Raw genomic sequence first — 72,089 nt, 5'->3', positions numbered from 1 at the left:
TGGAGGCTGCATGGACGCTGGAGGGTTCACGGGCGCTGGAGGGTTCACGGGCGCTGGAGGGTTCACGGACGCCGGAGGGTTCACGGACGCCGGAGGGTTCACGGACGCCGGAGGGTTCACGGACGCCGGAGGGTTCACGGACGCCGGAGGGTTCACGGACGCCGGAGGGTTAACAGATGCTGGAGGCTGCACGGACACTGGAGGGTTCACGGACGCCGGAGGGTTCTCGGACGCCGGAGGGTTCACAGATGCTGGAGGCTGCACGGACACTGGAGGGTTCACGGACGCCGGAGGGTTCACAGATGCCGGAGGCTGCACGGACACCGGAGGGTTCACGGACGCCGGAGGGTTCACGGACGCCGGAGGGTTCACGGACGCCGGAGGGTTCACGGACGCCGGAGGGTTCACGGACGCCGGAGGGTGCACGGACGCCGGAGGGTTCACGGACGCCGGAGGGTTCACGGACGCTGGAGGGTTCACGGACGCCGGAGGGTTCACGGACGCCGGAGGGTTCACGGACGCCGGAGGGTTCACGGACGCCGGAGGGTTCACGGACGCCGGAGGGTTGACGGACGCCGGAGGGTTCACGGACGCCGGAGGGTTCACGGACGCCGGAGGGTGCACGGACGCCGGAGGGTTCACAGACGCTGGAGGGTTCACAGACGCTGGAGGGTTCACAGACGCTGGAGGGTTCACAGACGCTGGAGGGTTCACAGACGCTGGAGGGTTCACAGACGCTGGAGGGTGCAGAGACGCTGGAGGGTGCAGAGACACAGGGAGCTATTGACGTATCAACTAAGCCACATTTCTGCACATGGATCAAAAACAAATTTTGCCGAGTAATAATCCTCTGGCAGAGCACAATCTTGCATTTCGCGGCCACTCAGACAAATTGTTTGAGTCTGGTAATGGAAATTTCCTTGGACAAGTACAATTAATGGCTCAGTTTGACCCAGTGATGCGAGAGCATCTGAGGAGAATTCAGGTGAAACAGCAAAGTGATACCTATTTAAGCAAGCATATCCAAAATGAACTTATTTCCCTTGTGGCAAAATGTACAACTGATGCAATTGTAGAGAGAGTGAAAACAGCCAAATACTATGCAGTAATTATGGACTGCACTCCAGACCTCAGTCACAATGAGCAGCTCTCAGTGGTGCTAAGAATTGTTAATTGTGAGTTATCAAAGGGTGTCTCCATCCATGAGCACTTTGTTGGATTTCTTCAGGCACTTGACACAACAGGAAAAGGCTTATGTGAGACATTTTTAAGCCAACTAGAAACACTATGATTGGATCTTTGCAACTGTCGAGGCCAGTCTTACAACAACGAGAGCAACATGCAGGGTAAAAAGCAGGGAGTCCAAAAGAGAGTGCTGGAATTAAACAACAAAGCGTTATATGTTCCTTGTGGAAGTCACACACTGAATCTCGTTGTTGGTGATGCAGCCAAGTCCTCTGTGACGTCCATCAGCTTCTTTGGGCTGTTACAGCGACTTTACACTCTTTTCAGCTCCTCAGTTCAACCTTGGACCATTCTCAAAGAACACGTCAAGAATTTTACACTTAAAGCATTGTCAACAACCAGGTGGGAGTGCAGAGTTGAAGCTGTGAAAGCTGTTCTCTACCAGCTGCCTGACATCGTGAAGGCATTAATCGCTCTAAAGGAGTACGCCGCAGAGAAACGAGATGCAGATGTTGTCTCAACAGCCGAACGCATCTGCAAGGAGCTGCAGAGATGGCCTTTTGTGGTAAGTACCATAGTGTGGTACAATGTGTTGTTCCAGATAAACAAAGTGAGTAAGATCCTTCAGAGCCCCAAAGTTTCAGTCGAGACAGTGAGGGAAGAAATCAGGGCAGTGAAAGAATTCCTTCAGGAACTTCGCAGTCATGGATTTCATTCTGCGAAAACAGATGCCAGGGAGATAGCAGAGAAGCTTGAGCTGGAGATGAGCTGGCCTGAGGTGCGTCACAGAAGAAAAACCAAACAGTTTGAGTATGAGGGAACAGAGCACATTCAGGCAACTGCAGAAGAGCTCTTCAAAAGAGATTTTTTTCTACCTCTAAAAGATACAGCTCGTCACAGTAGAGAACCGATTTTCCAACATGGAAATCTTCTATGAGCTTTATGGATGTCTCTACTCAGTCGACATAATGAGAAGCACTGAGAAGGAAGGGAAGCTGGATGAATGCTGCCCCAGATTAGAGCAGAGGATGGATGACATTGATGTAGAAGATCTGAAGCTTGAGGTAAAGGGTGCAGTTAGGTCATTCCCGCCACATGTCTCATCACCATTTGAGATGCTGGACTATATATATAAAGAGAATTTACTTGACATATATCCAAATTTGAGTATAGCTTTCAGACTCCTCCTCACTCTCCCTGTTACAGTAGCTTCAGGTGAGAGAAGTTTCTCATCACTGCAACTAATCAAAACGTACCTCAGATCAACTATGTCACAGGACAGGCTGTCTGCTCTAGCTGTTCTCTCCATCGAGCAGGAGGTCAGGAGGTCACTGGATATGGAATCAGTGATAGCAAGATTTGCTGAGGCCAAAGCTCGCAAGGTCAGATTCTAGCGCTTTAGACATGACAATACAGACACTCACTCACACACACACACACACACACACACAGACAGACACACACACACACACAGACACACTCACACACACACACTCACACACACAGACACTCACTTTCACACACACACACACACACACAGAGAGAGAGAGAGAGATCAGCCCAAGATTTCCTTCATTTGTTACTCACCCATTAAAGCTGAGTTAATTAGTAAGAGAAAGCCAAAGAAACTCAATGTACATAAATACATTCAAGAGAGAGGAAGAGAATACAAAAGACATAGAAGAAATGTGAGATGAAGAAGAGCAAGACGGACAAATACAAATAGAAAAGGGAGAAGAAGAAAGAGAAAGACCAAAGGGAGAAGAAGAAAAAGACAGATGCAAAAACAGAGACTATGGAAATGAAGAAATGGTCAGAAAAAAATGGAGCAGGAGAAAATCAGTGAAAGAACAAAGGTAAACATTTTAAACGGTAAGTTATTTTTATTAAAATTATGTGTCCATAATTGATCACTTATTGTCTTGTGTGTTTCTTCTCACTTTAGTAACACAAGACAGAAGTCCACAAACAACATGTAGCAGCAAGCAGATCCATATAGGAGAGCCTATCAGAGAGCCAGCCAAGGTAAATGACAACCAATGGCAGCTCTTCCCTGCGAATAGACAATACATATTATTATGTAAATACAATTTTACAATGGATGCATCTGTTAAACAGAGTGTTGTTCGGTGTTTTTTTCTTCTTTTTCTTTTCTTACAGAGGCAACTCCAGATGTCTAGACGTCATTGCTGTGTGAAGACTGCTGAAGAGAAGTCACAAGTAGGGCTTTCTTAGAAAAATAAGGATTGACAAAAGGGGGAAACCAGAGATGTAGAGTTTACAGCCCCATGTCTGAGTCTCATGACTAAATCCGCCCCTGATAAAATGTTATGTTTAAATATGCAAATGGCATTTTTGTATCTAATCAAATACGCGCTAATTTGCATATATTTCAAGAATTAAAATCTGAACACTGGACTAAGCCAGGTTGAAAGTTATTACTTTAGTTTGTTGACATATTAGACTAGGATGTTTTTACACAGGGAATTTTGGTTATCTCTTTTTATTACTTCATAAATCATAAAATACTGTCTACAAGCACACAAAAAGTAATTAAATATTTAATGTTTGTCATCACTGGGCAGCAGATAGGGCTATAGGCTAACATTCATCCTGGTGTTGTCATTTCTCTCTCTCTCTCTCTCTCTCTCTCTCTCTCTCTCTCTCTCTCTCTCTCTCTCTCTCTCTCTAGGTTATGACAGACTTCACATGTTGGACTTCTGTCCAAGTTTGCCAATGGTTGAGAGATATTGACTTGGGGGATTCTGTGAAACTTGTGTGGGTGAGCTTCAAGTATTCTGTGATCGATGCACCAGTGCCCAAACTGCCATGTAAGAACAGTCTCTTACAACAAATACCTCAAACACCTGCAGTATTTCCATGAGAATTACACACATTTCTTTGTTGTATGTGGACACAATGGCTGCCAAAAAAGGTACAAAAGGACTAATAAAACCTTAAGAAACGCAGAGGATTCTGAGAACAATCAGGAGGCTCCAGGCACCTCAACTACTTTTAACGATTTCGAGGAGACTTTTGATTTTGAAGAAAGAAATATCTCTTTTTCTGAAAAAAACATGTGGGTTCAGATCACTAATTGAGAGACATTTTGCAATGCAGTGTTTTCACTTTCATGAAAAGCACATCATAAAGTACTAATTTAACTTTTTAATAAACAGTCTAGGGACCTTCTACAGTTTTGTCTAGAAGAAACAAATATCTGTCACGGAGTCAACATCAACAGCACCAGGGGTCTCATTTATAAAGCGTGCGTACGCACAAAACGGGGCTGGAAACGTACGTACACCAGTTCCCACACAAAGGTTGTGATCTATAAAAAACTAACTTGACGGGAGAATGTGCGCACCTTTAAGCAAACTCTGACCCGTGCGTACGCACATTCTGGAGACAAACTGAATTGGCGACACCGATGGTGAGCTGGAGCTAAATGTCTTTTTGTTCACTTTTAGACAGAAAATCGAAATAAAATTATACATATACAGAAAAATAATTCAAATATAATTTCACTCACCAAGCCCATCACTTGAAGCAAATATCCACACCTTAAATGTCCGCGCCAGCGAGCGCGTTGGGCCGTTTAGTGAAACTGACGCATATCTAACGGCAGATGAAGTAAAACTGTAAATCTTCATTATGAGTCCTAATCATAAATAGGCTACAGTCAATGTTCATAATAACAGTTTAAATAAAATAATGATTTAAACTATGTTTTACTTCTGATTACTAAACTATGTCATATTAGCCTACATTTAGATTAAATATGACATTCTCATTAATGGAGTTAAACACTTAAACTAGCTACATGAAATTTACTGAAAAGTTTATATATACATATATATATATATATATATATATATATAGCCTATAAATATTTGTTGTGGATGCAATGCTTTTGAACACTTTTCCTTTGGCATGCTGTGTTTTAATGTTTTAACTACAGAGATAATTGCTTATGATAATAGCAGATTGCAAATAGCAAATATAATGCACAACAAGGTCGATCTGTTTCCATTACAAATATAAATCAATTAAAAATACTATTTGGTCAGTGGAAAAGATTGAAAAAAACTTTCTCTGAAATGTATTTTACATTTTTAAGAGGCAGTGTAGAGAAAAAAAAATCTCTGATAGCCGAGGCACTCCTTAATTAAAATGTCTTTATTATACAAATGACATGTCCTAAATGGACACATTTAAAATGCCCACGCGTAGCGGCATGGGGCCTTCCCTGAAGAACACTGCCTCTTAAAGATGTTCGACCTTGGACCGAAGAGCACCCAAATCAAACTCAAAAAGGATTGAGCACGCCATTCATCTTGAATCTAAACATGTATTTTACATTATTTGATTTATTTATTCAAAAACAAGGCAAGGATAGGTTACTAAATTATTTGTATTAATGTAACGTGACGGCACATCCGTATTTCACATTTTCCTAATGTCTTATACCGTTAAACATGTTATCACGTAGATGAAGAATCATATGCAAATGATATGCAGATGAGGATATGCGTTGTAAGCTCATTTATGGTTATTTCGGGGAGGAGACACATGTGCACACAATCTTCCGCTGAGTGGGATTTATAAAGCGAATCCTGCGCAGGTTCTGGCGTACGCACGCTTTTATAAGTCTGAATATTTTTTTGCGCACGCCATTTTTGGCTTTCGGGCGCACGTACACTTTTAGTAAGGATCCTACGCACAGTTTTATAAATGAGGCCCCGGCCCCAGACCTCTACACTCGGTCCCTGTCTCCTGAATACTAATCGCCATCACCTGTCACCACCACCTGCCTGCTCTCACCACCGCTAATCACCAGCACCATAGTCACCACATCCACAGCACTACATTGTCTAGTCTCGTCATTCCACGCCGAATACTACTTACCTCTTGATGCCATTCCTCAACCGAAGCACTGATCCAGTCCGCCTTATGCCTAGTTCACACTACAGGATTTTAAGCCCGATTTGCAAATCGTTGAGCTCGCTGACAGTGTAACAATCTGCTATTAGTTTTTTAGATTATTAACAAAAAACAAAAACATTCAATATGTAACAATCTGCTTCTAGTTTTTCAACATCGCAGCAAGGTGTAAAGCACCAACGACAATATCCAGGGAACAGTCTTATTAATCCATGGAAAACTGCTTCAGCGTTAGAAATCATAAAGAGGATCGTTCTCACCGATTTTAGGAGTTCGTTACCCCCGAAGGATATTGATAGTTGGTAAATCAAACACAGGTCCTTGGTGAGTAGGTGGTTAAATACAAGCTTAGTCCCAGGTCTCACGTAGCCTTCCTGTACACTCGAAGCTTCTTCTTTAGTCCACTCTCGCGCGTCTTATCCAACTCAGCGCGTCATCCTCTCACCAAAAAACCTTTCCCTCTCAGCTGACGTGATTTTTGTCAGGTAACTCCAATCAGCTGATAATTGACAGTCAGCTGAACTAGCACGCAACAACATAAACACAGTCACGGAATGTGGTACAAATGACAGATACAATAAAAGCGCTACAGAGTTCCTAGTAATGGAGATACATCTAAATTCTTTCATGCTAATAATTACAATATTATTAATGCATAAAACAAACAAAAAAAGAAAGGAACTCTAAACCTTATGTGGTGGTGCCACAACAGGTCGGGGTGCAAATTGCGGGGGATTAGCGGCCAATGAACGCTCGCCAATCTGTTAGTATGAAAGAGCCAACAACGCATCAAAGACACTCGCAGTCGCGTCACAGAGCCCAGAAAAATATCTAGCATGCTAGATATCTGGAGCTGTCGCACGACTCAATCACATGTCATGTCATGAGCTACAGCCAATCAGAGCAAGGCATGGGTTGAGGTCACAGGGAAAATACGCGGTTTTCAAAGAAACACGGAAGAAGACGAGCAACATGTCGTCAAGAAAGCAATGGACTCAGGATTTGGAGCAAACTTTAATAGAACTGTGGCAGGAGCATGAGTGCATTTATGATGTTGGACGTGATGTACCACAACCGCTCCGAGAAAGAGAAAAGGTGGACGGAAATTACAAACGCTCTGAAACAGCCAGGTGAGCAAAATGTTATTTTTACATTATCTAAATGTTATAGGTTGAAATGTAAATGAAATCTTTTTACTGTAATTCTGTTTATTGTGATATTGTGTAGTAAGAGGATATTCAGTTCAAGTTTTATTCCAATCTGCCTTTTGTACCAGTCGAGAGATACTTTAAACCAGGGAAGGATTAAAGTCATATTTAGTTTGAAACAGACAAATAAAATAAATTAATTTGTGTGGGTGCATAACTGGAAATAATGCATTTTCTATATTAATTGTAGACTTTACTGTTGAGGACATTAAGACCAGGGCAGTATCCATGCGAACGCAGTACTGTCGTTTGCAGAAACCCAAACCAAGTGTGAGTGGCAGTAAACCCTCTACTCCAAGGCAAAGGTGGCTTCTCAGAGTGATGGATTTCATCAAAACATATATTGTCCACCGGCCATGCGAAACAACAGTAAGTTAAACAGTCAACAGTAGCAAGAAATGTATTTGTAATAGCATGCATTTGTAACACTCACACACCAACACATACATATTAAAGCGAACAAGGCCCGTGAGCGGTCTTGATGGGTTTTTTGTTTACAAACTATCAAACGTTTACAATCTATTAAATTTATGAAGAAGGGTATCGAACTAGTCATGCCAAATATCATTACAAAGGTGAAAGGGTTTAGATGTCATTTCTTTTATAATACATTTTATGCAACAAGGTCATATCTAAATGCATTCATGGGGATTACGACTTAAAAGGGTAATACTCATATACACAAACATGCACACTCCCTCAGTCACTGACTGAAAAAATCACTGAAAAATACAATACAATACAATACCACACACATACACACGATGTGTCACACATGCTACAGTAATACTTTATCCATGTTGTTGAAGCAGCTCTTTCTTAATCCTATCACCGTCTTCTCTGTTCCAGCTCGGTGCATCATTCAATGGGTAGAGTAATGCAGAGGATACGGACCTCTCAGACCAAAGGCCTGATACACCATCTGTGGACAGCTCCCCATGTACTGCGTCCACCCCAACTCCGTCTAATCAAGAAGCCTTTCCATCGCCGGAGGAAACTGCCTCAAGTGATAACGGTAAACAGCCACCTTTGAGCAACAATCCCAAAAAGTTCAGAAACATACCCAGACAGACAAAAACATTAGCAGACGCGTCACCGAGCCCAGAAAAATATCTAGCATGCTAGATATCCGGAGCTGTCGCACGACTCAATCACATGTCATGTCATGAGCTACAGCCAACCAGAGCAAGGCATGGGTTGAGGTCACAGGGAAAATACGCGGTTTTCAAAGAAACACGGAAGAAGACGAGCAACATGTCGTCAAGAAAGCAATGGACTCAGGATTTGGAGCAAACTTTAATAGAACTGTGGCAGGAGCATGAATGCATTTATGATATTAGTGATAACGGTAAACAGCCACGTTTGAGCAACAATCCCAAAAAGTTCAGAAACATACCCAGACAGACAAAAACATTATCACTACATTCAGTTCATATTTGTTTGAAATGAAATCACACAAATCTGTTGTCAAGAACCGCAGGGTCAAAGACAGACACTCTAGGTGGCATTGCACGTCTCATCTTGGTGTCCTGCTTTGTTATAAGATGTTGGACTCTACCCAGCAAAAAATCAAACTCAAACTAACTGCCGTCATTCGCAGCAACTCTCTGAAGCCTGTCCTATCATTATTCTATTACAACGATAAATAAATTAAAAAACACAGCTTTTTAGCACAGTACACCACACGTTGATATTTAGAAATTTTAAGTGTGGCCATCAGCCAAACATTAGGCATGCAGCTGTATCCAACTCTTTCTGTAGCACAGACAATCCCTGCTGATCCACTCTTTCACCCAAACTCTTATTTTTTCTTTTGCGTTTTTTTTTTTTTTTTAGAGCAAATCATCGCGCAAACAGTTTGCAGCACTACTTTCTGTCTGACATCCATCTCACGTGTTGTGGTCTTCTTCGCTGGGTAGTGGCACGCGTGCGGTTTCACGTAATTTCCGGTTCGTTTTATCGCATGATTTTTCGTGACAAAACGTGGTTTGTAGACAAGATAGAATCGTTGGATGAGTGAGTTGTTGTCTACTCGTGTAGTGCGTTACCTCCTGTTGCGGATCAATCACGTTGTGTCGTGTGGTGTGAACAGCTCAACAACTTGAACACTCCTGATTTCACAGAGAGCGAGTCATGTAGTGTGAACCGCACAGTTCAGCCCGACGGTTTAAAATCATGTAGTGTTAACTTGCCTTAAGTCTCTTCATCATCCACAACTAAAACCACATAAGAGACTCAGTCAACCCAGCCAACAGATCTCTACTTTAATCCTCAACCATTCACCTGCTCATCCGCTGAATCACATCTTGTTCAATAAATCATGTTAACAAACTTTACCTGTTTGCATTCTTCTGTCCTGACAATTTCAATATTGACAATCATTCAAACATAAAGTCCTTGGTTGAAGAAAACCTCTTTGGGAAGTGTTTTGATGTTATTTTGTCAGACTATCAGTTTGAGAGATACTGTATTAGAGAGTTTGGGTTAATTGAACCAGTTGAGTATTTACTCGGATACGACTCAACAGGGAGAAAAGAGACTTTTCACTATATTCCCATTTTGGAAGTTTTAAACAATATTCTGAAAAGAGATTATGTTTTTCATTATGTTGTGGAAGACAGTTTTTGATGGAGAAACACTTAAAGACTTCACAGATCAACACATTTTTCAGAAGCATGCCTTTTTAGATGGTTCTGAGACACAGCTGAGGCTCCAGTTATTTACTGAGGAGTTTGAAATTGTATCCGAACAGATCCACAACATTTTAAGTGTCTACTTTGTTCTTGGAAATATTCCTTTGAAGTATCTTTCCAGTCCTCAAAATATACATGTGGCTATACTTGTCAGAAACCGATTGCATCAGAGGAATGGTTATGAGCAAATTTTTCATCCTCTTCTTCGTGACCTTTGTGAACTTCAGTGCTGTGGTGTATCAGTTAACATTGAAGACCAGTCCTGCGTTTTCAAAGGCTCTGTGATTTCCATATGTGCTGACAATTTATCAGCCCATTCTTTGGCTGGCTTCAATACTTGCTTTAGTCAAGGACGGATCTGTCATTTCGGTCTCTGCCACCACCGTGACATTGGTAACAGAACTGAGGAAAGTGAGCGTATTCTCTGGACTCCTGAGACACACCGTAGACATTTACAAGTGTCAGATGGTAAATCCTTGAATGGTGTTAGTAGACGCTGCCCTTTAGATAAATTCCCTTATTTTGAGGTTACTGAATCCTTTCCGCCTGACTTGATGCATGATATTTTTGAAAGGGGTCATCCAACAGGTTCTGAAATTAGTCCTGCTAAAGCTTACCCGTGAAAGACTGGTAACACTGCAACAGTTTAAAGGGGTGATGAACTGAGAAATCTTTTGACATAAGAGGTCATCATACTATAAGAATATCTTGTTGGTCCAATCCTTGTTAGTCCAATAAACAAGGCTTTTATTGACACCAGGCACAGCGAACAACAGGTTTTTCAAAGTGGGGATCTATGACGTCAAAGGGTATCAAACCCCGCCTCCGCAGAAGAAGATCAACGCCTACTTCAACACCGCCTGTTTAGCCCCGCCCACCGATTCACGCATAGCTAAGTAACATAGGCCTACGAGCTGATAATTGCTAAACGGGATCGAGCTACCAAGCAATAAACATGCCGTTTACAAAATATTGTGCAGTGCCTGGTTGTGGAAGAAGACAGTCCTGCATAAGCTTCCTTCGGAATCCAATATTAGGAATGCGTGGTTACACTTTATTAAATCCGTAAATCAGTCACACTTTCTGACACAGGCTTTACAAACAGACTTTACGACACGGATCTGCCAGCAACGCCGCAGACATGTGAGTAACCATGTGTTTATTCTAATGCCTGATCTGTGATCAGTGATTTCTGATGCGTAATTATTCAAGTTCAGATGGATTATATTTCGCTCAAAATCATTCAATACTGTTTATGCATCAGTGACTAAACTATCACACCGTGTCCTCCTAAACAGACGCGATGCGATAAGATCCAGCGACAAATAATATGTCTGTCCACACTAGATACGACTGCGAGATGCGTACAAATCAATCAAAACCCACAGCCAGTCAGAACAGCGTGGGGGCGGAGTCTTGCGGCGAGTGCACAGCACCAGAGAGTAATCTTGACGGCCATCGCAAGAAAATGGATAAGTAGGCTACATAATCAAATTCACAAATATGACACCATTTAAACAGTATTCAAATACATAGGCTACTGATCCATTGTTGCTTTTACAGCTACAAAGCTGGAGCACTAAATGATATTCAAAGTCACATTACACGCTTTTAACATTAAATAAAGCACATAAACAGTGCCTGAGATTATCATTGCCACACTTTGTGTTTGTTGTCCCAGCCGCGACTGGTTAGGACAAAAACTCTGATTAACATGGAAAAGATACCTTTTATCGTGTGTCGCGCCGCCGCGTGTAGTTAGGACACGGTGTCAACTTCACAACATTTCTCTTAGTAGGATGAAAATAATCTTATTTAAATTGTGATTACTGTAAGTTTCAGAAACCCATAAGAAAAAACATTTACTGTTACATTTTTTCCTGTTTCTTCATAGAGAATCATGGAGTTAGAAGTACATGAAACGACCCACATTCTTGTTTTTGTGGAAGAGGCTGGGTTTAATCTGTCCAAAGGCCGGAGACGTGGTCGCAATCTCATTGGACACCGAGCCACAATTGACACACCAGGCCAACGTGGGGCCAATATTACAATGTGTGCTGCCATTTCAGAGAACAGTGTGAGCACACATATTCCACACATTGGGCCCTATAATACCCAACTTCTCCTGGCCTTCCTAAATGCACTTTACAGAGACCTGATTCCAGAACAAGAAAGAGGTTTAGTTAGACCACATTTGCCTAATTATGTTGTTGTCTGGGATAATGTCAGCTTCCACCGAACCAACAGTGTTAGGGACTGGTTTGCTGCACATGAAAGGATAACAGTGGAATTCCTTCCACCATACTCTCCATTCCTAAATCCAATAGAAGAGTTTTTTTCAGCCTGGAGGTGGAAAGTGTATGATCATAGACCACAAAATCCGATGTCTTTGTTGGATGCCATGAATGCTGCATGTGAGGACATCACAGCTGACCATTGCAGGGGATGGGTGCGGCATTCAAGGAGATTTTTTCCACGGTGTGTGGCAATGGAAAACATCAGATGTGATGTTGATGAAAATCTTTGGCCTGACCAACGTGAGCGACAAGATGTCCACCAATGATGTCCATTTACATGTACAGTAAATACACTTGTATTGTGTATACACATGAAGTACAAAAATAAACACTGTAAAAATACAAATGTTCATAGACTTTTTTTCTCTCTCTACATACTATTGACTTTTCTCAACAAATATGAAATTTGTTTAAACCCTTAATTTTCATGGTTGACTGTTGTGGTGAAAAAACAACTAAACATTTTGACCAGTGTGGCTCACACAATGACAAAAATACTTTAGATTTTGGTGGCCTTGGCCAAATTATTGACACAATAACTAGGTTTTGAAGCATGAATTAAATGTTTTGGGTGAGTAATTTTTTTTTGCAGACATGCTATAAAGTTTTGAAGTGCCTGCAAACAGTTGTGACATTTGCACTCACAGTTTAGAGAATGTTAAGACCGTTTCGAAAAATGTGCCAAAGCAATTGAGAAAAACTGTAAAACAATGTAAATGTACCCGAGTTAGCTCAAAAGTGCTAATTTTCATCGGTAGTCCCCCAGCCAGGTGTAAAAAAGGCAGCCTTAAAAATAATCACATAAAATCACAAGATAAAATTACATACAACACATTGTGGTTAATAAATAAATACAATTCATGTAAAATAATTATATAGTGTTTAAATGCACACAGAAAGCATTAGTTCCCACAAGTTTGACTCTCTACAAGCCATTTTTTTTTTTGCATTATTTTTGAATGAAAAGAATGACAAAGCCTCTCTGATGGTTTCCGGCACTGTATTCCATTGCTGAACTGCTCTAACGGAGAAGACAGCCTGACCAAGAGCTGTTTTTCTCCGGGGGATGATGCAGTCTTCCCTCACTGCCCCTCTGGTTACCCTAACCTCACTGGATCTAACATGTATAAAGTCACAAAGTGGAGGAGGTGCTGAACCATGTCTGATTTTATAAATTAAACAGATATTTTTGAATTTAATGAGATTATCCTAGGTAAGTAACTGATATTTCCTCAGAATACTACAGTGGTGGTAGTGGTATGGTTTTTTATACAGTATTTTTAATGCTTGTTTGTACAATATTTCTATTGGTTTTATTGTTGTAGAGTGGGTATTGGACCAGTTTATTAAACAATATGTTATGTGGGATAAAATCATGGAAAAGAAATATAATTTAGCAGCTTCTGTTAAAACGAAGTCTGTAATGTTGTTGTCCAGATGTTGAATGTCAGCTTTATGCTGATAATTTATACATCGGCTAAGTCATCTGCCAAGGTTGCTGCAGTTTTAAATGAACAAATGGAAAGAATATATATATGGCTCCAGGAAAATCATCTTACTCTGAATGTTAAGAAAACTGTGTTTTTCTAATAGAAAGCAAAAAGAAAAAAGTAATAATTTGAGTAAATAATAAAGAAATAGAGGAGTTAGATTAGTTTAACTTTTTAGGTATTGTTTTAGACTCACAACTTAAAGTAACACCAAGGAGTTTTTCAACCTTCATAATATATTTCCAAGACTCTTGTGATGGTACATCGACTTACAATAGGTTGAATGACACGTCTGCCATCGCCTGACGGGGTCTGTGTCGCTTTTACTGGCACTACGGAGCTTCAGGGTTCGGGTAGTAACCCAAGCACAAAAAGAACTACAACATTCGACTGCTTTACGGCATACCTCACTTCCCCCACTTCCTCAAACAATGAAATTCGGACGTGAGAGCCCAACTAGCGTCTGTTTGTCGGCTGGTATAGCGTCTGTAAGTTGTTGTCACGGCCGAAGCAGCAACTAAACCGAAGGAGGCAGAGGTTTTGTCGGAGGAGACTAGGAAGAGAAAAAAGGTAGAGTTATAAAATCAAAGGCCGGACGAGGATCAACATTGGTCCAGCGTTCACTCGCTGGCGTGAGCTAAAGGAGGAGGAGGGACCGATGCTGACTTGGCCGTCATGCTGTCGGACTAGTAATAGTTACATGATTAGACAGACAAAATCATCTTTTAGGATAACAATCCTAATGACTACAGGCTGATAGTCATGTTTGTTTGTTTATTTTTCTGGTGAAAGTGTCTTGCCTCAGGCTATAATGCAAATCGATTATTCAAATTTGCAGATTCATCTATGGTAGCTTGATATTATAATATTGACATATATGGCTATTACCTACCACACAAACATTGAATTGAATTAGCATATCCATTATGTAAAACAGTAGGCAATACTATAATGACGCGGGCTTGTAAACGTGAGCTACGTGATCTTTTGGCCGTTGAAAAAAATAAAACCCATGAACCCATTATATTCACATGACATGCTGACATATATGCCACTGTACCTGGGATGAAGACATTTCACACGCAACGCTACAGTCTGCCCACGACGTGAGAACTCCTCCTGCAGAGTTCGGGGGTATCGTCTTGTCAACAAATGCACGTATATCCCCTGGTGTAACCATGACAGATTTTACCTCAGTAGTAGAAGACAATACTGTTTCCCAACTGTAGGGGGACCCGAGAGCAAAAGCTACATGGTGTTACTTTAAATTTGACAAACGTATAAAAAAGCTCACAAAAATGGTAAGGATTATTCTAAATTGTTTCAGACTTATTAGAAAATATATTTCAATTGAGGCAGCACATCTTTTTATGCATGGAATGATCTTGTCCCGCATTTCATACTGTATTACAGTTTGGACTCAAACAAGTGATTCCTTAAATAAAAAATTTGAAATGTTGTATAATCGAGCTATACAAATAATGGATAAAAAGCCTTTTCTATGGCATCACTGCAATGTTTTAAAAACATTTAATATGCTAAGTTTTATCAATTAAAAAAAAACTGTCATATATAAAATTGATTTGTAAATGTTTGCACAATAAGGCACACTCTGTTTTATGTAAATTGATAAACAGACAGGATGATACAAGTAGAATCACTAGGAGTTCGGAAGGTGGGAATTGTAGGATTACTTTTCGTAGGACTACACAAGGGCAAAGAGCCTTTTCTGTTCAGGGCTCCAAACTCTGGAACCTGTTGCCAAATGAGTTTAAACCTGTTAGCCTTCACCAGAGCGAGGACGCACTGAAGTGTTTTTTTTTTTTTATATAGTTCAAAGTTACTATCAGATTTAATGTTATTACCTTGACAAACTATACATCATTAAAAAGATATAAGTCTCACGTTTCAGTATTTGACCACTATTGTATTCTGAGAAACTTATAGTGACGGTTATGTCTTAATTTGTGTCAGGATTTATGTATTGAAAAAATGAGTCGATACCTTTAATATGAATTATGAGCTTCAGCCGCGTCCATTCATAAAAAAAACTCCCGTGTTGTCATGAGAACGCGTGACAAAACAACGTCCCTCAGGGCTTTTGGCTCAAAAATGTGCAGATTTGGAGAAATATTGATAGATTCTCATAGGTTTACATCAGATTTCTATAGACAGGAATAATATTTATTGAATTTATATCAAAAGGCGTCCATGTAATCATAATGCGCGCTGGATACTCTGATGTACTGTGTTTTCAATCCATACAGCAGACTGAGGGCGCCAGAGATACACAGAATAATCCATATATGGATGCACTGCACATGAAGAAGAGCCATACCATGTGACCTTCCAGGACGTCACTCACAATAACAAATCTAGCTTTCAGAGATCGCTTTAACATGCAGATAAAGATGTTTTGAAGACAATAAACATGATTGCAATGATATTTGATTTACCTGTGTTCTTCGAGCCATGTCAGGTATTTTTATAATAATAGATTATATTTATAATGTAATGCTAATCGATATAGACTTTTTCGTCGTGCAGAATACCATCAACTAATATATATTCTGTCTGATTTTCTTTTCTGAAGCCAAATAAGCTCATAGAAGATTATTTAAAACACTCGACTTGCGCTATAAAGTAAATTTGGAGCACACACATGGTTTTAATCTCATAAATTCTCACAACATTTTAATCTCATGTTTCTCACAAAACACTTCTGTTTAACATTGCATTTACTGAATGAGCACTGTGCCACTGTTCGTCCGACTGTTTGCACTGTATTTTATTTTATTTTTATTTTTTACTCTAAACTGTTTTAATTATTCTTATTTCTTTTGATTATTTTAATTTCTTCTATGTAAAGCACTTTGAATTACCATTGTGTATGAAATGTGCTATATAAATAAACTTGCCTTGCCTTGCCTTAAATTGTCGTGTATTGATGGTGTGCTAAGCTAACATGCTAGCTAGCTCTCCAGTTGCACCTGCCATCTAGCTGTTATTTTTTATGATTTTTTCTAAATCGGAATGCTTACTGAAATATTTCTTTATTTAAGAAAGGCATTTGATACAGTTTCAAATGTGAAGTGATAATTATGAAAGAAATTAGGGGGTGAAACAGCGTGAATAGCAGTCGTTAGCCATTATAATGGAGACAAAGGAAAAGCATATTTATGGCCATAAGCAGGCTGGAGAGGTGTGCATGTGAGCAGGAGAGACTGACACTGAATGGGGCTCGTTTGCACCACAAAACAATAGAGACAATAGACTGAATAGATGCTTATAGATGACAATAAACACAAGTTTGCATTTTAGAGTCAATTCAAAATAAAGTCATTTGAGATGATCTTGAAAAACATTTAACAAAATACAGAGTTTTAGACTTATCACCTTCAAATTTTAAATATAACATGGTCAGACATGTGTCTTTAGCTGGAGTGCATTTCTAGAGTGCTGACGGGCCAACTTCAATTTAATTTGCATGAAGATGTTTCATAAAAATAAATTTCTAATAACTTACACAACTTTGAAGCTATTCATTTTTTTTTTCATTATGACAATAATTCATTCTACATTTCCAATAAAGTGCCAGGTGTCAGCTTTCAAATGAGACCGTACTTGTGCTTTTAGGACAAAGGGTCTATTAACTGTATCTGTTTTAGGTTGGGTATGCAATTTCTGGGGATTTTTCAAAAGTGGCGCTTCAGGCTAACAGGTTAAGGCAATATTTGAAATAAAGTCCTTTACATTGAAGGTAAAGCGGTGGTTTAAAATAAAGCAGAACTGCACGCATATTTAAATTTTATAATTTTAGTATGTAAAAGTGTAATGTAACAAATTTTTAAATGAATTTTTTATTTTGTCTAGAAAAGCCTTTCTAGGGACCTGAGATGCAAATAAGCTTTCGCTATACTCTCTATGTGCAATACATATTTTCCAGCTTTTTTTGTACTGTCCCTATAAATAAACGTATAAACAAATAAAATAAAAATGAATCTGAAGTTTGCTAAACTGAACTTAATCCTATTACTAACTTTTTTGATGTGAGTTTTGAAGTTTTTGAGTTTTGAGGTTTGTAATCCTAAATATTTATATTCTGTGACGACCTGTTTCTCCAAATATAAAAATTTCGGGTTTTATGTGTATATTGTTTTTTGAAAAGAACATGGTAACTGTTTTAGATATGTTCAAATGCAGACAGGATTGCTCAATCCAGATTGAGATCAATGACGGCCTCTGTTAGTTTTGAGGCCACTTCCTCTGTGGATTTTCCACAGGCCAAGACAACTGTGTCATCTGCATACATCAGAGTGTCACAGTTCTTACACAAGGATGGCAAATCGTTAATGTATGAACTGAAAAGAATTGGACCTATAATTGAACCCTGTGGAACACCAGTTGATAATATTAAGGGGGTAGAATTATATTGGTCAATTATTACACTTTGTGAACAAGATAAAAGGTATGAATTAATGAGGCTAATGAATTTTGAGGAAAAATTAAATGCATGAAGTTTGTGCAGTAAAACTGAATGATTAACTGTGTCGAATGCTTTGCGAAGATCTAAAAAAAAATTGCTCCCACTATCCCTCCTTTGTCCATATTTGATTTAACCTTTTCCAGAAAATAACATGTTGCTGTCTCTGTAGAATGATTAGCCCTAAATCCAAACTGCATTGAGTGCAAAGGAAAAGAGCTGCAATTCAGATGATTGGTGATTTGGTTAGCAACCAGTTTTTCAAAAACTTTAGATACTGTTGGCAAAATGCTAATAGGTCGGTAATTAGATGTAAGAAGGGTGTTACCACCTTTAAATATAGGAATGACACTAGCAAGTTTCCATGACTCTTGATCTAGTGACACATTAATAATATGTGTTAGTGGACCCATGCTCTCAATGAATAATGCAAAACAATTAGTTCATGCGTTTATGACCTCAAGGCTAGATTATTGTAATGCTCTACTGGGTGGTTGCCCTGCACGCTTAATAAACAAACTACAGCTAGTTCAAAACGCAGCAGCTCGAGTTCTTACTAGAACCAGGAAGTATGACCATATTAGCCCTGTTCTGTCAACACTGCATTGGCTGCCTATTAAACATCGTATACATTTTAAAATATTGCTGATCACTTACAAAGCACTAAATGGTTTAGCTCCGCAGTACTTGAGCGAGCTCTTAACGCATTATAGTCCTTCACGTCTACTGCCATCTCAAAACTCCGGCCAGTTAATAATACCTAGAATATCAAAATCGACTGCTGGCGGTAGATCCTTTTCCTACTTAGCACCAAAACTCTGGAACAGTCTTCCTACCATTGTCCGGGAAGCAGGCACACTCTGTCAGTTCAAAGCTAGACTAAAAACACATCTCTTCGGCCTAGCATACACATAACACATTATAGACTTATATAATTAGGCTGCATAGTTTAGAACAGCCGGGACCGGGAACACTTCCCGTAAATCCTGATGTACTTGGTACATCATAAGAAGGATGGCGTCTACGCTAATATTAGTCTCTCTGTCTATCCCGAGGTTTACTGCTGTCCACCGGAACCAGGCCGTATCCAGATCTGATGAAGGACCAGCGCCTGGACACGACGACGACGCCGCCGCTGACCTGAAGTGTCAACCGGTCTCTCCTCCTCTCCACTCCGACTTCAACCAACCGGAACTGGACAAATACTCTGATTCATTCTGAACTTCATACACTGTTCACTCATTGGCCAGAGGAGAACTGGCCCCCGACTGAGCCTGGGTTCTCCCAAGGTTTTTTACTCCATTCTGTCCCTGATGGAGTTTTGGTTCCTTGCCGCTGTTGCCTTACCTTCTGGCTTGCTTAGTTGGGGACATTTAATATTCAACAATATTATAGATCTGCCTTAAAGGTGGACGATGATGAAATTGTTTTTTGTATTATTTTCATGTTATCACTGTGAGGCTGCTTTGATACAATCTGTATTGTAAAAAGCGCTATATAAATAAAGATGACTTGACTTGACCCATAATTGACTGACCTATTTGTTTTAGCATGATGTGTCCATCCCATTCACGTCTTTTGCTCTTGAAGACTCAAGCTGTGTAATTGCCTTTTCCACATCAAATATGGATGCAGATTTTGGATATAGTGGGGGCTCAATTAACAAATCTGAGCTAATGACAGGTAAGTTGTTATATTTCACAGGAAAACTTTTGGCTATGGTATCAACAGAATCAACAAAATACTCATTTATTGTCTGTGCCACAGCAGATGGATCCTGCAAAAGTATGCCATTGTTCTTTAGCTGTATTGAGTTATTACTAGAAAAAGTTTTACCAGTTAGTTAATTGATCTGTTCCCAAATCGCTTTTGAGTTTCCATGACAATTTTTAATTATTGTGATAAAAACTTTTTTAAATAATTGTCTGCCTTTGCTTTTCGTAGTTGTCTTTTCACTTTATTTCGTAACAAAGCAAATTTTTGTCTCTCACAAGATAGTTTTGATCTTGATCTTGTTTGTTTGCTCGTGCCAATACGCCTCCTTGTCAAACCAGTTGTTTAAGATGTTATTACCAGTTGTGTCCTTAGTATAAACGTTTTTTACCGGCAGTGTGGACTTTACAAAAAGTGTGTAAAGTAGCAGAGCAACCAGCACGCCTGTGTTGCCTTCCGCCATGATCAATTAGCAGATCTAGTCATGTTTATGAACAACACTGCAGTGAGTTAGGATCTGACCCTCAACTCAAGTCAACACATGGCCTCAAAAGAAACTCAACACTCAATAGTCTGCAGTATTTTCATGTGTGCCGCAACTACTCTCTAGATGTGATGCATGACCTCCTGGAAGGAGTTGTGCAATTTGAAATGAAACTACTGTTTGAGTATCTTTCAGAAAAATGTGTTACACTGAGTGAATTGCCTGTCCTACAAAGGTTAATCTAGAGCACAGTGGACATAGCATAGGGCTGAATTATATCCAGGCACTCTGTCTCGTCAAAAACATTCCATTGCTCTTTGGTGATATTGGACCCTTAGGTGATAAAAATTGGCATTTGCTCCAGCTCTTACTTCAAATTCTAAACCTGGTGTTTTCCCCTTGTATTGCTAAAGGCATGACTGTCCTCCTGAAGTATTTAACAATTTAGCACCATGAATTATTTAAAGAGTTATATCCACAAAAAAAACTTACTGCCCAAACACCATTTTATGGTGCATTATCCAGCCTGTATTCGTAAAGTTGGACCGTTAGTGCACATGTGGAGCATGAGGTTCGAGGCTAAGCATAACGTTTTTAAGAATACACTAAAGAATTTCAAAAACATCACCAAATCTCTGGCAAAAAGTCATCAGATGTCAATAGGCTATCTTTGGGAAATGACACCATTTAGTCAAGTTTTTTTGTTATCAAATTTTTATTGTTTTAACATCGTTTAAACATGACATATAATGACAAAGACAAACAATCAGCAATTACCCCAGTATGAAAAAAGAAACAAATAGTAAATAAAAATGAATAAATCAATTAAGATAATAACAATCAAAAATAAATATATATAGGGCACTATATCCGTAGGATAACAAAGATACAGAAAAATTATTAAGGAAGAAATAAATTAACCAGATGAACAAGAACAACAAAAATAAAATAAAATGACGTGACCATAAAACCAGAGAGAGCGAGGAGAGAGGGGAGGGGGGGGGGATGTATTAATTCATTTTCATTTTCATTAATTTTCTTTTATTCTTTTCATGAAAATGCATTGTTTGTACTAATCACATACAATTCACTTACTTTTTTTTTTTCCTTTACATTTCCATGATCAGAAAGGAGCAGATGGAAGAATAATATTCTTATATTTATCTGCCCCCTTTATAGACATAAATAGTAGATGGCATTAACATTGTTCCCTCCACCATCACCCAATATCCAACATATCTGATATTTGTTTAAATTTTTTACATTGACCACGTACAGTCCAAATCAAAATTCAGTTTGATATAATTCAAGTTGTTTCTTTTTATAACTCTTTTTAAATTCCAAAATATTTTTACAACATTTTAAATCTTTCCTTAGAAGATTCCATGCTTTTACTCCAGCAACAGACCAACACATTTGTTTCAGATTTGTTCGTGCTATTAGATGTTTAAAGTCATACGGCCGTCTGTGATTTCCATCTTTAGAAGTAAAAACAAATAACTTTTGTAAGTCATGTGGAAGAGCTTTGCTTCTAGCTTTAAACATCACTAATAAAGTTTGTAACTTGATTTAATAATCCTGACCTAATAAAGAGTGGATTTGTGTGGTCTCTATATCCTGCTTTGAAAATAATGTGAATGGCTCTTTTCTGCAACATAAATAAAGGCATAGTGTTACTATGATATGTATTTCCCCATATTTCTACACAATATAACATTTTCATTGTATTATACGGTAAACTGTATTTAACCTTATTCAAAATAAATAGGCTTTTTGCCATTTTATTTTTTACATGCAATATATGACTTTTCCACGTCAATTTTTCATCTGAGGTGACTCCTAAAAATCTAATTTCAGACACCTTCTCGATATTTACATTATTTATAGATAAGCTGACTTCCTCCTTTCTTTTATTGCTGAATATCATAAAACTTTGTCTTATTCAAATTTAAAGATAATTTATTTACATCAAACCACAATTTTAGTTTAACCATTTCATCTTCAATATTATTAGCTAAAGTTTTCAAGTCATTTCCTGAACTGTATAAATTTGTATCGTCTGCAAATAATACGTAGTGTAATTTTTTTGAAACCTCACAAATCTCATTTATATATAAAATAAAAAGTTTGGGTCCTAAAATTGAGCCTTGTGGAAGTCCGCATTCAATATTCATACATTCTGACCTATGACCGTCAAACTCAACATATTGTTGTCGTTGTTGTAAATAGCTGATTAACCAGTCCAGTACAACTCCTCTAATTCCATAAGTATATAATTTAGAAATAAGAATTTGATGATCTATAGTGTCAAATGCCTTCTTCAAATCAATGAACACTCCTATTGTGTATTTATTTTTTGTCTATTGCAGTTGTTAAGTCTTCAATAATTTTCGCGATAGCCAAGCCTGTAGACCTATTTGACCTAAATCCGTACTGATTTTCATTTAATAATTCATGTTTTTCAATAAAGTTATCTAATTTATTAACAAAGAGTTTTTCCAACACTGTAGAAAATTGAGGTAGGAGAGATACTGGTCTATAGTTATTAAAAATATGTTTATCTCCAGTTTTAAAGAAAGGTATTACCTTAGCTATTTTCATACTATGTGGAAAAACTCCTTCTGTAAAAGAATAATTAATTATATAATGTAATGGTTTAATAATGCAATCTATTGTGTTCTTTATTATTTTTATGTCAATACCATCACTATCCGTTGAGGTCTTGTTTTTTAGCTTCTGAACCACAGAAAATATTTCATTTTCAGTCACCTCACCTAGATACATTGACTGCATAATCCTATTTTCCCTTTTCCAGACTCCCCCTAGCTGATTACTAGATATTGGTATTTCGTTTGCTAAGTTAGATCCTACATTTACAAAGAATTGATTTAGTTCATGGACCATTTCATCTTTATTATCAATCACCCTATTGTCCTTTTCAAAATATTTAGGTAGTTCCGTTCGTCCAGTCTTATTCCCAATTACATTGTTCAGAATATTCCATGTAGCCTTTAAATTATTTTTATTTTCATGTAACATTCGATTATAATAGTCCTTTTTTGCTTGTCTCAATATATCAGTCAACTTATTTTTGTATTTCTTATAACATTTTTCTGCATTGTCTGTTCTTGATTTGATAAACTCCTTATAAAGTCTATTTTTCTTTTTAGAGGCATTTTTTTATCCGTTTGTTATCCAAGGTTTACTATTTTGCCTTTGTTTGGATCTCCATGGGATCTCAGGACAATGCTTATTATACAGAGTAATATAACATTTAAGAAAATAATTATAAGCATTATTTACATCATCTGTGTACACCTCTTTCCACTCTTGTTTAATTAGATCATTCTTAAACTTATTAATATGATCAGCACTCCTTTTTCTTTTATATATTTGATGGTATACTGTTTTCATAGGCAACTTATAGTCAAATATTGCAAATATAGGCAGATGGTCGCTTATTTCATTTATTACCAACCCACTAGTAATGTGATTCTCCAAAACATTTGTAAATATATTATCTATTAAAGTTGCACTAGTTGTGGTTATTCTGCTTCGTTATTAATGGATACAACCCGTTTTTATATAATGTCTCAAAAAAATCTGAGTTTTGTATATGTGAATCTACCTTTAGAAGATCAATATTATAATCTCCACAAATTATCATTTCTTCTAATTTATCTATAAAGAATTCCATTTTTGATCCTGGTTTTCTATATACACATGCAACAACCATATTCTTATTTTGTTCTAATTCTATTTCTACAGCCACACTTTCCATTATATCATTAATGGCTGTTGTCATGCATTTAACTGGTCTACATTTCAATTCATTATAGACATAGAGGGCCAACTCCCCCTCCAGTCCTATTAGCTCTGTTGGTAACATATAAATCATAGCCCTTTAATTTCAGATCAACCTCCTTGCCTTTCTTTATCCATGTTTCAGATAAAGCAATTAACTTAAATCTTCCTTTAAGAGTCTCCAAAAAACGTTTGATTTCAGAAAAATGTTTTGATAAACTTCTGCAATTGAAATGAATAAAAGAAAATACTTGTTCAATTTGTACCTCCTTGAATTGTTCCTCAGTGTAATACTGACAAGAGTTCCTAATATGATTAAACAAATTAGTCTCTGGATCCACATTATTTTCAAAATCATAGGTATCACGTTCTTTATAATCAACACTTGCAGCAAAGGCTTCAGTCTTAAATGAAAGAGTCATGAGTTCTTTATAAGAGATCCAATAATCAAGCCGGAAAAAAAAAGAGGAAAAAATAAATAAAAATGGTGCACTTACTATTGTCATTTGTACGGATCCAGGTCCTTCATTTTTCTCACCACAATCACCTTAACTTGTTCCGGAGGTCCATTCGTTCGGATGAAAACTTTTCCATTCCTGGTCCAGGTTGATTGAATTTTGTTTTCCTTTTTCAGGGTACGGCTGGTCCATGCAATTTCTGCATTTTTCTTTGTCAAGTGCTCATTTATATACACTCCTTTAAGCTTCTTAGCTTCCTTCAGGATTTCCACCTTGTGCCTTCTGCTTGCAATCTTGACAATAATTTTAGGTTTATTTTTTTTGTCCTTACTTGGAAGAATGTAACATGCTGAAATTTGCTGATTGTCCAGAGGAATGAATTTACTCTTCATGAAGCGCACCACTTGTTGCTCCAGGGTTTCCAGCTCCTCAGATGGTGCATCCTCACCTTGTTGATAACCAGATAGGCCTGTAGCCCGGGCGTAACTTTGATGCCTAGTCTCTAGACCGGTGATTACAAGGTCATCAGCTCTGGAATATTGTTCCAAGTCATCCACCCTTTGTTCCAGGAGCTCAATACGTTCATCCTTCTGTTGAATAATAGTTTTTAGTTGCCTGATCTCATCCATAAGGCCTGTCAGTTTTCTTTGTTGCTCCACCACTTCACTTATTTCCCTTGACATAAAATTCAGGGAATTTTTTATTTCCGCCATTTCAGCTACTATTTTAGCAGTAGTGGCCATTGTACTCCAAGCAGTCTTGACTTTTGTTGGATGTCAGTGCAATTTGATGATTTTAATGGATTTCATCAGGCCTTTGAGCAGAGAGAAACTGTTGCAGCCATCTTACTCCAAGCGGCCATCTTGGATTTCAACTCAGTAAACCCTTGAGTTTTTCCAATGTTTGGGCCCAGAGTCTAATGGTGTCCTCTCTTGCGCCATGGATGCGTGCAGTGGACAATTCAAGATACACCACATCTATAAATGTGAGAACCCAATACTGCTTATTAAGAGAATGTGGAGGTTTCCATCTCGTTGCTACTATTTTCTTAGCGGCCGTCAAACCAGCTAAAAACACTCGTTTCTGAGTTTTGTGAAGTTGGATATCAGAAAGATCATCTAAAATAAAAACAGATGGGGAGAAAGGGGCCGAAACATTCAATAATGTGGACAAACTTACTTTTACCATATTCCAAAAGTAAGCAACCCCAGGGCATTCCCAAATCATGTGAAAAAAAGTACCAATTTCCCCTGTATGGCAACAGCGTGCAATTAGGATCAGGTTTAAGCTTCATACTATATAGTTTACGTGGAGTCATATAAGTCCTATGAATAAAATTAAAATGGATTTGTTGATGATCCGGATTCCTTGAGGCATGCATTACCATCACCCAAACACTGTCCCAATTAAAACTGGGGGAAAGGTCCGGAATATCTGCCCGCCATGAAGAGTCTATTGTTAGAGGAGGATGCATTTTTTCCAGAAAAAAAATTATATAATTTAGAAACCAAACCTCTTGTTCCCCGAGTCTCACATAACACTTTAAGTAAAGGGTGATCTTTAAGAGGAGCCAACCAAGGAACCCCATAAGTCTTCATGGCTGCCCTCAACTGTAAGTAAAAAAAAAGGTAGAGCTCTGAAGGTTAAATTGAATGGAAAGTTCTTCAAAGGAGTGAAGGCCTCTATCACCCATTAAATCACCCAAAGAATGAATTCCTTTGTCGAACCACTGTCGACACTGGCCAATCTTTATTGGGCGCTTACCAATTAGCAAACCATCATTATTAAAGATAGGAGAGTAGGGATTCCTATGGAGTCAAATTAGGGCCATATATATCTGCAAAATAAAAAAATGTTTCGCAAAAAAAAAAAAAAAAAAACGCAAAAAAAAAAAAAATTTTGCAAATAAAAATAGAGAATTGAGAAAAAAATGCTTTTTTGCAAGTAAAAAATAATAATTGCAAAAGAAAAGTTAACCACTGAGAGAAAAAATAAAGTTTAGCAAAGTAAAACTTCAGCAGCATTGACTTTGCAACACATATTTCCCTTTGCGCCGCTCCTTTAAATCCGCGTTTCAGTCATCCGTGCCTCTGCGGCGCACGCTTTCCTTTGCGTTTCCTTTTTCTTTGCGCCTCGCTTTGTGGCCCTGATTTGACGTGGGGGGTGGGGTCAAGAGGTTGGGGTGTGTACAAGGGATGAAGGCGCGTCCCTCTCGCTTACGTCATCAGCGCGAGCCCCAGACCGAGTGAATCGATCGAAATGGCGGAGCAGAGACATGCGGGTGATGGATCACAGGTATGTATTATTGATAGCTTTCTTCAAGTTCGCTAGATAGACCGATAACTATATGTAACTATGTGTATCAACGCGTTTGCTCAAGTTAAGTAAGTTAGAGATCAATTAATGCGGTTAATGTGGCGATTAGCTAACGTTAATCGTCGGCGGCTGTACATTTCTCTCGATATGCACACCTTTCACGTTGTTTTATAATTAATAAATAATAATTATTATTATTATTATCCACGCCCTAGTTGTATTATGGACTATAAACGATGCCAAAGGTGTCTCTCAACATATACTGTAAATTAAAAAACATATAATTCAAAACAAATGCCTTGTATGTGCAAACATAATTTGAAATAAACCTCTTTCTGATACCGAACAAGTTGATTTATATACAGTAGGTCACATCCCTATAGATTATGTTTAAAAGCTGTGATGTTGTTTATATGATACATTGTTAATGCACTTATTCTAGATCAGTTGTGTGAAACTCAATTCCTGGAGGGCCACAGCTCTGCACAGTTTAGCTCAAACCAGCTCCAACCCACACCTGTTTGGAGGTTTCTAGTCATCCTGAAGATCTTGATTAGCTGAATCAGATGTGTTTGATTAGGGTTTGAGCTAAACTGTGCAGAGTTGTTGCCCTCCAGGAACTGAGTTTTTAAAACCCCTGATCCAGATAATCCTATATGATGTTGTCATGACATATTTAACAGAGAGAGTATTCAGATGTCTGTACAGCTGCACAGAATTTAATAGGTCTTCTGACCCAAAGCCTTGGTCAGATTCAGTCAGCTCAGGGTCAGCAGCAGCAGCCACAACAACGACAGCAGCCTCCTGCTATTTCTCAGCCTCGAATAGAGCAGGATATGGCCAGGTTGCCGCATCCACATCTAATTATCTTAACAATTGTCTTTTGAGTGTTTACTATTATAATTAACATTGTTTTATTATTTGTAGATCTTTTCCTGGGATGTTTAAAAAATCAAAGAAGAAAACTCCAAATCCACAAATACATGTGAAAGCCACACCTTGGAAACCATTTGCTGTTTCCATATATTTAATGAGCAGCAACACTGACACCTCACCCACACCTTCTGAAGAGCTTGAACAGGCCGGACTAGGAAAACGGGTGATTACAATTTCATCCAATGTGAACCATTCGGATGTAAGTTTATTTTATAGTACAATCAAATTTGTTAGTTTGTGCCATCTGATTTTAGAGCAGGATTATTTCTATATCACCCTGCGAATAATATATAATTAACTGCTTCAAAGTAATATTCCACTTTCAAAACGTGCTGAGTTGAATGAACATAATTTGCTTAAACATAGTAAAATGTGAATTAGTATGTATAAAAATGACAAACAAATGCACGTAAAATTTTCTATGTGATAAAGATTTAGTTTTTACTTTGTATGGTTGTTTGAGAGCCCTTGTTCTGTTTCATGTTTATTTCAGTTATGCAAGCTCCTTGAAGCTGAATATCCAAAGATGAAGTCACTTACTGGAGGGTGGTTACTTTATAAGGCACCAGGAATGCTGTACTGTCAACCAGAACAGACACAAACATGAATATCTGAGTAGAGTATACTGCAGTGCAAGTAATTTCCATAGGTAGTTTTTAATTGAACATTTCCCCTGGCATTCTAACGTTAAATCCCAGGCTACATCCTTTTTTAATAATAGTACACAGGGAAGTGTTAATAGAGTATGGGAAGCACTGTTTTTTGACGTCGTTTTTAGCTACAGTATAAAGCCCAATTATATAGTAAAGACCTTTTATTGCTGGATTTGTTCATGTGTTTTTAAATTGTCAGGTGGGAATGGAAGAAGAAAGCTTACTGTTGTTCCTCCAGACTCCGAGGGTTATACAGGCAGCCTTCTCAAAATGGCTACCACCGCTGGAAAAACAGCACTGTATATGGTCCCTCTTCAAGATGAGTTGATGTCTTGATCCACTGCCATTCTCAGCAGAAGAGTTTGCGAAGATGCCAAAGGTTGAGTGTCGTACTTGTAAAACCACAATGCCACTACCAGTTTTGTACTTGCATGTTAAATCTTGTGGTGGCTGCACACAGTCAGCTAATGATGAGGTATGTTGTTTACACAATGACATTTTTTTAGTAGAATTTATTATAACATTTTTCAGTTAAGTTTTCTTTTAGGCAGAATGTATATCTCGTATTGTCATTTCAGACTACTGAAGATGATGATGATGATGATGATGTAAAAGTAGTTGGTGAGATTACCAGAGCAGTTACCCCTACAGCCCCAGCTTCTACACACACTTGGTCTCCTACACCCACCACTTCAACACAAACTTGGTCTCCTACACCCACCACAAGTTTTGAGGTGAGCTAAACGAAAATGCTGTGTTTTTAATTTGAGAATACATTTGCTTTTAATTTTAATATAAGTGCATAAGGACCAGTGCAGTTAGTAAAATTAATTAGATGCCATGTTAAGATTTTATTACTAACGGTAATGGTATTTTCTTTGTAGTGCCTTATTGTCAAGCACTTTTGATTAATTGATTGTAATTATACTGTCTCTCATTGGCACATAAAGACCATTTTGCAAGAGGTAAATAACACTGGTTGAGAAGAATGCCCTATTTTTATAGTTTTAAAACACTACACAAATGTTAGAAGTCAATACAATTTACTAAACATTTAGAACTGAATCAATGTTTTTTGTAAAGTTAAAAAAACTGAAACAGCGAGTGCTTGTTTAGATCTTGCAAAATACTTGGTGACCAAAGTATTTAAAGTGACCAATTAAACAAATTACTTGATTGGAGTGTGGAAATAACCAATTGTGTTTTAATTGGGATTTTATTGTATAATACTTAATCAGTTGTCCTTTTGCCATTTATAGGATGAGGGACAGTGTCCCATTTGTTTAGACACATTTTCACAGACAGAGTTGCCCATGCATGCAAGTGTTTGTGGAGATAGGTACTTTTACAGACATTTAATAAGGTTATGTATTAAAAACATGTTTTAAGTATTATAAGTGTTATAACATGTTGTAAATGTTATAAGAAGTCAATCTAACCATTGGGTATATACTCAGTATATTACAGACACTGGATTATGAGAGCAGTCCTCCGTGTGGCACACCAGTACAGCAAAACCAAGGCCCAGACATGAAATGGTACAGTCTGTATTTATTACATTTTAACAACCCTGAGACATCAGAATTCTTTACTAATCTTTTTTTCCTGTTTTTATAGTCCAGATGATGTATTGCGTTTGTTGGCAAGTAGAGTAGATGACAGCAAGGATTTCAAGATCTGTGTTTCTCGAACTGACTTCTATCAAAGAGCTATGGTGCAGTGGCAAAGACAAAAGAGAGGAACCCCGGGCAATACTTTGCGTGTAACGTTTTTGGGGGAAGCAGGTGTTGACACAGGTGCCATTCGTAAGGAATTTCTTTCAGGCAAGTCAGGTTCACAATCGCCTTATTAGGTTTTTATATTCATCGTAACAATTTAAAGTTTAGAAAAACAAAGTTACCACATGTGTCATTATGAGATTTGGTATGTTTTAATGTGCTTATAATTGTACAATGTAGTAAATAACATTCTTTTTTAACATGTACATTTGTTTGTATATTTGTTTGTAGATTTGATTGGTGAGATTGAGAAACACCTCTTTGAGCATAGAGGACACCAGAGAGGGAAGAGCCCCATCTACTCCCTAAGTAATCTGGAGAAGGGATTTTTTTAGGTTAGTAATATTTTACATTGTAGTAACATGTCAGTTGTCATTTTTGCATACAACTAAATATTACTTTGTATTTTTCTTTCAGGACTGCTGGAGAAGTGTTTTCGGTTAGTCTCGCTCAGGGTGGGCCTGCCCCCCGTTTCTTGAGGCCGTGGTGCTTTGATTATCTCTCATCTGGAGACTTGGATGAATCAACTCTCACTATAGATGATGTGGATGATGCTGAACTTTATAATTTGATTAAAAAGGTAGTAATTTTTTTTTCAAAATAAAATCTGGTTTCATAAAAGCTATTTCTACGCAAGCACACCATTTGTCACAGTTTACGTGTTTGTGTTTTCAGGTGGAGGAAGAAGAAACTGATCTCTCTGCATGGAATGATCAAATAATTAACTGTGGTTTTACTGGGGCCATTAAACCTGAGAACAAAGAGGCCATAATAAGGTCAGAAAAAGTCTTATAACTTTACATTTGAAACCTTGCAAACAGGTTTAATTTTGCTGCCTACCAGATATACCGATTGGCCACAACACTGTCTATATTATGCAAGAATTTCCTGGTTCTTTTTTCAGATCAATTGTGCTGCATGCAACTCTACGTTTGGTCCCTTTGTTGAAGCATATCCGAAAAGGTCTTGAAGTCTACAATTTTGTGGACATCCTGGAAAACCATTCAGGACTTTGCCAGCAGTTCTTTGTCCCTGATGTGGTGGATAATGATGATAAGGTATCAATAACTGAAAAAAATAAAATATTTGCCTATCTTGTTTTTCATTTTAGAAATGGTTTCATTTTAGGAATATTATATATAGGAAAATTATTTGCCAAGTTAAAAAATAATTGTCAAACACTTGTTCCTTACAAAAAATAATAGTAGAAAATGGATTGCTCTTAAAGGGATAGTTCACTTTGAAATTAATTTTTGATATGTTTTAGCTGACCTCAAGGGCATCCAAGATATCAAAATTGAAAATACTGTGGAAACAAAGACACCTAGTCTTTGTTTCCACAGTATTTTCAATTTTTATATTTTTAGGTCAAACCGTTCTTGTCTGTCAGTCATATCATGCAGGTCTATGGGGTCCACCTTAAAGAGCACGCACAGAGAAGTCCAAATTAAACATGATTTAATGACTCGTAAATGTAAGTACACATTGATGGCCTAAGACACGAAACGAGCGGTTTGTGTGAGAAAACGAACAGGATTTATATAGTTTTTACCTCTTGTAACACAGCCACGACCAAGTGATCTGAGGGCGCTTCCTTCTGTGTGACGTGTGCGCAGACTGGTGCATAGATATATATATATACACTAGATTTCGCATTAAAGACATTCGTTCCAATGAACTGCCGTAGCCAAGGCGACTTCTAGTGTATACATCTATGCACCAGTCTGCGCACACGTCACACACCAGGAAGCGCTCGCGCCCTCACATCACTTGGACGTGGCTGTGTTACAAGAGGTAAAAACTATATAAATCCTGTTCGTTTTCTCACACAAACCGCTCGTTTCGTGTCTTAGGCCATCAATGTGTACTTACATTTACGAGTTATTAAATCATGTTTAATTTGGACTTCTCTGTGTATGCTCTTTGAGGTGGACCCCATAGACCTGCATGATATGACTGTCAGACAAGAACGGTTTGACCTAAAAATATCAAAATTTAAAATACTGTGGAAACAAAGACACCTACATCTTGGATGCCCTTGAGGTAAGCTAAAACGTATCAAAAATTAATTTCAAAGTGAACTATCCCTTTAATACCTCAGTAATGGTTTCCTGTAGCTTATTGGTTAGATAACAGTGCTAGCATAGCCCAAGGGCTTGGGTTCGATCTCAGGGATTGGTTGTTTTTCCCCACAGGCTGATGCAGACTTCATCATGCAGAACATTGTTCCGAAAATGTCGGAGAAGGGATCAGTACGAGAGACTTATGAAATGGCTATAATCAACTTTCTGCAAGACTTTCTCCAAGAAATTGAAAGCTGTGGTATGTATGAACTGACAGTTGATTTAGTATAAATATAGTTAAAAAAAACTGCAGATTACACAAATTAATGTTAAAATGTAATTGATCTAATTCAGACAATACCAACCCTAGAGATAACAAGTTCTTTTGCTTGTAGAGGATAACCCTGACGGAGACATCCTGCCCTTAACTGTCCCCCGTGTAATGCAATGGCTCACTGGCCAGGGACACAAACCTCTTCTAATGTCAGAACTTAAAGAGTTCAAGATTTCTCTGAATTTTGACCATGAGTGTATGCAGAGGATGCCAGAACATAAAATATGCTTCCCAGTTGTAAGTGCCTGTGCCAGAAAAATTACATTTCCCACAGTACACATGGGCGACTACAGTTCTTTTAAATCAGTCATGTTGCAAGCCATTCAGTTTGATGACGGTTTTAACAGAATTTAAAATGCTACTAAATGTATGGAATTGTACATTTGAAAAACCTTTTATACATTGGTAAATGTTCTTGAAATTTACTGTGTATGTGTAGAGAACACAACGTGTTACATATTGTAAAATTGTATATCTAAATGCATGTGTTAAGAGAACACAAGTTGTTAAACAAGTCTTTTTCTGCTTTAAATATAGCCAATACAGAAAATAAAACCATGCAATGTCAACTTAAGTTTGTTTTTTATTGAATTGAATGTTGATTTGCTTCTAAATTGATCATTTGGTCAATTCAATTATTGATTTAGTGTCAATTAAGAATGAAGCTGCACAAAATTTAAAACTTCTAAATACTTGTCTCTTCCATAGTTTTGAGAGTGTGAGGTTGGGTTAAAAAAAGTTTGAATTTGGGCCTTAAGTTCTTCAGTTAAGGGGCATTCGACTGGAGGAACTACAATTCCTGTCCACGGCTGGTCAGAGATGCTGTCTGTGTCCCAGTCAGAGTCGTCGCCTTGTGCAATCTGTTAAAAGTTGGTAATAGTTCATGGACATTGGGGCAATATCTTGCATGAAAATATTACATACATTAAAAGGCACAAATTCTTAATACCTCAGATGGGACTGGAGGAGTGACAGGGTTTTGCAGGAGTCCAATTTCCCACAACTGGTCTGGGCTTCGATTACGCTCTGTGCGGAGAGGATGGTTATTCCACCCGCTAGTAAAGGAGTCAAGGCTGGCCTGGAGACGAGGCAGGAACACAAACTGACAACAAAAGAGGTGAAGGCTGTTGGTTGGCTCTAGTAATCCTTCCTCTTCAAGGCTGTGCAAAACATCATAATAGATGTTTGTAACTGCCATCCATATGTCACGCCAAAGGCGCTCAATGCTAAAAATGGAAGATAAACAGTTTGTAATGTTTAACAAATCATCATTCTTAGAAACAGAACACTTTAAAATTCATATCAAGCTTTAACTAATTTATATTGCTGCTTACCGCTGGTTATGCACGCTTTTTCCGGAGATGTAGCTTCCCCTGCCACAACCTCGCACAGAAAACATACATCTGGCAATCTCGACATTTTCAACACCTTGGTCTCCTCGAACTCTAAATGTAAAAAATTAAATATGACAAGGTATTTTAGAAAAGAAACCTAACAATATTTAAAAAACTTATGTTAACCATGTTTAAACAAGCAGGGATTAATTTACATTTAGCTTACGCTTTTATCCAAAGTGACGTTCACAAAAGCAATCAATCATTACTGGAGGTAACAAAGCATTCATACACACTCATGATGCAAGTTGTCTTACCTCAATGGAAACCCATGTCTCTCCACTGACTGAAGGAAAAAACCGAGGCCAGTGGATGCCTTGTTATCTGTTGCAGCTCCAAGGTACGTGATCTGAGAGACAAAGTAAAGTTAGACCATCAGGAATTTGATTTGTACAAAATTTATAGACCAACAATGCATTAAAGAAAGAGAAAAATACCTTTCTGGAGTACCCATCAATGGCACCGAATATCACAAAGCCATATCTGATAAAAGATAATCTGTTATTACCAGTTGAAATGCACATGTAAACTGTAGAGAAACTCACATGCATAAGTCATTTTTAAGGATTAAATATATCAAATATCAAAAAAACCTTGGGCATTACTTATATTCCTTCATACATTTTCAAAGAATTTAAATAGAATTAGAAAACACAAACTCACAAATAATGACTTCACATAATGTAATGTGATCACAATATGTGATATTTTCACAGAAAGGGTCACATATACTTTTATCAGTAGCATTACATCAATGGCTTGACACGCATGACATACCTTATCAGCTTATGGTTTGTGTCTACGTGAACAAGATGAAGAGGACCCTTGACGGAATAAGTCCTTCTGACTACACATCTCAATTGTGTAATTCTTGCTAGTATTCCAGCAGAGTCCACTCGATGCATGGAATCCCAAACTCTTGTCCATGGCACACGATGACCCAAGGCTTGTAAGTGTCCCTTCACCATTCTATGGCCTAGGTGTGGACTTTTAGCTTTGATTGACCTCACTAGGTTGTCAAGTTCTTCATCTGTGATTTTACTGTAGGTGTCCTTTAGAGAAATGCCATACTCAGTGAGGCGACGTTTGATTGTCCTTGTTGACACCAAGAAGCTCGGCAATACATGGAACAGATAGCTGCATATTAACTAGGTACTGAAGATGTTCTCTGGAGATGATAAACTTTGGGGGCCCCTTAACTCCAAATTCCACTTTAAGGGCAGTAATAGGTTCATTGTTATTGTCAATATGCCTATCCACTGTGTTTTTCAAGGTTGACAGTTCACCAAGGAGTTCCTCTGGGACTGAAATTTGATCATAGACTGATGAAATGAAGAGAAGCTCATGACCGCATAAAAACTGCAAATAATCTAAATCTAGGGGTAGGCGACTCATTGTATCCTGCAGTTTGGATAGCAGTCTTTCCATGATCATCCTTCCCAACTGGTGACTTGTGGCATCATTAGGTCCATGGACCTAAAGATAAGAATTTATTTGATTAAATTTATAAAAAATGATTTACAAATTGATATGCGAGTCAGCTAAAGTTAAAACACCCTTAGGAGTTTGGCTGGTGTGTGCATGTTGTGTTCTGTGCATGCATCTGTGTGTGTTTTGTGCACGATTGTTTCTTATTTGAGTACTTTCACGATTCTGATCAGTAGGAAATGCTGCTCTATGTAAAAGCAGTTCGAGTTTGAGTCACTAATAACGTGCATTTGAAAAAGCAACACCAGTCGAACATCATCATCATTATTATTAATATACTTGATAAAATATTGAATATTGATAAAATGATGTGTGTTATTGTCTTCCTCTAATGCGCTTATTTTGAGTTTTCGACCTCTAGCTTTCGGGTGCAACAGTATTTTACCTATTTCACCCACAAGCTGTTCATAAATAAATCATGTACAATATAATGTCTGTTAATCGTGACAGCCTTATTTATGCTGACGCCTAGGTAAAGGTTGCAGTTACTCTTAACGTCTCAGGTCAAAGAACATACCGGTCACATGACAACAGAACATGGCGGATGCAGTAACGTATGTCTGTATGCCATTTCCACCACACATACTATATTGTGATTTTTTTTGCGGATCACATTTAAAGATTTCAGATGCAAAAAGCCTCTACAGGCCCATCTCCGTCAAAAAAATGAGATTATGATGTTCAGTGAAAGCTCTCCACACATAATATTAATAGCCACTCCACACATAAATGTTACTCAACTAATTTTACTTCAAAACCCCGCTAAATACCACCCTCTAGCCAGTCTGAAGTATCTGTTATTAATAATATAGGAGTCTAATAATAATAAGAAGAAGAAAGCTATCAATAATACATACCTGTGATCCATCACCCGCATGTCTCTGCTCCGCCATTTCGATCGATTCACTCGGTCTGGGGCTCGCGCTGATGACGTAAGCGAGAGGGACGCGCCTTCATCCCTTGTACACACCCCAACCTCTTGACCCCACCCCCCACGTCAAATCAGGGCCACAAAGCGAGGCGCAAAGAAAAAGGAAACGCAAAGGAAAGCGTGCGCCGCAGAGGCACGGATGACTGAAACGCGGATTTAAAGGAGCGGCGCAAAGGGAAATATGTGTTGCAAAGTCAATGCTGCTGAAGTTTTACTTTGCTAAACTTTATTTTTTCTCTCAGTGGTTAACTTTTCTTTTGCAATTATTATTTTTTACTTGCAAAAAAGCATTTTTTTCTCAATTCTCTATTTTTATTTTTTTTATTTTTGCGATTTTTTTTTTTTTTTTTGCGAAACATTTTTTTATTTTGCAGATATATATGGCCCTAATTTGACTCCATAGATTCCAATTAGAACGGATATTACAAGCTTTTTTCTGCTGCTCTCCAGACCGACAGAGCGTGTGACACTAAAGGACCGAAACGGAGCGTACACTTTTTTAGAGGAATATTGGCAAATAAAACTTCATCTAACTTCAGAGGAAGAACTAAATTTTCCTCTAAGGAACGCCACGAAACATCCATTTTGTCATTATACCAGCTAAGCAGGGGACGTAGTATAAAAGCCCAGTGATATAACTTAAAATTCGGAAGTGCAAGTCCACCCTCGAATCTATCTCGTTGCATCGTGGAAAGTTTAAGACGTGGACGTTTGCCATTCCATACAAATTTAGTAATTATGCTCTGTAGCCTATCCCAAAAACGAGAAGGGGGAGGCAAGGGCAGCATAGAACTCACAAAGTTAATTCGAGGGAATACATTCATTTTGATAATCGAGATGCGCGATCTAAGAGAATTTTAGACAGAATGCCCTCATAGTTGGTACCATTTAGTTAAGTTGAGTGTGGACCAATGAAAACATTTTGTTGGAATGATGTTGACAATGGTGAAATGTTGGCAGCAATGCTACAGAATCCCATACAGACAAGCATGCATTCCATGAACTGGGTCAAAATAGATGGGACAGAATATAGACAAGACCTCATTGTATGTAATGAAATTGAGGATGAAATTCCTGTTTTCAGTCAGATTCGGAAAATACTTTTCATTGACAGCACGGTGTATTTTATTGTCGACAAACTTTTCACAGAACGTTTTTCAGAACATATTCATGCATTTAAAGTACAGAGATACTGTGAGTTGGGTGACCTTGTAAAAGCCAACAGCTTGAAGTTCTACAGGCCTTATGTAGCAACATATTATCTGCAGTGTTTATATGGGTCAGATGATGGTGAATATATTGTACCTTCTTTTGTGTTGGTGTAATTGTTACATCTGTGTTGTTGAAAATAAAATGTCAAACTGATACAGCGTGTTGACTTATTTAACTGAATGCACATGTATTTTTAGTCAAATACTGATTACACTTAATTACCTTAATCAGGGTTTGTATTAAAGGAACACTCCGACTTTTTGGGACTTTAGCCTATTCAACTTATCCCCCAGAGTTAGATGAGTCCATACATACCTTTTTCATCTCCGTGCGTGCTATAAGTCTGTTTGACGCACCCACCGCTAGCCTAGCTTAGCACAAAGACTGGATGTAAATGGTTGCAGCTAGCATACTAATCCAAATAAGTGACAAAATAACGCAAACATTTTCCTATTTACATGTTGTGATTTGTATAGTCACAGAGTGTACAAAAAACAAAGTCACATGAGACAAAGACATATTTTAACTGTATAAATACTGGGAACTATATTATCTGAGGGCGAAGCACTGCTACTTGGGCGGAGTGATAACCGCAGCGCACCTGAGACACGCTCTGAACGAACTCTCTGCTCCTCACCATTGTGCGTCTAAGGTGCTGCGGTTATCACTCCGCCCAAGTAGCAGTGCTTCGCCTTCAGGGAATATAGTTCCCAGTATTTATACAGTTAAAATATGTCTGTGTCTCATGTGACTTTGTTTTTTGTACACTCTGTGACTATACAAATCACAACATGTAAATAGGAAAATGTTTGCGTTATTTTGTCACTTATTTGGATTAGTATGCTAGCTGCAACCATTTACATCCAGTCTTTGTGCTAAGCTAGGCTAGCGGTGGGTGCGTCAAACAGACTTTTAGCACGCACGGAGATGAAAAAGGTATGTATGGACTCATCTAACTCTGGGGGATAAGTTGAATAGGCTAAAGTCCCAAAAAGTCGGAGTGTTCCTTTAACACTATATTAGTGCAGAAATAAATCTCTTGGTGTTAAGATATTGACACACCTAGTGTAGTTTCAACACTAACTTGGTGTAAATGAGGGGGGAAACACTAATGGTGTTAACGGTTAACACTTACTAATCAAGTGTAAAAAATGTAACACTATTTAAAGTGTTAGTTTAACTCTATTTAGTGTGGACCTATATAAACCCTGAAAAAGTTTTAATTTTCACACTGTGAGTGTTAATTTAACACATTAAAATTTGCTGTGAAAAGTCTCTTCATCCTCTTCCTTGGATTTGAGACAAGGTGAGCTACAGTAATATAGTTCAAAATGAAAGCAAACCATGTTTAGCCATTTTGTTTGAGAGGTGTTAAGTGACACTAACATTGTAGTGTGTTTTATTATAGTAGGTTATAATTAGCATAAGAGGTTAATATCAAATGTATCCTTCATGTGTAGAAAGATAGAGAAGATGTGATTGAGGATGATGGTGGAAGTGAAGAGAGGAAGGAGCATGAGTGTTGCTCTGAGCACAGTGTGCAAATGAGAGATGAAGAGGAACTGGAAAGTAGGCAGAGCAACTATGGCCAGATAAATTAACGAATGATCAGAGAGACACCATAGTACGCAGGCTGGAAAGTAAAGGTACAGAGAAAACAAACAAAATGCCACCAAAAGATATGGAAGGGAAACCATTTCCCATTTATCTTGAAATTGTAAAGTCAGCAAACGGCCGTGAAAATATCAAAAGAGACTGGCTTATTCATAGTGAGAGTGCAGAGGCTCTATATCGCATCCCATGCCTTCTGTACTCTCATGAGCTGACAAAGCCGTCAAGAAGTGCTCTGAACAGCAAGGATGGAGTTAAATTAGCACACATTAAATGGCAGAGAATGTACAACAAATTGCCAGAACATGAGACAAACATGCCTCATAAGCAGGGCTATGTGAAATGGAAAAGCCTTCAGCACTCGTTACTGGCAGCGACTGGAGTTGATGGTCACCTTCAAAGACAACTACTGACAGAAATAGAGAAGATTCTACAGAGGCTTTTGCATGTGACCCTCCATTTGGCATCACGAAACCTTGCATTCAGAGGCAAAAGTTCAAATTTAGATGATGTCCACAATGGGCATTTTCTTGCCACTTTAGAGTTGTTGGCATATTATGATCCCATTTTACACAAACACTTGGAAACAGTAAGGGAAAAGAAGAAAGAGGGGTCAAGGTCAACAAACTATCTGAGTCCTGAGACGCAGAATGAATTAATTGAGCTCTGTGGCAAAAGAGAGTTGAACACTATCCTGGCAAAAAGAGAAGCTGCAATTTACTTCTCAGTGATATGTGATTCAACACCAGACATCTCTCACACTGAACAGAATGTGCTATTGTTGAGATATGTACATCAATATGTAGAAAGTGATGTATGGAACATAATCGAGAGATTCTGTCTATTTGAAAACTTTTATAAAAAGACAGGCAGAGAAATCTCTGGATCAGGATCTTCGTTGTGAATGGTACTCCCTCCTTGCCGAGATCTGCTTAGTAGCCCAAGCCATGGAGATTGCTGCTCAATTTCAGGGTGAAGAGAAGCGGAAACGGAAAAGTATGCCAGATGAGAGTCAAGAAGATGAAACTAAAGAGAATGCTGCAACTGTATTCAGAAACCAGCTCTTTTTTGTTGCAATGGACAACATAATCAGTGATTTAGGTGCAAGGTTCCAGACCACAGCCACCATATGCAAAACATTTGCACAGATTCTGAAGTTGGCAGATATGTCAGGAGAAGAGATAAAAGTAGCATGCCGGTCTCTGACAAGAATATAACACAAAGACCTCACAGCTGAATTTGAGGATGAAATGCTGCACCTGAAAGCAATACATAAGGCCACATTTCCTCATAATCAGTCCCCTCTTCAGCTCCTTAATGACATATACAAGCTGCAGCTACAGAGCATTTTTGGACAAATCTGTATTGCACTGAGGATTTTCTGCACCCTACCTGTCACTGTTGCTGGTTGTGAACGGGCAAATTTTCAGCAAATTTTGCTCGAGGTATGGGGCAGGCACCTTGATCAAGGAAATACTGATGCCTTTGAGAATCTGAGTAAAATTGCAAAGCACAACGAGTCCACATTTTTATTTTCTCCGTTTCTGAATTTAATGTTATCAGAGGCAAAATGTAAACAAAATTGCATTATTATTATTAACTTTTGAACAAAGTCTTTATTTTTTCTATTTGAACATTTTTAATGCTGTTATTTAATGTTATGTTTTTAAAATGTGATGCTAATAAAACCAATTTTAACAGTTAAACTTAAAGCCTAGATTATTACCATTTTGTTGGGGCATTTGGGGACACCCTCCAAAGTGGGGAATGGTAGAAAAGTTTGAGAAACACTACTGTAGAGCGTGGTGAGGATGGGCAGAGACTTGCTTTTCAGGCCCCGTTTACACGATGGGAAAACGCAGATATTTCTGTCATTTACACGAAAACGCTGTTTTTATCCCAGAAAACGATTATTTCTAAAAACTCCGGCCAAAGTGGAGATTTCTGAAAACGCCGGTTATATGTTGTCGTGTCAACTGGGAGAAACGGGGTTTTAGGTTCTCTCTTGTCGATTCTGAGGATTCTGATTGGCTTGCATGGCTTTATCCTTCTCCCTACACTGCCGCCCATAGGTTTGGCATAGTTATAAAGGCGCTCGACGGCGTATTTATGCGGGTTGTGTGCACGATGTTATTATTGAAAATGGAGGGGGGGGGAAATATTCGTTTCTCTAAATACCCGGCTATGTGTAAATGTGGCCTCAGACGGTGTAGGAAGTGGGGGCTCTGTTGGGGCTTCTTGGAGAGGGATGTAGTGTTGGTGGTCCAGGTGAGATCTTCTGTGATGTGCACCCCCAGGAATTTACTGCTGCAGTACAGTCGAGCTGCTGATAGTCATTGGGAGGTGGTCAAGAGAGTTTCTCCTGAAGTCCATCACAACCTACTTTGTCTTCCCCACATTGAGGGAAAGGTTGTTTGTACCACACCATTCGGCCAGTTGTGCCACTTCCTCTCTGTAGAGCATTTCATCGTTGTTACTGATGAGGTGTTTTTTTATGAAACTTACCCACATTCGGTCGTTTCGTCTGCAAACTTGATGTGGTTGGAGCTGAACCTGGCAATGCAGTCGTGGGTCAGCAGCGTAGAAAGCAGCGGGCTGAGCACATGGGGCACCTGTGTTCAGTGTGGCAGTGCTCAAGGTGTTGTGGCCAACACGGACTGACTGAGGTCTTCCAGTTAAAAAATCCAGGATCCAAGAGGTGAGGGTTAAATACACACGATAACACAGGAGAGGTGAGGGTTAAATACACACGATAACACAGGACAGGTGAGGGTTAAATACACACGATAACACAGGACAGGTGAGGGTTACATACACACGATAACACAGGACAGGTGAGGGTTAAATACACACGATAACACAGGACAGGTGAGGGTTAAATACACACGATAACACAGGACAGGTGAGGGTTACATACACACGATAACACAGGACAGGTGAGGGTTACATACACACGATAACAGGAGAGGTCAGGGTTACATACACGATAACACAGGACAGGTCAGGGTTACATACACGATAACACAGGACAGGTGAGGGTTAAATACACACGATAACACAGGACAGGTGAGGGTTAAATACACACGATAACACAGGACAGGTGAGGGTTACATACACACGATAACAGGAGAGGTCAGGGTTACATACACACGATAACACAGGACAGGTCAGGGTTACATACACGATAACACAGGACAGGTGAGGGTTAAATACACACGATAACACAGGACAGGTGAGGGTTACATACACACGATAACAGGAGAGGTCAGGGTTACATACACACGATAACACAGGACAGGTCAGGGTTACATACACGATAACACAGGACAGGTGAGGGTTAAATACACACGATAACACAGGACAGGTGAGGGTTAAATACACACGATAACACAGGACAGGTGAGGGTTAAATACACACGATAACGCAGGAGAGGTGAGGGTTAAATACACACGATAACCCAGGACAGGTGAGGGTTAAATACACACGATAACACAGGACAGGTGAGGGTTAAATACACGATAACAGGAGAGGTGAGGGTTACATACACGATAACACAGGACAGGTGAGGGTTAAATACACACGATAACACAGGACAGGTGAGGGTTAAATACACACGATAACCAAGGACAGGTGAGGGTTAAATACACACGATAACACAGGACAGGTGAGGGTTAAATACACGATAACAGGACAGGTGAGGGTTACATACACACGATAACACAGGACAGGTGAGGGTTAAATACACACGATAACACAGGACAGGTGAGGGTTAAATACACACGATAACACAGGACAGGTGAGGGTTAAATACACACGATAACACAGGACAGGTGAGGGTTAAATACACACGATAACACAGGGCAGGTTAGGGTTAAATACACACGATAACACAGGACAGGTGAGGGTTAAATACACACGATAACACAGGACAGGTGAGGGTTACATACACACGATAACACAGGACAGGTGAGGGTTAAATACACACGATAACACAGAACAGGTGAGGGTTAAATACACACGATAACACAGGACAGGTGAGGGTTAAATACACACGATAACACAGGACAGGTGAGGGTTACATACACACGATAACACCGGACAGGTGAGGGTTACATACACACGATAACACAGGACAGGTGAGGGTTAAATACACACGATAACACAGGACAGGTGAGGGTTACATACACACGATAACACAGGACAGGTGAGGGTTAAATACACACGATAACACAGGACAGGTGAGGGTTACATACACACGATAACACAGGAGAGGTTAGGGTTAAATACACACGATAACACAGGACAGGTGAGGGTTACATACACACGATAACACAGGACAGGTGAGGGTTAAATACACACGATAACACAGGACAGGTGAGGGTTAAATACACACGATAACACAGGACAGGTGAGGGTTAAATACACACGATAACACAGGACAGGTGAGGGTTAAATACACACGATAACACAGGACAGGTGAGGGTTAAATACACATGATAACACAGGACAGGTGAGGGTTTAATACACACGATAACGCAGGAGAGGTTAGGGTTAAATACACACGATAACACAGGACAGGTTAGGGTTACATACACATGGTGAACAGTCATAAAACAAACAGGAAGTAAACACAGAAACCATAGGAACAGAAACCACTTCAACTTAAAAGCTGTTAAGTACAGGACAGGTGTCGGGATATCTGATGCGAGTTGAGACAGAGAGTCAAGCCCGGATTACCCAATGGGTACCCGGCCCTGCAGAGAGGTTCTTGACAATTTCCTTTCATCATCAGGGAACAGGCAACAGCCATACATTAACAATCATGTGCTAAGAATTTAACAAAAATCAGGCTGAGAAAAAAAACGTATTTTTTTTTACAAAAATGCAGGAGAGGTGAGGGTTAAATACACACGATAACCCAGGACAGGTGAGGGTTAAATACACGATAACAGGAGAGGTGAGGGTTACATACACGATAACACAGGACAGGTGAGGGTTAAATACACACGATAACCAAGGACAGGTGAGGGTTAAATACACACGATAACACAGGACAGGTGAGGGTTAAATACACGATAACAGGGGGCTGTTCCATAAACCAAGATTAGAGTATAAGCCAGACTTATTTTGGTTAGTCAGACTTATTGTCGGTTGATTCTGTTTCATAAAGCAAACTTAAAATAGTTCAAACTCAGTTACCCTGGCAACTTATGCTGGGAAACTAGCCTGGTCCAGGGCAGGCTAACTGTCAGGCTAAGCCTCAGTTGTTACACAGATCCTCTAACACTGACCAATAGGAACACAATTACTGACAATCTCTCATACCATTATTTGACTTTATTAACCACTATAAGTCCAAAAATAAAAATACAGTAAAGAAAATCAACTAAGGCTACAATGATAAATTAGACAATATAGACCTAAAAACATATATATGTCGGGGTTTATACATATATATATATATATATATATATATATATATATATATATATATATATATATATATATATATATATATATATACACATATATATATCCTACCGGTTTACTTTTCTTACTGGCTGAATGTTTTGTGATTTAATTAGATAGTTTTAAAAATGTATGAAACACAACATTTAAAGCACAGTATACATTTAAACTGGGAAGATGAATCTGAGCTTAGTAATTGTATTAACCTACACTTGATTTACCCCATTACAATAGTCCCTTTACAGTTATTATCCTAAAAATACACTAAATTGTAGGTTTAAAATTCTAAGGCACATCTAATGTTCAACAACCAATATTTTAACATATATATATATATATTTTATGTACTTTATTATGTCTTTCAATTCAAATACATTTAACACAATTATACAAATGGATAGTTCCTTTAAAGACATAGTATTTCCCCCAATAAATCTTATTTTTCCTTCTACTTTTTTCTTTTGTGATAATACCCACCAACACATAAAAACAATTAGAACAACAACCATTAAGTACATTAGACACTTTTACATATGAAAAAAAAATGGAAAAAATAAAACATTCACATATTTATATCAAACTCTTATAATGACACATAATTCATAATAAGTTATTAAAGTAATATTATTTAAATATTAAATAAGTAAATAAATAAAATAACAAATAACTAGAATTAAGGGAGGGAAGGTTATTTAGTTATAGGCTAATATGTATTCCTTTATTTTATGGAATATTCTTTGATTTTAGAGTTGCACATATCTTTTCAAAATGTATACTTTTGCTCTTAATTTCATGTTATCCTCTCCATAATGCACTGTATAAACTAAATCTAACCAAACCTTCTTGCTTTCTCCAAAAAAAAAAGAAAAAAGATTGCTTTAAAAGCTGTAATTCTCAGCATTCTAATTAAATAAGTATAAGTCATCTTTTTTAAGTAGCTTAGGTCCTAAACTCAAAACTATATTTTGTATCTTTATTATATTTGGTTTCTTAATTTCTTCCCTGAATTAGGCCTACTTCTGTTCAATTGTTTTATTATAAGTATAAAATATATGAGTTTAATGAGATATAAGTTCACTGCAACTGATCCAACATCCTAAAGATAAATTATTATAATTAGAAGATATTTCTGGTGTTATAAAATATCGCACAGCCTATTAATTTTCAAAGCAAAATGTATATTAGTCAGAATTATTGCGCTCCGATTTGGCGCGCATGCGCGCAGCAGCGCTCATTCAATGTGAAGTTTACAGCAAAATGGAACTATTTGCACGACTTTCTAAGATTTTCAGATGGAGAATATTCCTGTGAAATGTAAGTTTTGCAAACACCATGTCTCAAACGCATAAAACAGCACAAAATATATGCAGTTTGATGGTGGATCGATTTGATCTATGATCGACCTCCAGGGCTGCTTAAGAAACGCGTGCACACGCAGTTATCTAGACTAGATAAACCTGGATCAAATTAGTGGGATTGCGTGAACTTGAATTACCTTTTATGAAACCGCTTTAGCCCCAACTTATTTGTTAGGTTTATTCAAGTCGCGTTTTGGACTTTAATCCCTGCTTTTCTAAGCGGCTTTTATGGAACAGCCCCCAGGACAGGTGAGGGTTACATACACGATAACACAGGACAGGTGAGGGTTAAATACACACGATAACACAGGACAGGTGAGGGTTACATACACGATAACACAGGACAGGTGAGGGTTACATACACGATAACACAGGACAGGTGAGGGTTAAATACACACGATAACACAGGACAGGTGAGGGTTACATACACACGATAACACAGGACAGGTGAGGGTTAAATACACACGATAACACAGGACAGGTGAGGGTTAAATACACACGATAACACAGGACAGGTGAGGGTTAAATACACACGATAACACAGGACAGGTGAGGGTTAAATACACACGATAACACAGGACAGGTGAGGGTTAAATACACACGATAACACAGGACAGGTGAGGGTTACATACACACGATAACACAGGACAGGTGAGGGTTAAATACACACGATAACACAGAACAGGTGAGGGTTAAATACACACGATAACACAGGACAGGTGAGGGTTAAATACACACGATAACACAGGACAGGTGAGGGTTACATACACATGATAACACAGGACAGGTGAGGGTTTAATACACACGATAACGCAGGAGAGGTTAGGGTTAAATACACACGATAACACAGGACAGGTTAGGGTTACATACACACGATAACACAGGATAGGTGAGGGTTAAATACACACGATAACACAGGACAGGTTAGGGTTACATACACACGGTGAACAGTCATAAAACAAACAGGAAGTAAACACAGAAACCATAGGAACAGAAACCACTTCAAATTAAAAGCTGTTAAGTACAGGACAGGTGTCTGGATATCTGATGCGAGTTGAGACAGAGAGTCAAGCCCGGATTACCCAATGGGTACCCGGCCCTGCAGAGAGGTTCTTGACAATTTCCTTTCATCATCAGGGAACAGGCAACAGCCATACATTAACAATCATGTGCTAAGAATTTAACAAAAATCAGGCTGAGAAAAAAAACTTATTTTTTTTTACAAAAGTGTAAATACAAAACTTTTACAATAAATACATAAATAAAATCGAGCCCTGAGCTATTTCTACAATAGCTTTCAGTCAATCTTTTGAATGACATAAAACACAACTTGCTGGATGTCTGGCTCTCTTTCAGTCAATAAATATCAAGTAAGTAATTAACCAAGGCCATATTTATTGTGGCTAAAAGTGCAAGACGTGTACAATAGTGTTGTAGTCAAAACCACCTAAACCCAAACCAGACCAGACCGCCTCAAAATCCTCTACAAGATCCATACTGTCTGAGAAATGGCTCATATTTAATCAATAAATGCAATTAGAATAATAAGGCACTATATAGAGCTGTTATCAATCAAATCATTAACACTGAAATGTATCTTTGTGGTACAGAAGTTGCATCTGAATTGGTTCAATAATACCTGCATAAATAATGTTGAGGTTAATGTTTTAAAAATAACATTCTGAATATAGAAATATGATAATCAAATGATAGGCCTACTTTTAAAGATGAAACTGAAACCACTAGCAAGGCGATAATGACTCACGGAATCATTTATTCAACGATTTGTTGAAAGCAGCGACTCACTGGAAACACAAGCGTTCTGCTACGGGTTCGCTCGGGACTGTGGTCGTCACAGAACGAGCAAAAACTTACATCTAAACTTACATCTAAAATGTAAGTTACTTAATATTAACTTCTTGTTTATTCAGCGTTTGTATAAAATCAATATCACGTTTGCAATCATGCTCATATTATTGAAAACAATTGTGATATTGTTTCATTATTTCCTTTGTAATAATATAAAAAAACAAGATCTGATACAAGTACTTTTTTTGTAATAATATCTTGAGTTTGTGGGCATTTGTGTAGTTTTTGAGACAATCCTGCATTGATTTTGAACCCGGCACAACTGTACAAAATAAATCACGTTAGAAGATATTGATTGAATTTTAAGCAGTAAGTTTTACATTAAATCACATATTAACAAATAAATCAGGCAATGCACCAGCAGTTTAGTGATATCCTCACAGCTGTGGTCCTCAAATCCAGAGTCCTCTTAGTCTGAGACCGGTCTCAAGCACACTAAAGTATAGTGCTGTATAGTTTCCAGTCAATATGTCTGTTGTCATAAGGTCTAAATCTAATGCAGAATTGTTTCTTATGAATGCCTTAAAACAACAGTAAAAGCAAAGCAAAAACAACACATCTCAGGAGAATGCTGTTTTTCACCAGATCAGGCGAGACTGAGAGAAATAGCAGAAGTATAAACGCTGTTCACTCCCCCACAGGAAACCACACACACACACACACACACACACACACACACACAGACAACTGTCAGTGTGTGACACACAGAAACAGAAAGTACAACATTCGGGATAGTACGATATATATTTAGGTACGGGGCCACTGCTGGAAAGGTGATGTTGTCCGCGGGTGAGAAGCTGGCCGCGTGATGGAGACGTGAGAAGAAGAGTTGGTCTGCTGAAGAGAGAACGAGGTAAGCTACTCTTCTTTACTCTTCTTTAGCGGGTGTAGATCATCATCAGCACATTATTAGACTGATCTCCATCCTACAGCTTTCAGACACACACTCAGTGTACACTACTCTAGAAGCCCAGTTAAATCTGAAGACGTTAGATAATATTACCACCAATACTGCTAATACATCTACAAAAAGATTAATTTAAATAATATTTTTCAGTTGATTTAGCCAAATGTGTCGCAATAGTCGCCGCATGAGGCCAATACAGAAATGAGTTCTGATGAGATTATGTGAATCCGCTCTGAAACATACTAGATTTATTCTGTCCATGACTTTATAAAGAACAGAGTCCAGGAAATATATATCTGTAGTAACAGCTCAACTGCGAACAGTGTGACTTTTACCCTGATAACCTTTATGCCATATCACATCACAGCTATTTGAACACATTCTTCACAACAATATTATTTTAATCCATTTTGTACCATTCCAACTATATCCAAAACTTTAATTTTCCAAAATGATTAAGCATATTTGTCATACATGTCACACACATCAGCAGATGTAGATGTTATAGATCCAGCTGTGTGTGTTTGTAGGATTTCAACAGTTTTTAACATCTGTATGCCATCTGAGAGAGTAACATCAATAATCAAGGTCACACTTTACAATAAGGTTCATTAGTTAACATTAATTAGTGTATTCACTAACATAAACCATGAGCAACACATGTGTTACTGTATTTATTAATCTCTGTTAATAAACATGTAATATACAGTGGGATGTTTCTGTGAAGTGTGCGTATGATCTAGTGCAGGGATGTAGTGCACACGTATGAATGTGGAAAGTCCCACACAGAGATAAATGTCTCATTCACACATCACCCACACAGATCACACACACACATCTCACACACATCTCAAGGAGGAAAGGCTTTCTGAGTTATCATACTGAATAAAACCCCGAAACAGAGCTAGCGTTGCGTTTGCCCTCAGGGGTGTCAGTTTTGCCTAATGTTGAAATATGAAAACAACTCTCTGAAAACACACACACACACACACACACACCCCTCTATAACCCTTTGCATCAGGTGGTCAGGAATGCAAATGACGTGACACACAGTTATTCATGGATGTCAGAAATGTTGCACATGTAACCATCCACAACTTTTATCTGCATAATTCACAACGAACGTGCAATGACTTGTACAAATGGAGCCATGCTTGTAAACACAAACAATTAATTTGGTCTTCGTGTATCATAATGTGTGTATGCAACAAGTAAGTTGTGCATTAGTGGATCAGGTGACATTCATCGACGTCTTTTGATTCACTTTTGCCATTTCAAACCCACACACAACCGGCTATAAATGAGCAAGCCCGTCCTCTGCCTATATCTACACATCTCTCCTTCAGCTACACACTGCACCCAAACTCATCTGACAATAGTGTCTGCACAATTCACAAGCACATATTTGTGAATTCAAACTAAGATTTTATAAATTATTTACGTTGTTTTTGTGGTTTGACTTTTGTCCTAGCCTAACTTCGTCACACTCATATTCTAGGCAGAGTGTGAGTCTGATACGGCTCCATAGGGCTGTGATTATGAGGCGTGTCTTAACCGAACCAGGAAAAAAACTCTGCACTCAATTGGATAGACCTACAACCAATCAGAGCGACGCATAGTTGTCCACAGAGCTCGACTGCACGCGCGCTGGAAGAAGTAGTGAATTAATGAGTGTAAACGATCTTTGCCGTTGTTGTAAAAATAATTTAAGAATTTGCGGAGTACTTACAAGCACGAATAGCATTTTTGAGAGAAATACAAAAGGTGTATGTATATACGAACAAGTTCTCCGTTTAGGATTAGATCTCGACAATAAAGCAAATAAATCTTCTCGCATGTGTCGGCCCTGTCTCAACTTTATAACACTTTATAACACGAAAATCAGTCAACTTTATAACACTTGACTGATTTTAAAAAATGTAAAGACGAGAAAAAGAGACCCGGCTGAAGAAGCGTGATCATCTGAGGCTTCAGAGAAAAGAGATCGTCCCTTCCATTGGTTTTCATTGCATCCCATCTTCTTAGCCACCAGCGGAGCCAGCTGATAAATTACACTTTTGCCGAATCCCGTAGGAAGGACGGCAAACACATCTTTCCGACAAATGCCTTGATTGCGGTTCTCTGTTCGTCTTTTAGAATGAATGCGCTGTGGATTTCTTTTATAACAGACGCGATAGCGGAATCTAAACATCTCAGTTCTCCAGCTGCAGTCGTCTTTCAACCCAACCGCTCTCTGATGACGTGGTGATTACGTAACCGCAGATCATCTGTCCGTCATCGATTAAAGCCCGCCCTGGCAATTTGATTGGCTCAGCCTTCTGGGAGTCGAGAATAATTACTCCTCAACGGATCGAGTCCAGACCGAACTTCCCGACCAAAAACTGGTATGGCGGGGTTCGGGCTGGCACCCAGGCTACTTTTGTCCTGTCCTATCACAGAAATACTTTAACTCTACATCTGTCTTGTCTGTTTAGCACCATGGCAAATGCAGTTCATATCAGACTTGCATCATAATGTGAGACACAGAACAGATGCTTACTGTTGGCCAAACACATCTCTGACAAAAGCCTTCAGTAACCCAGAGCTTCTTTATATTTCTGGAAGTATTAGTGGTTCCGTTTGAACCCCACAAATGATGATCATTTAAGATGTGTCTTCACTCTAAATAATGATGGGTTGTTTCAACTCAAATTCGGGTCAAATAATGGATAAACCAGACCGTTGGATTAAACATTTAATTAAAAAAAATTTAACCCAACGGTTGGGTTTATCCATATTTGACCCGAATTTGAGTTGAAACAACCCATCATTTTATGTGGTGAGAGTTTAATGTAGATTTTATGGAGCCTCTAAAGGGACATGGTGGTGGGAAAAAAAATAGTTTAGTTTTTACCATGCACTAGCATTAGCTAGATAGCTCATCTGCATCTGTAGTCCCTTGAGGATGATGTTACATACAATTACTCCATTACAATCCAGTTAATAATAACATATTATATTGGAAATATTAAAAGCAGACTTATAATTTAATGATACAATATCCTTATTTCTTGCACTAAACCCTTGTGCTAAATCTTGAACTGTATCTATATATACAATTGCATGCTTATCTTAAAATAAATGTCCCTGAACTTGTACTTCAATATCTTTATATCCGGTGTTACTATTTTTCATCACATGTTAACTTTCATGATTGTAGTTTGAGAAAGGCAGGGTTAACTTCACATCAGATCCATCAAACACAAATGGGTTTTCATTTTGGTTCATTCTGAGTGCCTGAAGTTACTGGTTAGACTGGAATAAAAGAATGTTCTTTAGTAATGACACTAGATTCGAGTTGACACATGATTGAAAATCTCCTTGAAGACGATGGTAGATGTGTGATCGAGAGTCGTGGGTTCCTGACTGCTGCTTTATATGGTATAGGAACATTAAGGCTCTGTGGTGAAGCTAGCTGAAAACAGCCATGAGTGTGTAAACTGTGCCACACACCAGTAATTATAACTAAACTGAAAGCCATGGAATGAAAGTCTAAAATCCCAAATGAATCAAATAGGATGGACCATCAATGAACACACGCATGTTACCTGAGGCATAAATGCACGTCTTATTGCATACACAAATTATAAAACATTAACACTAAAGAAATTTTTTGCATGTCTTCACATTGATTTAATTCAGAATTTCACAGACAAAAGCGGAATTTGGTTGTAATACATTTGCAACATTAGTGAAGGTCATGGATAACTGTGTGCATGTATTTGTACATAATTTTGAGACTAACTTCTGCTGCTAACTTCTTCTTCTTCGTCTGCTGTCTTTCAGAACTGGACAACTCTCGTGTGTGGAAGTAACAATGTCAGAAGACTATTTCTGGGATGTTTTAAAGAAGCTCATTTTGATCAGGTATTTTAGTGTACACTGGATGCTGTGGTGGACTATTGGATGCTGAGAGTTCTCTAACAACGTGTGCCATCCCAAAACTACAGTGCCATGCCAAGCTGAACTCAATTCAAGACTGCAGTCAAATGAGAGGAAAAGATGAGTGTCGACACATTCACTTGCAATAGCCCTGAGAACCAAACGATAATACGAGATTACCAGCATCAAATCTACGCAGTCTTCTACACGGTGATTCTTGTTCCTGGACTGATCGGCAATGTTCTAGCTCTCTGGGTGTTTTATGCCTACATAAAGGAGACGAAGAAGGCTGTGATATTCATGATCAACCTTGCCGTGGCCGATCTGCTGCAGGTGCTATCTCTACCTCTGCGCGTCTACTACTATTTGAACAATTCATGGCCTTTTGGCAAGTTTGCTTGCATGGTCTGTTTCTACGTGAAGTACGTCAACATGTACGCCAGCATCTACTTCCTGGCCTGCATCAGTCTGAGACGCTGCCGACTCATTTTCCAGCCGCTGCGATACGACGGCTCGAAGAGACGCCAGGACCGCAGCTGGTGTTTAGTCGGCTGGCTCTTTGTGTGTTTCGGATGTCTGCCGTTCCCTCTTCTACGGAGAGACTATGAGAATGTTTATTGCTGCTTCTCTGAGCTACCCATGATGCAACTCAGCAAAGAACTAGGAGTGTCCCTTGTGACCTTGGCAGAACTCATGGGTTTCCTTCTCCCGCTGGCTGTAGTGGTCACCTGCACGTGCCTGACCGCCGCGAGTCTGCGGGAGAAAACCAGCGTACTGCAGGACACTGGGGAAAAGCACAAGGCCTTCAAGATGGTGTTGAGTTGTGCTGGTGTGTTCCTGGTCTGCTTTGTGCCCTATCACATAACTTTCCCTTTGGACTTTCTGGCCAAATCCAACGGTAGCATTAGTCATGCCTTGAAGGGCGCAGTCCTCCATGTTCATCCGGTCACCTTGTGTTTAGCGAGTCTGAACTGCTGTCTGGACCCAGTGATGTACTACTTCACCACCGATGAGTTCAAGCGCCGCCTGTCCAGGCCAGAGCTACAGGAGAGCCTGCAGTTACACCTCAGAGGTTCTTGCTCCACTAATCGAGACGTCTGAGGTCTCCAGAGACGGCACAGGGACATCGCTATTACATAGAAAACAACAACTTTCTGTACAATTGATGAACTCCAAACAATCTTGTTGAAAAATGTGAGTGTTCGAATTGCAGAATATTTATGAAACGCAGCTGTGATTTTTATTGACATGAGCCATAAATCTTGTTCTGCTCTTGAGGTTCAGGGAATGGGGGAAAAATGCTGTAAAACTATAACATTTTAATTTTAATATATTATTTGAACATATTTTAAAATGTATTCTATTCCTATAATGACAAGTTGATCTGGTGTAAATGGCTCAAGTAACATTTCTTTATGATCAGAGTGCATCATATTTTTGTAGAAACTGATAAAAACATGTTAGGATTGTTTTTTAAAAAACCAGAATTTATTTGAAATGCATTTTGTGTGTGTGTAACAATGTAAAAGTCTTTACTATTACATTTTATCCCTTTAATGCATTCTTGCTGAATAAAAGTATAACTTTCAAATATTTTTTGTATTTTGAGTCTGGTTAAAAAAACTGTAGTAAATAAACAATAAAGTTGATGATAAAAAACATTTATTTCATAAATTGTTTGTACTGTATTTTCCGAACTATAAGTCGCTCCGGAGTATAAGTCGCATCAGTCAAAAAATGCGTCATGAAGAGGAAAAAAACATATATAAGTCGCACTGGACTATAAGTCGCATTTATTTAGAAATTTATTTCACAAAATCCAAGACCAAGAACAGACATTTAATCTGGAAAGGTGAGTTATTCAGCGAAACAACAGCACACAGAAAAACAGCTGAATAGTGTCCGGTGTGTTAGCGTAACACATTAACAGTTATTCAGCTCCACAATAGCACAAAGAACATATACCTGAGGCTGAATAGGCTAAACTAACATTAGCCAGCGAGTCCAACAAGTTCACCAAGCTCCCGATCTCATTCCACAACACTGTACTCTTCATCCTTGGTGTCGCTTCTAATCAACTCGCGGCTGTAGACGGTAATGTTTTCCCTTGGTTCGTCTCAGTCAGTATGAATCAACTTTGATATATAAGTCGCACCTGACTATAAGTCGCAGGACCAGCAAAACTATGAAAAAAAAGTGGTACTTATAGTCCGGAAAATACGGTATACAAGGGAAGGCATAAACAATACATACAATAGGTTCTACACGACCTATCAAGTCAATCCTTGAATATTGATTTAATTTTATATAATTTTAACTAACCAGATCATATTAATTAAAATTAATTTAGAATATAGACAAACCTTATATTTCTGTAATTGTCTAGAGTGTCAATTTGTTTAATCTGCCCTATATCAAACCATTTCTTTCTGTTTTTTATTTATTTATTTTTTATTAAAGAATATGAATCTATCAATTTGCAACTTCAAAGTGACATTGTCACGGTGTGGGTTTTGATCCTTGTTGTCTGTCATGTGATTCCCTGTTTCCATGTGTCTTGTTAATTGTCTGATCATTGTTCCCATGTGTTTCTTATTAACCACACCCCCTTTGTTATCTTGTTAATCTTGTTTGCCTGTGTATTTATAGCCCTTGTGTTTCACTTGTTACCTTGTCAGTTGTTGTACGTGTAATGGTTGCCTCTGTCTCTGCGATGCCCCCTGGTTTTGTTACTCTGTTCTTTGTGTTATTAGTTACTTTATTAAATAAACCCTGCGTTTAGATCCTCATCTTTGCCTGCTGTCTTCAACCCGTTACAGAACAACTGACCAAAATATGGATCTAGCAGGAAGTAAACAGGATCCTGTGAGAGTGCTTTGCTCCATTTTTCAGGATGGCCAGTCCATCGAAAGGTATGTGGAGGAGTTTTTGGCTTGCTGTCATCTAGCACCATTAGATGACACTCAGCTTATGGACCTTTTTTGGAGCGGGCTGGATGAGAACATCGCCCTAATGATGATGGATGATTATACTGACTGGACCCTGGCCCAATATATAGATCTGGCTCTGCGGCTGTGTGGATCTTCCTTCACCGTGGGCGACATGGAGGATCCACCCTTAAAACCTTTTTTTTGGGGGGGATATACAGCCGAATCTCCGTCGACCGTGGAGCGTTGCCCACTGCAGTCCGTACCATCAGCCAGCACTATTGCGTCCACTGAACCTGTCCGAGGGTGGAGAGGATTGGCGTCCAAGCTGGCCGATCCCCCACTGACATCTGCCCGATCAGCAGATATCCTGAGATTTTCACTGGTCTCAGCACCCTCAAATCCCCAGGCCACCATGCCAGAGTCTCGTTCCGCCGAGATCAACGATCCAGAGACTGTCCGCGTCACTTCTGCCGATCCAGAGACGCTCCACGCCAGCCCTGCCAAGCCTGAGCTCCACGCCAGCCCTGCCGAGCCTGAGCTCCACGCCAGCCCTGCCGAGCCTGAGCTCCACGCCAGCCCTGCCGAGCCTGAGCTCCACGTCAGCCCTGCCGAGCCTGAGCTCCACGTCAGCCCTGCCGAGCCAGAGCCAGAGCTTCACGTCAGTCCTGCCGAGCCAGAGCTTCACGTCAGTCCTGCCGAGCCAGAGCTTCACGTCAGTCCTGCCGAGCCAGATCCAGAGCTTCACGTCAGTCCTGCCGAGCCAGAGCTTCACGTCAGTCCTGCCGAGCCAGAGCTTCACGTCAGTCCTGCCGAGCCAGAGCTTCACGTCAGTCCTGCCGAGCCAGAGCCAGAGCTTCACGTCAGTCCTGCCGAGCCAGAGCCAGAGCTTCACGTCAGTCCTGCCGAGCCAGAGCCAGAGCTTCACGTCAGTCCTGCCGAGCCAGAGCTTCACGTCAGTCCTGCCGAGCCAGAGCTTCACGTCAGTCCTGCCGAGCCAGAGCTTCACGTCAGTCCTGCCGAGCCAGAGACGGTGGACGCCACGTCCGCCCAGCCAGAGAAGGTGCACGCCACGTCCGCCCAGCCAGAGACGGTGCACGCCACGTCCGCCCAGCCAGAGACGGTGCACGCCACGTCCGCCCAGCCAGAGACGGTGCACGCCACGTCCGCCCAGCCAGAGACGGTGCACGCCACGTCCGCCCAGCCAGAGACGGTGCACGCCACGTCCGCCCAGCCAGAGACGGTGCACGCCACGTCCGCCCAGCCAGAGACGGTGCACGCCACGTCCGCCCAGCCAGAGACGGTGCACGCCACGTCCGCCCAGCCAGAGACGGTGCACGCCACGTCCGCCCAGCCAGAGACGGTGCACGCCACGTCCGCCCAGCCAGAGACGGTGCACGCCACGTCCGCCCAGCCAGAGACGGTGCACGCCACGTCCGCCCAGCCAGAGACGGTGCACGCCACGTCCGCCCAGCCAGAGACGGTGCACGCCACGTCCGCCCAGCCAGAGACGGTGCACGCCACGTCCGCCCAGCCAGAGACGGTGCACGCCACGTCCGCCCAGCCAGAGACGGTGCACGCCACGTCCGCCCAGCCAGAGACAGTGCACGCCACGTCCGCCCAGCCAGAGACGGTGCACGCCACGTCCGCCCAGCCAGAGACGGTGCACGCCACGTCCGCCCAGCCAGAGACGGTGCACGCCACGTCCGCCCAGCCAGAGACGGTGCACGCCACGTCCGTTCCTGTTCCGGTGTCTGTCGCTGTTCCTGAGCCGGTGTCTGTCGCTGAGCCGGGTTCTGTTCCTGTGGCGTGGTCACCCGAGTGGTCGTCTCCGCCATGGCTGCCCGAAGGACCTGCCCCGTCCCGGCCGCCTGCACAGTCTTCACCGCCGTGGCCGCCCGAGGTGTCTTCACCGCCGTGGCCGCCCGAGGGGTCTTCACCGCCGTGGCCGCCCGAGGGGTCTTCACCGCCGTGGCCGCCCGAGGGGTCTTCACCGGTTTTGTTTTTTGTCCCTTATGGGTGTCAGGAGCCGCCCATAGGGGAGGGGCTATGTCACGGTGTGGGTTTTGATCCTTGTTATCTGTCATGTGATTCCCTGTTTCCATGTGTCTTGTTAATTGTCTGATCATTGTTCCCATGTGTTTCTTATTAACCACACCCCCTTGTTATCTTGTTAATCTTGTTTGCCTGTGTATTTATAGCCCTTGTGTTTCACTTGTTACCTTGTCAGTTGTTGTACGTGTAATGGTTGCCTCTGTCTCTGCGATGCCCCCTGGTTTTGTTACTTTGTTCTTTGTGTTATTAGTTACTTTATTAAATAAACCCTGCGTTTAGATCCTCATCGTTGCCTGCTGTCTTCAACCCGTTACAGACATCACAATCACCGTTGGGTCATTATTTATTAGAAGGAAAAACTACATGATGTTTTCTCTGTCACTCACTCTGATCTGCAGTTTAAATCAGCGCTGTCTGTCACTAAACTAAAAAAAAGTTTTCATGATTTATCCCCAAATTTTCCCTTTTTTGTCAAATCATCTTATGTTCAAAAAAGTTCAACTAAATATATCAACTAAATATTTTAGTTTAAACAAACTAAGGCAACCAGGTTAGGCTACTTTACCTTTTCAAATTAAAATAATATTTTCTAAGTGTTTCTTCACTTGAGGAAAACAGTAGTGTGATGAGGGGTGCAGAGGTGTCAAAAGTATTCACATTCATTACTCAAGTAGAAGTACAGATACTAGGGTTTAAAATGACTTCTGTAGAAGTTGAAGTGTAAAAGTACTGGATTTTAAAACTACTTAAAGTATAAAAGTAAAAGTAATGCAAGGCAAAAAATGCCATTAAGGACAAAAGCTTAGACCGCGCCAAAGGGGCCTATAGTGCATCCCCCCAAAAAAATTCTAAGGCCATAATGACTATAATGTTATATATATTAAAATGTAAATGTTGAAAAACTTGTGAGGCACTAGGCCACCTGTTTCAGCCGCATATAAGGATTTCGGATATTGCCATCTTTGTGGGGATATTTTGACACTATAATGGTTGCGCACACACACACACACTCTCTCTCTCACACACACACACACACACACACACACACACACACACACGAACGCACTCTCTCACTCTCTCTCTCTCTCACACACACACACACACTCACTCTCTCTCTTCTCTCTCTCCACACTCTCTCTCTTCTCTCTCACACACACACTCTCTCTCCTCTCTCTCTCTCTCTCTCACACACACACTATCTCTCTCTCTCACACACACACACACACACACACACACACACACACACACACACACACACACTCTCTCTCTCTCTCTCTCTCACACACACAACCACACACGCACACTCAGTCTCCCTCTCACACACACGCACACTCTCTCTCTTCTCTCTCTCACACACACGCGCGCACGCACGCACACACACTAACGAATATGTTTGCCACTTATCCCGCGATTGTCATACAGTAGGCAATATTGTAAAAACGGCTGTCCCCAAAGCAATATTTGACGCGATTTGCCCCGTATTCTTGAGCACAAACCTGTTGATTAATTTCTCCCTCGCTTACCGCATCTACAGTAGGTTTCCCTCGGAGGAGTTTTGCCGCTTCCCACAACCAAATGTAACTACAGCGCGCCGCGCGGACAGCCTCTCACAAGTTAGAAAGAAAACACAAAGCCAATCAGTTTAGCGATGTGTGTTCAGGAGGCGGGACTCAGATCTATTGTATAATTGCCCATTTTTTGAACGACGACAAGCCGGAATGAAAACAAGCAGAAATGAAATAGGAGTAACGAGGCTATTTTTAAAATGTAAGGAGTAGAAAGTACAGATAATTGCTTGAAAATGTAAGGAGTAGAAGTAAAAAGTCGGCTGAAAAATAATTACTCAAGTAAAGTATAGATACCCAAAATTTCTACTTAAGTAATGTAACGAAGTATTTGTACTTCGTTACTTGACACCTCTGGAGGGGTGAACACAGCAGAAGCTTCACAGTGGAAGGGAAACTGTCTCGTATCGCTCTTGCATTACATTATGTAAATTGCATTTATAACAAAAGGACTGCAGATGCTGATCACATAACAATCTATTGATAAACACAGCTTGTCCTCTGATGACGTAAAGGATGGAGATGAGCCGAAGCCTGCTGCGGTTTTCATATGTGAGTGAAAGATGGCGCCGACGTATGTGGCATGCTGTCTGACGTCGCTGCTACTCTGTGTTATTTTTGTGTTTTTATCTGTGTCAAACTGTTACTCGCTTCTGGTTTATGATCACCAGTTATTTCTGGATATTCAAGACTCTTTTGTGGCCACATATAACCCAGAGTTAAAAAGCTCTGTGGCCGGATCGCAATCCTGCTTTCCAAATTCTGCCTGGGATATTCCAGATTATCTGCGCAGATGGCCTCATGATGCTCCCTGGTTGCGGAGGGGTTGCTGTGGCGCTACACGCCGGCCGCGCCTCCAGCTTCGTCTCCATGGCGGTGGCCGATGTGCTGTTTGGCGTTCGCTCTATCCACCTGATCGCTGGCTTCGGCCCATTCTCCCGGATTCTCCTCCGCCGATCCCCTGCTACCCTCCTATCCGTGTTCGCCCGGTGGAGCTACTCTTCAGAATCTACGCTCTTTAAATAGAGTCTCTTCTCCCGCTATCTCTGACTCGGTACCACCTTCCAGGATGGCTCTGATTAATCCTCGGTCACTAGTCAATAAGACGTTCATTTTAAATTATCATCACACAGCTGATAATACTGTACAGATGGTACTCAACCAGAATGCCTATTACCGCAGCGCCGGAAATCACCGCGGCGAAAATAAACCAGCTGCATTTCAAAGTCGTTCCCGAAATGACCGCCAGGTGGCGCAAAGGGACATTGTGCAAAACAGCAGCAATTGCCGTATTTTAAAATGTAAGTGGGTTAAATATAAAACCCTAAGCCTAATAGGCATATTTTCATATATATAAATAGGCCTATTAGGCTACAACAGAATGGAACCAAAGATAGAATCAATTTTAGAACTGAAAAAAATAGAATCAAAAGTTAAAAATAGAGATGATATTAGGAGCAATGACGCTGAATATTTTTACTATTCTATTGAGGAATTAGATGAATAAAGAGCTCTCGTGAGCGATATAATTGCATAGTAATTTATAGTGATTTCAAAAGCAGTCCTTTAAAAAAAAAAAACTAGCTAGTGTGGCATAATTTTTGAGAGATTACGCGGAACGCGTTTAAGATCCTGGTTTCAATGCCCTTAACGTATATAGGCTAGGCTACTGCTTTTAAAAAAATGTCACAACGCGTTTTGAGATTGTTTTGAATTAAACATTGAAGTTAAAAATGTAGTGTTTTGGCACACCATGCCGAGTGTTTGGCATTGTTCAAAAATCAGGTTTTATTCTGGCATGGTGAATTGGCGTTAGAATTTTTTTTAGATTTATTAGATTTAGATTTTAGATTTCGTTAGATTTATTTTTCTCATAACAGCTAAAAAAACTTAATATAGGCCTTGTCTTAAGACCTACTTAATATAGGCATATAATAGCCTATATAATAAATTAGCAAAACTTGGCCACTAAATATTTAATTTTCAATTATTTTAACTATCACAATTAAAGTTTTAATTTTATTAAATTGAAAAAGCGCAACAATCAGCATTAAATCAAATATTCTAAAAGATGTATTATTAATAATAATGTTATTTCAACATCATATCTCGTTTTTTCGACATAATATGCGTGGATATTCCAAATGTGTATTTGTAAATCCGGTGATGCGTGCATTGATTTTTATTAATAAACTAGTGTTTTCTGGCAGTGTTGACTGCAAAGATGAAGTTTACGATCGCCATATTCGTAGTAAACGCACCTAGAGAGAAATGCACATAATGACATAATCAGAGAGTAGCCGTTTTCTTTTCGTTTTGAATTATTTCGTTTGAAGACATTTCAAGCAACAAGCACAAGTTGTGATTTTTGCTGTGCACTTGCATATTAGTGTCAGCTGGGAAGGAAATATAGAGACCAGACCTCTTGGAACTTTAATTGAATAGCCTACATAGCGTTGGTAAAGCATAGGCCTACTGAAATTACAGCCTACAATTAAATTTAATTACAATTAAAAACAAATTTATTAGGCCCTACTGAAAATAAATGTATCGAATTTAAGCAAAGTAGCCTAAATGTTAAGACTGTAAGCCCTTTGTTTTTTTACGTAGCCTATAAAGCCGACTTTGTGTTAATTTAATTTGTAGAGGATTTATTAACTCATACATTAACACTGAAATAAATTAAACTAAATTATTGTAAATTAATTAAAACATTGACTTGCTATTAGCTAACATGTGCCAGTAGGCTAAGCAGTATTTGGATTTTGCGTTAGGCTATGTGATATTTAAGAATGAAATGCAGTAGTCCCGCATTGTTGTGATCAGCAGTTTCTTTAATGAATGAAATATAAAAATACAAAACATTTCAATAGAAAAATATTGAAAACAATTCAATAGGCCTATTTTACATTTCTACATTCCAGTAGAACCCCCGTTGCGCTGTACCACCGCCGGTAAAACCTTCTGAAGGTGATCGATGTAGTTATTGCACGCTGTTTTTGTCAGGCGATCTCTCCAGAAAGTCACTATGGCCTGTAGAAGCTTGTCTTTGTTCCATGGCTTAGCCTCACGTCTGACGAACTATTTTAGTGCGTGCCAAACCAGTTCGATCGGGTTGAGATCTGGTGATCTGCGGGCAAGGTACAAGTTAGAGGATATTTGTTTTGTGCACATTTCATAGAAAAGTTCATCTAAAATAACGCTCCCAGGATGTTAGAAACATACTCGGCAGGGGTTTTCACCCAGTTGATCCCCGCCTCGGCAATACACTGTCTCGATGCTGCATGTTTTGGGTCATTGTCTATGTTATAAACAGAGAGAAATGTCAGAAAACAAATGAACCATTCCGCTAATAGAAATGGCAAAATGTCACAAGCTCGTTATTATTTTTTACCTTGGAAGTAGCGATGAGGTCCTTTACATTTTTTCTGAATGTATGGCGCCAACGCAGATTTTATTATGCTGTCTTGATAATAGAAACGGTCCATAATTCTTGTAAAATTCAGTGTATTAATAAACAATTCAGCTAAATTGTGAAGAAAAAAAAATCAGTTGTGCTATAGGCTATAACTCACCTTCGAATACAACTATTGGTCCTGGTCCCTGACGGGATATGGCCCCCCAAAACATGAAGTTTAATGGGATGCTTGGCCTTAGGTTTTGCGATGTGCCGACCCTTTTTCTTGTAGCACATCAAGGCAAATCGCTCCAAAGCAACAGTTGTTTCGTCTGCAAAGATTACGTTGTCAAAGGTCTCTTAGTCAGCCATCCACTGCTGAACTTGGCTAATACGCAGTGTCTTGTTGTTATCCCGGATCATAGGGTCTGTACTGTAATTGAAATAAACAGTATTATTACAATAATAAAACCAATTACTCTGTTAAAATATGTAAATACATTTGTAATGTATACAGCTACTAATAGTCACTTACCGGGCTTTTCCATAAGTCCATCCAAGTTTCTTTATGGACCTTCTGATCGTGTTGATTGATACTTTTAACTGCATTCGGGACTGAAGCTCTTTTTGAATTTTTTTTGCAGACTGTTCATCGTCCTCATGTAGTATTTCTTCAATGCATTGAAGTACCGCACTATACAAATAATAATTAAATTTTATGCGATGTCAGCTTAATGTAGATGTTATCTGAAACCCAAAAATGAATAGGATAATACCCTACCTGGTAACTTTCAACACAGTTGTTTTTTTAGTCGCAGGAGTCTGGCGACGAAGACAACAATGTCGTCTGATCGTGTCGTCTGAGACATGAACACCCGACTGCATCAGAAATGTCCTGATGTTAGATAAAAGATGTCCTGCTCTCCACATAGACCTGATCTTGATGCTCATCTCAGGGGAAATCTTCGCCATGGTCAACGGTGTGGCCGAAATCGAGCTAAAAAAACAGGACCAGTTATAGCCTAACCTAACGTCTAAAAGAGACCGCCCCTGTCATTTATTATGTTTTCATTTCCTGAGTTGTGAGCATTGGTGTTAATAGGACGATTAAACGGCGATTTGTGAGCTAATGTTAAGGGATTAAAACGTAATGGCCTAAAGTAGAGGTGTTTCTTTAACAGTTATGCAACTATCTACTGTAGCTAGGCTATAAAGCAAACATGATTGCAATAACAACCCAAATCTTGCTAATGATCAGTTAATTTCCCAGGTACTGTATAGGCTATATGCACTTAATAATGGTTCTTATAATGGCTCTTTGTCTGGGTAAATGGTTCCATGACAACCCTGTAAATGTACATATTAGTCATACAATTGGTGGCCCTTTCCCCCTTTTTAATTTAACAAGAATAATTAGCGAGTGGGGCTGATGTATCTCACACATACTGTTTAGCCTGCCTCATCTCAGGAGCTGGCTTGAGTTGGCTTAAAGTGGGGGAGGGCGCATATTTTGCATTTGAATGTGTGACATTCTAAAAAAATTCACTAATGACTCACACAAACACAACTGAGAAACATTTTTATCTAATAATAAACATTGGCTAGTTTATTCTTTATATATATAAACTAGTCAATGTTTATGATAAGATAAAAATGTGTCTCAGTTGTGTTTGTGTGCGTCACGCGTTAAATGTTTTAGAATGTCACATATCATTCAGATGCAAAATAAGCGCCCTCGTCCTATACGACTTCAGAGGCAAAAAGCCTCTGAGTCCGTCTAACGTTTTTGTTTAATATTAACATTTTATCAGGCTGCTGTGTATAGGTTTCTACCCAGGTACCGGCATTTCTGAATGGGCTGCGGCTGGGATTAAGTGGGTTTGAAGTTGAAAGTATGATGAGCGTATAGGCAACTAATATAGGTCATCATATTATATATAGCCTATATTAAAAAATTTCTGCTGTCACAACTAGAAATATACATTTCCAGATAATGCATTTATTACACCAATATATTCCTAATAATGTAATAACGTTTTATTCGTGTTGACGTTATCATAGTTTTAGCTATAACATCCATATATAAATATAGATTATGCCTTTTAGATTTATGGATTTATGGCTTTAAAAAAATGTTTTCGGATTTATAGATAGGCTATTCGATGTTCTTACAGTTTAGAGTAAAACATGGTTCGGAAAATATATTTATTTATTTATAAATCGAAAATTTTCATAATAATACAATATAAATATATAACTTTTTCAACTTTTTTTCACTTCCAAAGCCTGCAAGATTTAGCATATAGTTTAAGTGACTGTTTAATTTTTATGTAAAAATGTAAGAAATGTAAAGAAAGTGTATTTTGACATTTAAACAATTTTAGACCTAGTTGAACTTACATATTATGGCCGATGGGCAATTTGAATGGACTATTATTGAAGCTTAATAATAGACATACATTTTACACATTTTGGTATTAGCTACTATTGTGTATTTAAATATCAGAAACATAACTAAACCTTATATGATTGAAAACACTGAACAGTTGTGATCGTCTTTGGTTCAGCCAAAGCCAAAGCGCGAACACATTTATCAGCTGATGACGTACGGGACACTGACCATTCTACTCTCACCGGTGTGATTATTTCAAATGAAAACAAAAATACAACTATATTTTTTGGAAGTGTTTTAAAGTAGCTAAAGTAGGCTACATTTAAAATTAATTTGCGTCATAAATCTGAAAGGGCACGTGCCCCTCGGTTTGAATAGGCGCTTCTGATCGTTTCATAATGTTTTTCTCACTTTTGATTCACACCTTTGCAAACCCACCCACATTTCACAGCCATGTACCTGTATAAAAAAGGCAAATGCCACAGAACTTATTTTGCAAACTGAACTGTGAACCGAACAATGAACACTTTTCATTGATAAAACTCTTCGTTTTACAGTTCCAGGATGATGAGCACAAGAAAGGTAACACAAAAGCTAATAATTTTATTGTTGTTCAATATGAATTTAAACATTCTTCTGTTTTTAAATGTTATTTACCTACTATGTTTTAATCATTCCACTATTGTTGACAGAAATATTTGAAGGAAAACAGACCCCCAGGCCCTGCATTAGCAGAGAGGAGTGAAAATGCTGCGACAAAAAAGCGAATGGTCCCGAAAAAAAACGGTAATTTGCTTTATTTAAGATTTTTAGATACATTTTACATTAAACTGACTAGCTTTGTAACAAAGTAGGCTACAACGGATTTTAATTGTTATTTATCACATAGCCTACCTACTATCCTTTGAATTGTTATTTATCATATTACCTACTATGTTTTAATCATTCCACTATTGTTGACAGAAATCTTTGGAGGAAAACAGACCCCCAGGCCCTGCATTAGCAGAGAGGAGGGAAAATGCTGCGACAAAGAAGCGTATGGTCCCGAAAAAAGCGGTAATTTGCTTTATTTAAGATTTTTAGATAGCCTACATATTTTACATTAAACTGACTAGCCTTGTAACAAAGTACCACGGATTTGTATTAACACGTGTTTTCTCTTGATATAGGCGAGTACTCTGTTTATATAAGTGATGGGACACCAAAGACAAACTGTGTCGGAGGACTTAAGGCCTGAGCTGGCAAGGCGCGACGCAGAGATTGAGGCACTAAAGCAGCAGCTGCGAGTCTGCAAGGCGAAGCATGTTGAGGAGATGGAGGCCCTGAGGAGTGAGCTGCGTGTCTGCAAAGAGGCACATGTAGAAGCAAAGGCATCCCTTGCTGATTTGCAAGCTACCCACAGAGGGCTAATCGAGATCCACTCCACGGTTGTTACGCAGCTAAGAGAGGCACAGACAGCGGTAACTGAGGCTCTAAGGACACGGTTGAACTGTACACACACCGCAACCTCAGACTGTCTGACTCCGACCAGGGGTACTCCGTGCCGGGATGCAGACAGCAGGGGAAGTATGCCTTCTTCTGCCACAGCATCTATTACAAACTCTCATCCCGATCTACCGTTCACTTCTCCCACTCCGGAGCTTCTTGAGTCGCTGATGATGCAGAGTCGGGGGAGACCAGATCGGTATGGTTGCTTGTTGTTCCGCGCCGTGGTACCGCAGCAACTCTACGAAGAGTGGGCATCCACAACTGGGATGGTTCGAGAGGCAAATGTGGACTGTCTCTGAACGTAAGGCACTTTATCAGGGTCCCCGCGGATCCTTAAAAAGTATTAAAAGGTCTTAAATTCGATATTTAAAATTTAAGGCCATAAAAAGTCTTAAAGTCTTATTTTTACTTATGAAAAGTCTTATTTTTACCTATGAAAGGACTTAAATTTTAGAAGACACTTTGACGACGTATCTAAATGCTTTCCAAATGAAAACTATCTAATTAGCGTACGTATTATTTGTATTATTCTATCTTTGTGGATTTGCTTGTTCACGTGACAATTCGCGTCATTTACGGCAGTATTAGCCTGCGTCTGTCTCCTGCACGCGAGAGGAGAGGATAAGAGAACGAGTAAATGTCAGTTCAATAGTAAGTTCATTCTTTGTGCTTAGCATTGTCTATGAACTATGATGATATTGTAATCATTGTTTTAACTAACGTTACGTACGAGACACTGCGAGTGCGAGCTGACATCGCGTTTGTCTCTCATGCTTGCTTTCACTGCGTGATGTGTCAGTGCAGTTATAGATATGTCCCCAAATTAGTTTTTGTCTTATTATATTTATATCATATTATGTTGTTATATTAGAATATCACGAGCAAGAGTGCCGTTTTCCTGTGCACAATTGCAAATGTGCTATTTATTTTATACAACAGTTAAATGAACAATAAAGTTATTAACATTGTGTGTTACTTTTTATATTGTCAATATTGTTTGTTTCCCCCTTTATTTCGCCGACGAGAATTTCATAATGAAACTGTAGTCCAACAGACAGCGATTCTTTTTTAAAAACTGAAATCCGCGTTTTGAACGAATCATTTGATTCAATGAATGAATCGGCCGTTTGAACAAATCGGTTGAATATGACCCCAACAACTCGCTTATTAAGACAGTGACTTACTGCCACCTACTGGTGGGTTTAGTTGCATATTTAAAGTACCCTTTAATTAAAATGTAAAAATTATAAATTTCATATTTAAATATTGAATAGCTTTATTTATACAATTGTAAATTAAGTGTAAATACAGTAATGCCAGTTCGGATGCCGCTTCTGTGTCACCTGTGCACTGTGAGGATGTTTTTTTATTTAATTATTTAATTTGACAGTGGTACGGTCTTATTCTAATAGAATTTAATTTGAATGTTAGAATTTGACATAAAAGGTGATGCATACCTCTAAATACGTTTAGAAATCATTTCCATATTTAGGTGAAAATGCCCCTGGAAATCAATTTAAGGTGGTAAATATTGCCCCTTAATAATTTTTTTTATTTCAGTCACTACTGTGAACTGACCACTGCATAGATAGAATATGTTAAATATGAATATCTTTGAATATCTCAGTCTGCTGTCAACAACAGGCCTAAACCAGCCATGGTACCAGTACAAAATCAGTAAAATATCATCTAATTATTATCAACAAAACTTTGAAAATATCGAGATATATATTTTTGTTAATATTGCAAACTCCTAATGTACGGTATTAATTTTGATTTCTTCAGGTCTTAAAAAGGTCTTAAAAAGCCTTAAAGGAGAACTCCGGTCAATTTTAACATTGAGCTCAATTTTTAGTAAATTTTGAGTGCTGTCAATACAGAGAACAACGACACAAATCGGTGTTGCCTACACTGTGTTATCCTATTTTTAAAATTTACACCCTATTGACTTGAATGGGGCAAGTTTTAAACTTAACCAGTTCTTAGTCTTAACATCCTTGATGTGTCATACAAGTGCCCAGCCATGTTGAGTGATTCCTTCAGAGTGAACACGAGTGAATCTGACTGCATTAGATGTGAAAGATATGAATAAAAATGATGTTATATCAGCCAGCGCACAGACCTGTATTTACTTCCTGTTTTCGGTCGAAGTCCAAAGTAGTCGATTGTCGAGTTCACGCGCATAGGTTTAGTTACTATGATCACGCGCGTGAACTTGACAATCGACTACTTTGGACTTCGACCGAAAACAGGAACTAAATACAGGTATTTGCGCTGGCTGAATTAACATCATTTTTATTCATATCTTTCACATCTACTGCAGTCAGATTCACTCGTGTTCACTCTGAAGGAATCATCTAACATGGCTGGACACTTGTAATGACACATCAAAGATGTTAAGAGGATAAAAGCAGGTTTAAAACTTGCCCCATTCAAGTCAATAGGGTGCAAATTTTAAAAATAGGATAACACGGTGTAGGCAACACCGATTTTTGTCGTTGTTCTCTGTATTGACAGCACTCCAAATTTACTAAAAATTGAGCTCAATGTTAAAATTGACCGGAGTTCTCCTTTAAAGGTGGGGTATGTAATTCTCTTTTTTGGCCATTTTTTCAAAATCACTTAAAATCCTATTCCTAACCCACTTACAGCCACTGAGTTAGAAGCACTGAAATAAAAATTAAGCAATTTAATCATCTGTGGAACGGGCAGGACTCAAAAAAACTCCAGCCAATCATTTCCAAGACCACCTAGAATCATTGGACAGTAAGTGCGTCAATCAATCGGTCGTACCATTGATTGGTCCATGTTCTTTGAATGGGTGGAGTCAAAGGAAAGAAGGTAGGACCATTTGAGTTGTGTATTTTCAAAATCTACTGGCCGTTTTGCAAATCACATACCCCACCTTTAAATTTGACTTTAAAAAATGTGCAGATACCCTGTTTATAACTAATTCAGTTGCCCAGAGATTCCCCCGCATGGCTAGCAGTGACGGCAAGCGGATCAAGGACAGGGTGAACGAATTTCTACGCTCCCGAGGAATACTATTGCTCACCGACGTCTACAATATTAGATATTGTAGTAATCTCCATTTTAAAGTTAGAATTCTTAAAAACAAAAAAACAAAAACAAAAACATTGTTTTAAAATTTATTTGTAAATATTTACATTTTGCTTGTGTCAAAATTAACAAATTATATTGTAGCTACTATTTTAATGTATTATTTTCTCTGTTTTAAAAGTTTGTTATATTCTTTTTATTTGTTTATTTTTTACCATTGGCAATTTACTGTCTCGAAATTATGTGTCGAAAAAATAAAAAAAAGTTTTTACAAGACCTTGTGCTGTTTTTTTGTGTTTTTATTTATTTATTATTATTATTATTATTCAGATGTAAATTCAGCCATTCTGTTGGATAAAAATGGTCCTTAATGTAAAAGGGAAATGAATGGTAATTTTATTTTATAAATATAAAATATTTAATATAGGCTAGGAGAAAAAAACAATATGGTGTAGCAATATTTTAGAACTAGGCCTATCAAATCTCTCTGCACTAATAATAAAAAAGTAGCCCATGTTTGTTCGGGATTTGAACCCCTGTCATCTGAATTATTGAAACGTAGGCCTAAGTTATAGCCTACCACTCGGCCACGAATTTGTTTTGCTTTATTTTGTTTTAAATTTATTTTTACATATTTAAATTTTTCTTTCGTTAATTTTAACCAATTCTGTAGCATAATAGGCCTATATTTTTTCCCTAAAAGTTTGTTTTATTCTCTATTTCGTTTGTTTATATTTTTACATATTCAATCAGTCTCATTTTTGTTCAAATAATGAAAAAAGTTTTAATGAAAATGTTTTAATTTTACGGTAAATTATTTTAATTTATTTCACTGTTATGTTTAAGTTAATAAATCTACAAACACATTAAAATAATACGATGTAAATGACAAGTAATGACATAGCCTTTCTAAATTATAGAAAAACTGGGCACATAATGTTAACGTGTGTCTACTTTGTTTAAATTTAATGAATTTGAATTCGTTTAACCACAATATTTAACTTGAATTTATCTGCGACCTCAGCTCAGATTACTGCCGCGTTCATATTTTCACCGAACGCTGAACTGAACGAATCACTTTTCATACAATGAACGTGAACGAGAGCGGCGCTCACTCTGGCAGAAAGCATTTATTTAAAGTGAATTTTGTTTTGTATAAATTGTATCTTAATTTTAATCAATTTTTCATCAACCAATTGCCTGTATTTAATGAATAGGCCGACAAAACAAATATAACGGAGGCGCCCGCGCGCTCACTTGCATTGCACGTGAACTAGAGCACATCCTAACTTAACGAAACTCAGTGTATGCCTCACACAGACATGACAAATACACCAAATACACAAAGCTTGAAATGTCTTTAAACGAAATAATTCAAAATGAAAAAAGAAAAAGGCTACTCTCTGATTATGTAATCCATTATTAGGCTTATTTATGTGCATTTCTCTCTATAAGCGCGTTCACACGGAGATGGCGATCGTCAACTTCATCTTTGCAGCCGAGTCGACACTTTTAGAGAAAACACTTGTTGGATGGTAAAGAGGTTCTATTGAGTAAGATAGTGGCCTATCTTAAAAATAATAGGCCCTATGCACAGTTGCACTACTTCCTGAACTTAAACAGGCTCCTTTGTTTCCTGTCTGCCAGGATTGGCCAAATTGATTAATCTAGGTGTGCCTGACCAACAACAATAATCAGACACACCTGGATTAATCAGTTTGGCCAATCCTGGCAGACAGGAAACAAAGGAGCCTGTTTAAGTTCAGGAAGTAGTACAACTGTGCATAGGGCCTATTTAACAAATGCACGTGAACTAGTTCATTTTTAGATATGTGAACTTAGTTAATAAAAAAGAAAAAAAAAGAACTATGAACATGAACTAGTTCATCATCATCTGTGTGAACTGAACTTTGAGCTAGTTCTTTTTAAGTAGCTATGAACTGGCACAACACTGCTGCCGCGGCAGATCACGTCATAAAGAGAATAAACTGACACTTTTCAAAGTCTGTGATTACAGCGCCACTCAGTGGTAAAAGGCAGCAAATACACATCCCAATTTTGCCGCCGCGGGAACGGCGGCGGTAATAGTCGCATTCTGGTTGAGTACCATCTGTATATGTCACTGTGTGTCATCCACACCAATTACAAAAAAACAACTGTAACAAATTATTTAGCCTTTGTTGCTTCAAAGAAAAAGAATGCCTTG

General features: G+C 38.9%; 4 protein-coding genes and 1 long non-coding RNA gene across 7 annotated transcripts in view; 2 read left to right on the top strand and 3 right to left on the bottom strand.

Annotated features, from left to right (window-relative positions):
* The window catches only part of LOC307008351 (uncharacterized protein), a 10,244-nt gene extending 3,279 nt beyond the window's left edge, over positions 1-6,965 (bottom strand). The window contains exons 1-3 of one of the 2 annotated variants that reach the window (XM_079631099.1): positions 6,819-6,965; positions 6,390-6,646; positions 2,442-2,698 (exon numbers count right to left, since the gene is read on the bottom strand). The gene's annotated coding sequence lies outside the window, so the exon portion shown is untranslated. Of the gene's footprint in view, positions 1-2,441; positions 2,699-6,389; positions 6,652-6,818 lie in introns of both variants that reach the window. The other variant, XM_079631100.1, reaches the window with a different exon arrangement.
* A 21,901-nt stretch (positions 6,966-28,866) lies between these two features.
* LOC307008337 (uncharacterized protein) lies at positions 28,867-33,375 on the top strand. The gene is made up of 5 exons (XM_079631079.1): positions 28,867-29,139; positions 29,243-29,398; positions 32,371-32,485; positions 32,638-32,764; positions 32,901-33,375. The coding sequence occupies exons 1-3, from the start codon at positions 29,035-29,037 to the stop codon at positions 32,482-32,484; spliced, it is 375 nt and encodes a 124-aa protein (XP_079487205.1). The 5' UTR covers positions 28,867-29,034; the 3' UTR covers position 32,485; positions 32,638-32,764; positions 32,901-33,375.
* Positions 33,376-33,404: 29 nt separating this feature from the next.
* On the bottom strand, positions 33,405-36,961 carry LOC307008659 (uncharacterized protein). 2 transcript variants are annotated; one of them, XM_079631652.1, is made up of 7 exons: positions 36,579-36,961; positions 35,011-35,709; positions 34,671-34,716; positions 34,491-34,582; positions 34,174-34,284; positions 33,789-34,065; positions 33,405-33,699 (listed from the first exon to the last, which is right to left on the bottom strand). In XM_079631652.1, exons 2-7 carry the CDS (start codon positions 35,199-35,201, stop codon positions 33,493-33,495), a joined length of 924 nt encoding a protein of 307 aa, XP_079487778.1. In that variant the 5' UTR covers positions 35,202-35,709; positions 36,579-36,961; the 3' UTR covers positions 33,405-33,492. The 2 variants fall into 2 exon arrangements, with proteins under 2 accessions (XP_079487778.1, XP_079487777.1); XM_079631651.1 differs by having other exon boundaries at positions 35,011-36,961.
* Positions 36,962-48,877: 11,916 nt separating this feature from the next.
* gpr174 (G protein-coupled receptor 174) lies at positions 48,878-54,657 on the top strand. The gene is made up of 2 exons (XM_079630625.1): positions 48,878-49,024; positions 52,904-54,657. Exon 2 carries the CDS (start codon positions 53,120-53,122, stop codon positions 54,098-54,100), a length of 981 nt encoding a protein of 326 aa, XP_079486751.1. The 5' UTR covers positions 48,878-49,024; positions 52,904-53,119; the 3' UTR covers positions 54,101-54,657.
* Positions 54,658-62,506: 7,849 nt separating this feature from the next.
* LOC307007739 lies at positions 62,507-64,116 on the bottom strand. The gene is made up of 6 exons (XR_013799666.1): positions 63,725-64,116; positions 63,479-63,637; positions 63,122-63,376; positions 62,941-63,012; positions 62,772-62,847; positions 62,507-62,676 (listed from the first exon to the last, which is right to left on the bottom strand). It is a non-coding gene; the product is annotated as an uncharacterized lncRNA (long non-coding RNA).
* Between the last annotated feature and the right edge of the window lie 7,973 nt (positions 64,117-72,089).

Source organism: Phoxinus phoxinus (assembly GCF_949152265.1).
Source record: "Phoxinus phoxinus genome assembly, chromosome: 12".
In the NCBI taxonomy this organism is placed as follows: domain Eukaryota; kingdom Metazoa; phylum Chordata; class Actinopteri; order Cypriniformes; family Leuciscidae; genus Phoxinus; species Phoxinus phoxinus.
Note: the sequence above shows the minus strand (reverse complement) of the source record. Positions and strands in the feature narration are given on the sequence as shown.

What these genes read in the sequence shown, in the direction of transcription:
- LOC307008337 (XM_079631079.1), top strand. Translation starts at nt 29,035, where the DNA reads ATGCCAAAGGTTGAGTGTCGTACTTGTAAAACCACAATGCCACTACCA. An exon ending in CACAGTCAGCTAATGATGAG is followed by an intron (nt 29,140 to 29,242) that starts GTATGTTGTTTA and finishes TTGTCATTTCAG; the next exon opens with ACTACTGAAGATGATGATGA. An exon ending in CACCCACCACAAGTTTTGAG is followed by an intron (nt 29,399 to 32,370) that starts GTGAGCTAAACG and finishes ATGCTCTTTGAG; the next exon opens with GTGGACCCCATAGACCTGCA.
- gpr174 (XM_079630625.1), top strand. Translation starts at nt 53,120, where the DNA reads ATGAGTGTCGACACATTCACTTGCAATAGCCCTGAGAACCAAACGATA.
- LOC307008659 (XM_079631651.1), bottom strand. Translation starts at nt 35,201, where the DNA reads ATGGTGAAGGGACACTTACAAGCCTTGGGTCATCGTGTGCCATGGACA. An exon ending in AAAAGCGTGCATAACCAGCG is followed by an intron (nt 34,066 to 34,173) that starts GTAAGCAGCAAT and finishes TTCCATTTTTAG; the next exon opens with CATTGAGCGCCTTTGGCGTG. An exon ending in CTCCTCCAGTCCCATCTGAG is followed by an intron (nt 33,700 to 33,788) that starts GTATTAAGAATT and finishes AACTTTTAACAG; the next exon opens with ATTGCACAAGGCGACGACTC.